We start from the raw sequence: 69565 nt of genomic DNA, 5'->3' as shown, positions 1-69565 counted from the left end.
CCATAGCTAGCGGGATATTAAAATAATCAGCAATACCGATGAACTTGTGAAGGAGATTCATACATTCTGGAGTATCCCTACGACCTATAAATAAAAAGTCATAAGGTAATGTAGGATAAATCCAGAATCTGAATGAACTTCTGCTATCCAATGCAAAAATGTGGAAAAGGCTTCGAAATAGAAGCAAGATAAAGTAAAACCCATGGGGAGGGCCATATCATAAAAGAACTTATCAAGGAATTTAAAACCAAGAGAACTATAACCATTCGGATTAATTGGTAATAATCTGAAAGCAGACTTAATGTCTGCTTTAGCTAGAAGAGCATGACGACCAGCTTTTTGAAGAAGAATCAAAGCTTGATCAAACGAAGAATATTTCACACTAGCTTTATTCTTGTCGATTTCATCATTAAGAGAAAATTGTTTTGGAAAAGATAGATTGTGTATAAGGCGGTAAGAATTAGGCTCTTTTTTGGGAACAATAGCTAATGGGGAAACACGGAAATTAAGAAAGGGAAGAGAATCAAATGGACCCGCTATTCTGCCTGCAGAAATTTCAGACAGTATCTTATCTTTGACAATATCTAAATTTTTCTTAAAGAGGACCTTTCACCTATTATGACACTGTGAACTAACTATACAGACATGGAGAGCGGCGCCCGGGGATCTCACTGCACTTACTATTATCCCTGTGCGCCGCTCCGTTCTCCCGCTATGCCCTCCAGTATCTCCGGTCACAAAGTTATGGTAGGCGGAGTCTGCCCTTGTTCTTCTGTAGCGCTGGCCAATCGCATTGCAGAGCTCACAGCCTGGGAGAAAATAACCTCCCAGGCTGTGAGCTCTGCGCTGCGATTGGCCAGCGCTAGAGCAGAACAAGGGCAGACTCCGCCTACCATAACTTAGTGAGCGGAGATACCGGAGGGCATAGCGGGAGAACGGAGCGGCGCCCGGGGATAATAGTAAGTGCAGGGAGATCCCCGGGCGCCGCTCTCCATGTCTGTATAGTTAGTTCACAGTGTCATAATAGGTGAAAGGTGACAGAAGCTGCATTTTTAACAGTAACGCAACCTGGACGAACCAATTGAGGTACGTAAAAACCCCTGGAAAAACTATTATATAGAAATTTAGCCATCTGAATGTTTGGATAAAACTTTAACCACTGGAGTAATCTTTGTAAATTTAGTGGCGTCACCTGACTTATTTGAATAAATGTCTCTGCTGGAATTTGGAAAATGAATTCCCTGTTTTTTGAAGCATTTGTAAGCTGGGTGAGGACCGGCACAGTAGGAACATTCGTGGCGGTATCTGCAATTGGAGTGCCATCTACAGTAAGCCTCGTTGAAGGCAAAACAGATACCTTTTCTGAGATTATTGGGATTAGATTGTTGGCGAAAAAGATAGTTTTTATTGGGAAGCATAAGGCTCAACCACAGGCCTACGTCTTTGCTACCCCAGCTTAAATTAGGATAAACCGCAATCTTTTGGCGAAAGGATTCGTCATAAGAACACCATCCCATGCCTCCAAAGTTTCTGTAAGCTTCTAGTATAGAGTCAATGTGATAAAAGAGACCGGTACACAAAGATTGGTGTTTTTCCCCTAATACAGCAGCGTAGATGCAAAATGCCTGAATCCAATTGAGAAATGTTTTCTGTAGCGGTTTCTTCTTATCATCAGATAATTTTTTATCTTTAGAGGAATCATTTTTAACGATTTCATTAGAGGAAGGTAATAAGGAAAAAATTTTGATATAATCTTTCCTCCAAATTTTTTCCTTAATAGTTTGAGAGAGGTGAAAACCTAAAGGGGAAACTTGACAAGCCATAACTTCTTTTACTACCGTCTCTCTGATCCCGGAACTGTTTTCAAGCTCCGAGACAAAGAGCTCTGATGTATTAACGGCAGGAGAAATAGGTAAAACTGGAGTGGCATCTGTCACATTAATGTCAATGTTGGACTGGCTACAAATAGCAGGTTCAGACCAAACATTGGCAGGTATAACAGATTGCTTGTGTAAGAATTGAATAAATTCATTAAATAATTGAATCTTTAGAGAAGAGTCCAAAACCGGAGTAGAATTGTCCAGAGAAGAAGTTCCCTGCAAGGCGCAGTCACTTATAAAAAGATCAACAGGTATCTCACCACTCAGCTGTTGATCAGGCAGGCGGTTGGTAGTTGCTGCACGGGTGGACTGCAGAGTGGCAGTTGGAGAGTTGATCCGTCTACGATGAGAATTACTGGCCCCTCTGTTAGCCGAAGTAGGCTGCAAGCTGGTTTTCTTGTTGGAAGGAGGAGGCACATATTGGGATGGAGAGTATGCCCTCTTTACCTTTCTATTGCGCTTCCTGGCTGGAGACGTAACCTCCGATTCACTGCGCATGCGCGCGCCAGTGACGGAGATTACATCGATTGGATGAGGGCTCGCACTGCGTCCTGGGCAGACTGGATCAGGGGAAAAAGTGGGTTGAATGAGTTCTTCTTGTCCGGATGGAAGCAGAAGACAGCGACGTAGCCAGGCTTCACCTCCTTCGTATTCAGCCTTCAAAATTAACTGTTTAAGAAGATCCTCCATGGTGAATTGCAGAGCAGGTCCTTAGGAGAATGCGCCAGTGACGATATTTTCTGTTTATATAGGTTCTGGATGTCCGTTGAAGAATCTCCAATCAGCAGTCAAGAAGACCCCGAGATCAAGCAGGTGCCTGGGATCAATCCAAAAGCTTATTATCAGGTAAGTAGAGTTATAGTGAATACCATAACTTGAAGGTTGCCATGACATCATGGCTCCCCTCAAGTTATGCACATGTGGTTCGCTCCATTCTCTGGTGCTTGGCAAGGCAAGGTTTTTATCTGCCAAAGCGTCAGCCTCCCGCAGATTCTTTGGCTTGTGCTCACAGACATATACCTTTTCACTTTTATCAGACAGTTGCAAATAAACTGCTCTCTCTGGATCAAGTCGGCTAAAGACTGACGTGTATTTTCAGTTAGAGGGGTGTACCACTGTTCATGGCAAAATCCATAAAGGTCTCCTCAAGGCCTCGCTGAAGCGAGCGGAACTTCTGCCTGTATGACTCTGGTGTCAACATGTATTTTGTGAGCACAGCAGTCCTGATTTCCAAGAATGTACCGCGTTGCTCCAGCGGCAGCTCTAGCAGTGCGTCTCTGGCTCGGCCTTTCAGGGCGGACATAAGGTGACCACTATACTTCTGGGATTGCATAATTTTGACACGCCGATTGAAAAGCTTTCAGAAATAGTTCAATATCCTCATCATCCTTGTCCATTTCTGGTAACCTTGGCTTAATAATCGGCTGGACAGCTGCCGGAACAGCCGTCTGGTTCAAGAGTTGCAATCTGATTTGCTCCATGTTAAGCTCATGTTGGCGAGCCACAGCTCGTTCTGCACGTTCCTCAGCAGCAATACATTCAGCGCGCTCAGCAGCGTGTTCAGGAGCGCGCTCCTCCCTCAGCCAATCACTATATTCCTTAGGCCTCATGCACACGACAGTATTTTTTCACGGTCCGCAAAACGGGGTTCCGTTGTTCCGTGATCCGTTTCCGTGTGTCTTCCTTGATTTTTGGAGGATCAACAGATATGAAGGAAAGTGAAAAAAAATCGAAGTCAAGTTTGCCTTGCAAATGATAGGAAAAAAACGGACGCGGACGACAATCTTGTGTGCCTCTCTGTGTTTTTTCACGGACCCATTGACTTGAATGGGTCCGCGAACTGTTGTCCGTGAAAAAAATAGGACATGTCCTATTTTTTTGACGGACTGGAAACACGGATCACGGACGACAAACGGTGCATTATCCGTGTTTTCAACGGACCCATTGAAAGTCAATGGGTCCGCAGAAAATCACGGAAAACGGAACAACGGACACGGAACACAACAACGGTCGTGTGCATGAGGCCTTAGGGTCGTTCAGCTCCCACTGCTGCATAGCTTCCTGGTGTAACAAAGGGCCAGGATTGTGGAGAGTCAGTGGACTACTATACCCAGCAATGCGAGCACCATCTCCCTGGTCTCCAGCTGCGATATCAGCATCCATCATCTATACAGTGTGCTTTCACCAAGTGCCAAATTAAAGATATACAGAATAACAGAGAAAAGGAAGGGAACACTTCAGCCGCTATGTATTATTAAAATAAACGCATGGGTCTGTTCCTTTAAGAGAAAAAAAAATACAATTCTCGTTTTTTCAGTTGTATGGTGTTAAACACATACGACTGAGACTCTGAAACAATTAAACAGCAATCCCACCGCTGCCACCAAAATATGTCACGAACCGCGCCCACAGCCAAGCTAAGCCCGGCGCAACCACCTCCAGTTGCTACTGGTAACACAGGCGCCTGCCGGAAAGAGCCTGTCCGCGTAACACGGCTGTGACAATATATGGGTGCCGAGAATCAATCAAGCATTACCTCCCCACACCCTATATTTGCTGCCACCAGGTTTGTAAAGAGAACCGCACTAAACCTGAGGATCAGGGATTATGATACTGTAATTGCCAATCTACCGTCAATTAAGCATCAACTTGCTCCCTGCCGATCGATATCTTATCGATGACCTATTGCCCTGTAACACGTGGGTGCTACACCAATAGACCTGTGTGTCACTTTCCTGGACACAATCATCTTCTCTCAGATGACCCACATCTGATTGGACAGTCCCCATACATATACAACCGTCATACAATTAAATCTTAACCATAAGACTGATATATACTAATTCTCTCCTGAAGGAAGTTGGATTCTCGAGCTGTTAATATTTCAGAGCAAAAGGAAAGAAATGGTTCTTTTTAATGGAGCAAAGTCAGTCACAACAAGATGCGTTTTCAAAGATTTACAGATAATACGGTAGACAAGACATAGGGCAGGAAATGTAACCAAAAGGGGTTTAACATTGAAAAAATACCTTTCATAAATGAGTATAATCTTCTCTGCCCTCAGGTTGTGTCTAGAGTCCTGCACACATTTGGTTTCCTGTCAGAGCGGTTACCACACAGCTCTCTCCTCTGCTGCTCTCTCTACTGAACTCCAAAATGGCTGCCTCCAGCTCACACAGACTCTGACAGGTCGCCTAGGTAACCAAAGTCTTACTAAAATGGCTGCCAGTCTGGTGCCATTTCAGTTATTTATAACAGAAAATTAGCAGATTAGAAACAGATTAAAACTGCCAAGGGGCAAGTGGACGTCCCTGTCCCTGAAATGTAGCTGAATTTAGATGGCTGTGTGTGTGCGAAACATCATGGCGCTGTGCTATTGTTTACTATATTAATACAACACCATCATCACAGTAGTGAAATCCGGGTGAAGGCGCGCGATGACATCATCGCGCGCCCCTGTGTCGGGGCTCTGCGAGCAAGCGCAGGTGAGTATTTAGCTTTTAGGGTCCATTCACACGTCCGTTGTTTCTTTCCTGATCTGTTTCGTTTTTTGCGGAACAGATCTGGACCCATTCATTTTCAATGGGTCCTGAAAAAAAATCAGACATTGAGCTGTCCAATTTTTTTCAGGACCCATTGAAAATGAATGGGTCCAGATCTGGTCCAGATCTGTTCCGTAAAAAACGGAACAGATCAGGAAAGAAACAACGGACGTGTGAATGGACCCTTAGGGTTTTTATTTTATGTGCCAACTTTGGGGGACTAAAGGGGGGTGCACACAAGAGGACGTGGGGGGGAAATGTGGTGGGATACTGTGTGGGGGCAAATTATTATGGGAAGGATTACTATGTGGGGGGCAAATTAATATATGGGCAATGTGGGGGAAACTACTGTGTGGGGGGAAATGCTGTATGGGGCAGTGTGGGGGAAACTACTGTGTGGGGAAAACTACAGTGTGGGGGACACTACTGTGTGGGGGACATTACTGTGTGGGGGACACTACTGTGTGGGGGACACTACTGTGTGGGGAAGTGTGGGGGGAACTACTGTGTGGGGGAAACTACAGTATGGGGGCTGTGTGGGGGACACTACTGTGTGGGGCAGTGTGGGGAAAATTCCTGTGGGGGACACTACTGTGTGGGGGACACTACTGTGTGGGGAAGTGTGGGGGGAACTACTGTGTGGGGGAAACTACAGTATGGGGGCTCTGTGGGGGACACTACTGTGTGGGGCAGTGTGGGGAAAATTCCTGTGGGGGACACTACTGTGTGGGGAAGTGTGGGGGGAACTACTGTGTGGGGGAAACTACAGTATGGGGGCTGTGTGGGGGACACTACTGTGTGGGGCAGTGTGGGGAAAATTCCTGTGGGGGACACTACTGTGTGGGGGAAACTACTGTGTGGGGAAAACTACAGTGTGGGGGACACTACTGTGTGGGGAAGTGTGGGGGGAACTACTGTGTGGAGTAAATTACTGTGGGGGCAGTGTGGGGGAAATTACTGTGGGAGCAGTGTGGGGGAAATTACTGTGTGGGGTAAATTACTGTGGGGGCAGTGTGGGGGAAATTACTGTGGGAGCAGTGTGGGGGAAATTACTGTGTGGGGGAAATTACTGTATGCGGGACGTGTAGGGGAAATTACTGTGTGGAGGCAGTGTGGGACAAATTACTGTATGGGGCAAATTACTGTGTGGGGCAGTGTGGGGGAAATTACTGTGTGGGGGCAGTGTGGGGGAAATTACTGTGTGGGGGCACTGTGGGGCAGGGGTGTAGCGTGGGGGGGGGGGTGTTGCCCCATGCGCAAAATTGCAGGGGGCGCCAGGCAGCAAACACTTCAATTCTACAGAGCAGCATGTTGGAGAAAGGAACAGAGTCTGCAGCAGGTCAGTATGTGGAGGAGAATAGTGACTGTATGTTAGAGGGGTCTGAAGAGAGGGTAGTGGGGGTGATATTATTTACATAGGACTGTATGCTGGAGAGGCTGAAGGCAGGGGGGTGATATTATTTTACATGGGACTGTATGCTGGAGGAGCTGAAGGCAGGAAGAGTGCTGAATTTTACATGGGACTGTTTGCAAGAAGGGCTGGAAGGCAGAGGGAGTGATGTATCTTATGGGGCTGTATGCTGGAGGGGCTGAAGGGGGGGCATAATTATTACTATAATACTACAGAGGGGGCCATTCTAATATTAATAATAATAATAATAATAATAATAATAATACAGAGGAGGAAATAATAATACAGAGGGGCCAGTATATATTATAATTATACAGAGGGCATTATAGTTATGGGCACTACGGGGGAGGGGAGGTCTGTTATCTGAGGATGATAGTAAAGTGAGAAATCCCCCCAAAAATCTGTGAAACTCTACAGAGACGAGACGCGGCTGAAAGAAGTTATCATGACGGTCCTATCTCCGAATGAAGATGCTGAGGAAAGTCTACATCACAGGAGATGTCACTGGATGTAACAGGTGTGGGGCGGTATTGTCCTGTATATTTCATAGCAATGTATGTTATGTCCATACAAATATCTGTTTGGGGGAGGGGGGGGGGGTGGATATAGAATTTGGGCCACAATGCCGAAGCCTGGCCCCAGACTTCAGGTCACACTGTGTGTGTTCTGAATTCTGGGGCCTCACACCCATCTACTACATTAGCCCCCCCCCCCCCCCAAAAAAAAATTTTTGAACAAAACATATGCAGTTGGTTAGATCTTTGTTAGATCAGGTTAGATCAATTGTTGTTTGCGTTAGATCTCACACAGAAGTAGAGATATTAACAGTTATTTGCAGGGGGGGCTAACCCGTCATCAGACCCCTTATCAAAAAATTGGCCAAACAATTAGCTATTTTGGAAGATATTTGTTAGATCCGGTATGATCAACTAGTTGTTGTTGTTTTGTTAGATCTCACATAATTACAGACTTAGGCCTCATGCACACGACCGTTGTTTTATTCCGTGTCCGTTGTTCAGTTTTTCGGGATTTTCTGCGGACCCATTGACTTTCAATGGGTCCGTTGAGAACTCGGCTAATGCACCGTTTGTCATCTACGTCCGTGATCCGTGGTTCCAGTCTGTCAAAAAAATATAACCTGTCCTATTTTTTTCACGGAAAACGGTTCGCGGACCCATTCAAGTCAATGGGACCGTGAAAAAACGCGGAGGCACACAGGATTGTCATCCGCGTCCTATGTAACACTACAGATAACACAGGGATAACTCTCTGAGTACAGATAATGACCTCAGCCGTGTTAGCCCCCCCATATCAAAATTTAGGTGACATCTACTGCATTATTTGTAAAAAAAAGGGGCGTGGTCACAGGTTGGGGGGGGGGGCGCAATACTTGGCTTGCCCCGGGTGCTGGCAACCCACGCTACGCCACTGGTGTGGGGCAAATTACTGTACACCGCTCAACTACACAGACATACAGCTCTGCTGCATTCACTGCTCATCTACACAGACATATAGCTCTACTCCATACACTGCTCAACTACACAGACATACAGCTCTACTCCATACACTGCTCAACTACACAGACATACAGCTCTGCTCCATACACTGCTCAACTACACAGACATACAGCTCTGCTCCATACACTGCTCATCTACACAGACATACAGCTCTGCTCCATACACTGCTCAACTACACAGACATACAGCTCTGCTGCATACACTGCTCAACTACACAGACATACAGCACTGCTACATACAGTAAGTAACGGCAGGTATAGCGTATTCCTAACACTTTTCCGCAGGACGACAAACAGAGAATGATGAAATGAGAAGCACAAAATAAAACCCTCCAGAGAAGAAAAGCGTCAGTTACACTGAGAGGCGCCAGGAACCTCGTGCCTCCAGGACGTGAGGCGGTCGCTGCGCGGCTGCTCTACAATAGTTCAGCGACACAGAGAGTGAAGTATTAGAAAGCTGCACCCCGAGCCACATACACCGCCATATAATGCTGCTAACAACAGAACAGAATGTGCATTAAAACCGTACAGTATTGATCACTGAGGCCGACAGTAACGTAGCGCGGGCGCCGTCCGACATGCTGCGCCGCAGGGAAGGCGACCATTACAAGGGATAGTTAGAAAAGTGCTGAGTCCAGGCGACGAGCACAACAATGGGAGCTCTATAGGCGGCACAATACGGAGCGCGCGGTATGTTCTCACACTAACACAATGTATAGAGTTGGGACCAAGACACCTCGTCGTGTAGACGTCGCCTTAAACTGAGCGCGTGCGACCAGCTCAGCACGACCGGCCAAAAATAAGGAAAGGAACAGCAGGTGGCGCTGTACAGATCCAGTGTATTGCAGAACTCATTACCTGCGGTTGTAACAGACATGATGGCGGAGGAGACCACAAACACCCAGATGATAGGACCGACAACTCTGATGGGACAGAAGTAGTCAGACATTTATTCCATAAAAAGGGAAAAAACACAACAAATGCCGCGTATAGTGCGGAAAGAAGCGTCACATTGTCACATCTCTACAGAAATAGGAAAAGCTGGTTAATAATTATATGTTCCCCAAATGTGTCCCAGAAACATAAAGAAGCCCCTACAGCGACCTCAGTGGAGGACGGGTTAATGATGACCCCTATGAGGTACGTGCACTCGGCGGTGTATCTCCGCTCCAGGATCCACACCTGTTACCTGCAGATCCTGACACGGATTTCCCCAGATCTCCCCCTCTGCATTGTAAAGGGAGAAATCCGCACGGACAATCCACCGGCCGCAGATCTCCGGATCCGCTCCGCAGGTCACTCCTGACGCAGGAAACTTCCGCTCCGTGTAGATGAGATACTGAGAATCCCATCTGCTTAGGCGGTATTATTTCACTCTGGAAAACCAGCAGGTAATACGCAGCGTGCGCTTGTACCCGAAGGCCATCTGCGCACGCTGCGGAATACGCTCAGTCTTTCCACGCGAATTCCCATGTGGAAAAAACGTAACGAATTACAGCACCAGCAAAGTGTATGAGATTACCCCGATCATGTACACTTCGCCGATTATTTCCGTGCGGATTCCAAGATCTGCGGCCTGTCAGTTATGTTTGTGGTTTTAGCTGTGGATTTCACCCTTTTCAGTGGAAAACCGCATCTTATCCGCACCAAAAACCGTAATCACTCATTGCAGGTATTGGTGCGGATACGCTGCGGATCTGATGTGCGTTCACCAGAACTCGTGTGCAGACGACGTAACTTTTCATTTGTCTCAAGCATCGATTCTGGATCTGATCTCCAAGGAATATAAAATAATCGTACAGTAACCCCCCCCATAGAGCCGCCATATACATTGTGTGATCGGAGGCTCCGCCCATACAGCGCCATATAGTGACTTATAGGCGGAGATTATAACGGGACGTGGACGAGTCGGCCTCAGCTTATTATTCTAACAGAGGCTCCAGGCCACACACAGAAGACAACATGTAGGGGTTGAGAGAAGGAGGCGGTGAAGGTGTGTAAGTGTCTGATGGGGTCACACAGCTGATAGAAGGACAGACGCCCGGCCTCATAGTCTAAGAAGACCCCAAGTCTAGGACATGTTCTATCTACACTGAGGGGAAATCCGACTGAGCGGTGATACGCTTCACATCCTGCATCAGACATAACCAGACACCAAGATTTATCATTACATCTAATACTAGACTGCTGTCCTTTTCTTTCTATACTGGGATAGGACAGTCCGATATTACATCCTCCTTTCTGGTCCCACTCTACCTCCCAGTAATGTCTTCCTGAGGAGAGGCCACATCTGCTTAACACCTGGGACCGATCCAGGAACCTTCCCGGTGATTCTGGTCTGTTCTGTTTTTCTTCTGCACTTGCTGCTGTTTTCCGATCTTCTGATATCTTCACATGTCTATGAGCAGTGTCCTCATCCAGCAATATGTCTGGAACATGGAGCCCGAACTCTGATGTGACATTGGTGACAATATCCCTCATAGATCGGTGTAAGGTCAGAGAGATCAGAACCTCATCCAGATCATCCTCAGACCTGGTATTTCCACCATCTCCCCCTGTGTCTTCATCATCTCCACGACCACATACTGTAATGTCACTTTCTTGTAGGAGTCTTATTGGGTTGGTGACATGACACATCTCCTCCACGTGACGCATCTTCCTGGACAGCTCTTCCTCCTCTATTTCCAGCTTCTTGATCAGATCAGATATCTGGGACACAATCTTCTCCTCCTGCCTGGAGATCTCGCTCAGCGCTTTCTTTTCTGCCATTTCCAGTTGCTCCTTAATGTCCATAAATAACTTCCTGACCTTCTTCCTCTTATCAGAGGCCTTCTCCTGGATATTCCTCTGACGATCCTGCAGATTCTGAAGTCTTGTCTGAATTTTTGCTTTTTGTGGGTTTAGTTCCTCCAGATATTTCCTCAGTTTCTTCTTCTTCTTCTCAGACGCCTCATCTAGAAGTTCCACCTGGTGTCCCCTGTGCTCGCCGACCAGACAGCAAAACACACACACAAAAGCTGCGTCCTGCGGGCAGTATAACTCCAGAACCTTCTTGTGGAGGGAACATTTTTTGATGCCCAAGGATCTGGTGGGTTCTGTTAATATATGATCCACTGACTTGTTATGGGCTCCGAGATGTTTATGGCACATGGAGATCTCACACTGCAGACATGTCCTCACAGCCGGTACAGGAGACTTAGTACAGTAAGTACAGAAGATCCTGGTCTCCTCCATATCAGGCTGAGCAGATAAGAAACGCTCCACTATGTTCCCCAGCTTCCTGTTCTTCTCCAGGGCCGGACGCTCCGGATATTCTTCTCTGCAGTCAGGACAGGAATACACTCCAGCTGCCTCCTGCGCATCCAGCGCACTCACAATACACGAGCTGCAGAAGTAGTGTCCACATGTCAGGGATACAGGATCTGTATAGAGGCTCAGGCAGATGGAGCAGTCCAGCTCGGCCCTCAGGTCAGCAGACGCCATTGTGGTACGGAGGAGCAGGAACCGAAAGTGGAAAAGTCTCTTCCCCTAAGAGGGCGGAGAGCTCCTGTAGAAGAATTAACCCCTGCAGCTCAGAGATTGTGTTTACTGCTGATTCATACTGAGGAAGACAATGATGAGTGATCACTGACGGGATCTGGTGCAGATCCTGGTGGAGTAGTTGTAGTAACTCCTCCTGTCCATAGAGAGAATCCTGCTCCAGAACCAGTGAGGAGAAGAGGAGAAATCACATACAAAACTGCAGTACAATAAAGTTCTGTCCGTACAAAGATTGGGGGATGAAATGTCACCTATTTCCTTGCAGGTTACTAGACGATCCCTGAGTACAGGGGGGCAGCACATGGATGAGGAGCGTTTTACTTTATAATATCATCTAGCGCTGCCCAAAAACATTTTTTTTCACTTTTTATATAGTTTATAGATCGGCATAAGATCCAAACCCAGATCATCAACTTTACATAGACACAGGTCCATCAAGTCCTAGCCGAGGTAACTTGTGATATTAGATTTTTCAGGAAAGACATTGAGGTCCCTCTAGAACAGGGATGGCCAACCTGAGGCTCTCCAGCTGTTGCAAAACTTCAACTCCCATCATGCCCAGACTGCCAACAGCTATCAGCTTACAGCAGGGCATTGTGGGAGTTGTAGTTTTACAACAGCTGGAGAGCCGCAGGTTGGCCATGCCTGCTCTAGAAACTGTAGAATGAATGGACCATCACCACCTCCTCTGGTGGAGAGCTCCATAGTCTCACTGCTCTTACAGTAAGGATAGCAGACTTGCGGTACGCCAGACCTGCAGGGTAGTGCGATTGTGAGGTCACGGTCAATGGCAAGCGAGGGTCACTCATAGTTATATAAGGAAACCCTGGGCAGGCATACAGCAGTGAAGGAGAGGCTGGCACAAGAGTCCTCTGGGGCACACTCTATATTCAGGGACCAGGCCGGGTGTTGGATGAGGTGCCCTGGATGTTGCTTGTGTTTTATGTGCCTGGGGCAAGGTCCCTTTTCTGTACGTGACGCCAGTGCCTGTAACGGTGGCACACCGTGTAGTGACAGGTGGAATAATTGAGGAATCAGTGGATCAACCAAACGTTTCTTTACTCAATGAACACAGTCCCGCTTACTACATACGTTGACAATAGATGATGAAGGTCATGCAGTCCCTTAGACAATACTTCACAAGTAGGTAGACTTTAGATGACGACAGATAATAAACAGGCAAGATACTTGGAGGACACAATGGTTAATGCTTTGCAGTACTATGCTGCTCCATCCTCTTTCAGCTATGCTAGCTGGATGGTTCCCAAGGCCCGGATGCCTAACTGTTGGCTTTTATCCTTGGTATCGCAATTCTCTCCAATATCGGCACTTGCTGTACTTTATGGAATCTCTGTCCATCAGGGTACTTATCTGACCTGGTATTGTCCTTACTCAGCTGGAGGGTAGCTGCAGATTTCTCCCAGGAGGTGCTATCCTGCAACTGGGGCGCCTTCAGAGCTAACTAAGGCTCTCTTGATCCACAGGTAGGCTAGGATCCCTCTACTAGCCCCCTGGTAACAACTAGCAACCTGGGCTGTCTAGCTGCATGTCAGGAGGAGGCCCTCAGCTTGTCACTGGCTGGTGCCTTCTAACTTGTCTCTGCAGACTCCTGACCTTGAACTCCTTCCCCCTGTCTGGGCCTGAATATTTATACTAGGGGGCTCCCTATCTCCCTCTAGTGTATGGGATGTCTAACTACAGAGACTAGGCCTGATAATGAAATATTGCATACAAACAATACTTTATAAATTACATAAAATGCACAATTAGAGATAACATCCCTGTTCCTAGTGAGGAGAAGTAACGCACACACCAATTGACCCTCGTGTAGTGCCCACGCTTAGCTAGTGGGGACACTACATACCCCCACGCTTTAACGTTGCCCGACCTCGGCGCAACATGGAGGGGCCCTGCCCAGCTGGATACTGCACCTGAAAAAGAGACCAAAAAGCAAAGCAGGAAAAACACATCTACATTTGCAGAAGCACATTACATGCACAAATCAGGCAGTCCACTGGCTTAGGAACAAGTAACGGTGAAAAGGGGCGTCGTTCTCTTCTCTCAGGATCATATGAGGGAACAGGGGCGCTGACCTGGTACAGCGTAGCATTATTACCAGGATAGTCCATATGTGCAATTTGTCCTTAATAGAACAGCAAAACAATGTAAACAATTTAAAAGTTCTTGGAGGCTCAAAGAACAAATATGAGTCCGTACCCAGGTTCCTTTCTTATTTAAAGTGAGTGTCTTTCACCAGCAAGTCAAGGTAGTAAATCACAGAGGCTCAGGTACTTTTGAGTCTATCACTGGGCACGTATCCTTAGAATTCCGTTGCACAATAAAATGACAGCACATGGAAGATAGCCCACACTTTTCAAATGGTATAAAAATGAATGCTGTAATACCCCTGATCAACCTGAAAAGGGGGTTAAGGGTAAAAGGTGCAACAAAGGAACAGGCACAACTTGGTGTGGGATAGTAGAAGCAGGCAGGAGGTCCTGGAAAAAACATGGCTTTGCTGACATTTTTATTTCAGTGGGTGACCACTACCACTGAGCCGTGGGTAAACTGGCAGCAGCAACAAAGGACCAAAACAAAGGACTCCTGTCCTGGAAGGGACAAATTTCCAGAAATAATCCCTTGACAAAGCAAATCAAAGGCCTAGCAGGCTAATTCACAGGGGCTTATCATAATCACCCGGCTCTGCTGGCAAATAAGGCCTGTAGTAATCCTCCACAGGCGGATGTGCCCACATTACAGTATTAGGGGGCAGCTGCAGCATGAAGGGACCCCTAATAGGTATTGGCCCCATAGGCCTAGGGGTAAGGACAGTTGTGGACCGCACCGGTCCAGGCATAATTATGGTAGGCTGTGCTGGATTAGATACCGCCGCCGCAAGCGGTCCGGTGGGCTTTGGAATAACTGACTCTGCGCAGCAAGTCACAGGGTTAGAGGGCCTTCTTGGGAGCCCCGACGGAGCGGTGGTAGCAGAAGGTGGCCTACGGGTGGAGACAGGCACCCTTACCTCTTCCTTCATAGGCGGCGTCTGGATCCTGGCGGTGGCAATCTTGCGTAGCTCCCGCAACTTCTCTTCCAGACGGACGATCTGGTCACCCAGGCTCTCGGTCTCAGAATCGCTGTCTTCTGCTGTCGCCGCCGGCGCAGGTACAGTGTAGGATGCATGGGACGCGGCCGCTGCAGGTTCCGGTGGCGCATCAGGTCTCCTACCCTTCCGGATATTCTCCAGGGTAACGCGGAGTCCTTTCAGATTCTCCATGTCTTGGATTGTTTTCTCCCGGCGAGGCAGCTCGGGGGACGGATAGGGGCTCACCCATTTCTCTAACACAGTTGGCTGCCAAAATACGTTAGGGCCAATGAAAGATCCCCGCTCTTGGAATGCGTGATGGGCCGGTTCTGGAGAGCGCACAGGTTTGCACTTGCAGCCAGAGTAGTCCTCATCTGCCTCCCAGTCCTCCGGTTCTTTCTTAGGACGGGTCACGGCAGTAGCATATGGGCCTCGCAGACTCTCGGCAGGGGTGAATTCCACTTCCTCTCCCTCGCGGAGGTTATGCAGACGCTCGGGGAGGTAACCCCGCTTGACGGACCTCCGGTTGACATATAAGTCTCTGCCAGTAATATAATCTTGTATGAACCCGTAGCCACGGTTCTTATCAAAAGACACAACCAACCCCTTTCTCCTTTCCAGGCGGGGTTGGGTATTAGGGTGACATTTGTGAACGGTCTTTGCCAGTTCTTCGTAGTATATCTTAGTCTTGGTATTTTTCTTTATGGCGGCCTCCCGGATCTCTGCCATTAGTGCTGACCACTTGAATGAGGGCTGAAAGAAGTCTCTCCAGGAGCCATAGTAGTTCTCCGGTTCTTTCCCCAGTGGCGGGCAGGCGGGTCTCTCCGGTCCCGGAGAGTAGGCCGGTGGAGCGTCCTCTGGCTCTACACCAACATTCTCCATTTTTACTAAATCAGGCGCGGACATCCCAACAGAGCAGTCTTCACTCTCCAACATGCTCGATCCTTCTCTGGAGAGCGACAGGGTGGCGCCAATAAGTTCAGACAGATCCTCCCATTGCACTGGGAGGCCGCCCCCCAGGTACTCCAGTATGGGGGAGGCGGAGTCCATATCCGCAGACATGCAAATGTCCAGACAGGCGGTGGTGCTGACCTTGAGCTTTTTCCCGCTCACTTCAGCAAGAAGGCGCCAACTTTTACCGCCAATTCAGGATGAAGATGACGCAGCAGTAAACTCAAACAAGCTCAGCGGCCATCTTTAGCAAAACGCTGTCTATTCACTGACAGCAAGCGGTGGCTTAAACAAGCAGCAAACAGTCCAGAAAACACTATTTTCACACCGCTACTTAGGACAGTCCTTTGGGCCCAGCAATTTTCAATAAAAACAATTAGGGCTTGTCACTTTAAGGTAGTCTTCAGCACACAGTTTGAAATCCGCAATGGCGCAGGAATGTTCCGTATCCTGTTCGTGACGCCAATTTATGCGGTACGCCAGACCTGCAGGGTAGTGCGATTGTGAGGTCACGGTCAATGGCAAGCGAGGGTCACTCACAGTTATATAAGGAAACCCTGGGCAGGCATACAGCAGTGAAGGAGAGGCTGGCACAATAGTCCTCTGGGGCACACTCTATATTCAGGGACCAGGCCGGGTGTTGGATGAGGTGCCCTGGATGTTGCTTGTGTTTTATGTGCTTGGGGCAAGGTCCCTTTTCTGTACGTGACGCCAGTGCCTGTAACGGTGGCACACCGTGTAGTGACAGGTGGAATAATTGAGGAATCAGTGGATCAACCAAACGTTTCTTTACTCAATGAACACAGTCCAGCTTACTACATACGCTGACAATAGATGATGAAGGTCATGCAGTCCCTTAGACAATACTTCACAAGTAGGTAGACTTTAGATGACGACAGATAATAAACAGGCAAGATACTTGGAGGACACAATGGTTAATGCTTTGCAGTACTATGCTGCTCCATCCTTTTTCAGCTATGCTAGCTGGATGGTTCCCAAGGCCCGGATGCCTAACTGTTGGCTTTTATCCTTGGTATCGCAATTCTCTCCAATATCGGCACTTGCTGTACTTTATGGAATCTCTGTCCATCAGGGTACTTATCTGACCTGGTATTGTCCTTACTCAGCTGGAGGGTAGCTGCAGATTTCTCCCAGGAGGTGCTATCCTGCAACTGGGGCGCCTTCAGAGCTAACTAAGGCTCTCTTGATCCACAGGTAGGCTAGGATCCCTCTACTAGCCCCCTGGTAACAACTAGCAACCTGGGCTGTCTAGCTGCATGTCAGGAGGAGGCCCTCAGCTTGTCACTGGCTGGTGCCTTCTAACTTGTCTCTGCAGACTCCTGACCTTGAACTCCTTCCCCCTGTCTGGGCCTGAATATTTATACTAGGGGGCTCCCTATCTCCCTCTAGTGTATGGGATGTCTAACTACAGAGACTAGGCCTGATAATGAAATATTGCATACAAACAATACTTTATAAATTACATAAAACGCACACACCAATTGACCCTCGTGTAGTGCCCACGCTTAGCTAGTGGGGACACTACAGACTAGTAGAATAAAACCAGGCTGATCGCAACACTGCTGAGGTCACAGCTCCAGGAGCGGTACAGGAAAGCTTTATTGGTGTGACAAACTGCGTTTCAGGACCGTACCGATCCCTTCGTCAGGTACAATACACTATAAACACAGAGAGCTTCAGTTTAAAAAGACAATTTGGCGGGAAAAGACAGAGCGGGAAGCAGGAGGAGACTAGGGACGCCCCTCCGAACTGATAGACAAGGAGACAATTATAATGTCCTTGGAGGTGCAGAGAACTGTCACATAAATTACAATAGGGCCGTCAGTAAGATAAATTGGGTCGAGGTGAAGCAAACATTAATTGATGAAGCTGACATTAACCCCTTAAGGACTCGGCCCTATTTCACCTTAAGGACTTGGCCATTTTTTGCAAATCTGACCAGTGTCACTTTAAGTGGTGATAACTTTAAAACGCTTTGACTTATCCAGGCCATTCTGGCATAAAAAAATACCTAATTTACCAATTTTTTAAAAAAATTTGCAAATTTCAAAGTTTCAGTTTCTCTACTTCTGTAATACATAGTAATACCCCCAAAAATTGTGATGACTTTACATTCCCCATATGTCTACTTCATGTTTGAATTATTTTGGGAATGATATTTTATTTTTTGGGGATGTTACAAGGCTTAGAAGTTTAGAAGCAAATCTTGAAATTTTTCAGAAATTTACAAAAACCCAATTTTTAGGGACCACTATAGCTCTGAAGTCACTTTGCGAGGCTTACATAATAGAAACCACCCAAAAATGACCCCATTCTATAAACTACACCCCTCAAGGTATTCAAAACTGATTTTACAAACTTCGTTAACCCTTTAGGTGTTGCACAAGAGTTATTGGCAAATGGGGATGAAATTTGAGAATTTCATTTCTTTGCCTATTTTTCCATTTTAACCCATTTTTTCCACTAACAAAGCAAGGGTTAACAGCCAAACAAGACTGTATCTTTATTGCCCTGACTCTGCCGTTTACAGAAACACCCCATATGTGGCCGTAAACTACTGTACGGGCACACAGTAGGGCGCAGAGTGAAAGGTGCGCCGTTTGGTTTTTGGAAGGCAGATTTTTCTGGACTGGTTTTTTTGACACCATGTCCCATTTGAAGCCCCCCTGATGCACCCCTAGAGTAGAAACTCCATAAAAATGACCCCATTCTAAGAAACTACACCCCTCAAGGTATTCAAAACTGATTTTACAAACTATGTTAACCATTTAGGTGTTGCACAAGATTTAATGGAAAATAGAGATACAATTTCAAAATTTCACTTTTTTGGCAGATTTTCCATTTTAATATTTTTTTTCAAGTAGCAAAGCAAGGGTTAACAGCCAAACAAAACTCAATATTTATTGCCCGGATTCTGTAGTTTACAGAAACACCCCATATGTGGTTGTAAACTGCTGTACGGGCACACGGCAGGGCGCAGAAGGAAAGGAATGCCATACGGTTTTTGGAAGGCAGATTTTGCTGGACTGTTTTTTTTTACACCATGTCCCATTTGAAGCCCCCCCTGATGCACCCCTAGAGTAGAAACAGATATTTTGGCACCATTTTTTTTTTGTTATTTACAACATTCATCTGACAGGTTAGATCATGTGGTAATTTTATAGAGCAGGTTGTCACGGACGCGGCGATACCTAATATGTACACAATTTTTTTTATTTATGTAAGTTTTACACAATGATTTCATTTTTAAAACAAAAAAAGTTTTAATGTCTCCATAGCCTAAGAGCCATAGTTTTTTCAGTTGTTGGGCGATTATCTTAAGTAGGGTCTCATTTTTTGCGGGATGAGATGGCTGTTTTATTGGCACTATTTTGGGGTGCATATGACTTTTTGATCGCTTGCTATTACACTTTTTGTGACGTAAGATGACAAAAAATGGCTTTTTTTACACCGTTTTTATTTTTATTTTTTTTACGGTGGTCACCTGAGGGGTTAACTCATGTGATATTTTTATAGAGCCGGTCGATACGGATGCGGCGATACCTAATATGTATACTTTTTTTTGGTTTATGTAAGTTTTACACAATGATTTCATTTTTGAAACAAAAAAAATCATGTTTTAGTGTCTCCATAGTCTGAGAGCCATAGTTTTTTCTGTTTTTTGGCGATTATCTTGGGTAGGGTATGATTTTTGCGGGATGAGATGACGGTTTGATTGTTACAATTTTGGCGTACATGCGACTTTTTTGATCACTTTTATTACCTTTTTTGGGAAGTAAGGTGGGCAAAATTTAAATTTCATCATAGTTTTTTATTTTTATGGCGTTCACCATTCGGGTAAAGTAACATGACCGTTTTATAGATCAGGTCGTTATGGACGAGGCGATACCAAACATGTGTAGGGAATTTTCTTTTTTTCATTTTTAATCAGTGATAAATGTGTTTTTTGGTTTTTACTTTTTTTCACTTTTTTTTTGACCCAGACCCACTTGGTTCTTGAAGATCCAGTGGGTCTGATGTCTGTATAATACAGTACAGTACACCATATAGTGTTTTGTAGTGTATTTTACTTACACTTTGTCTGAACAGATCTCTGCCTTTAGCACAGATCTGTTCAGCACCATGGACAGCAGGATGCCTGAGACGGCGTCCTGTTGCCATGGGAACCTTCCCCGTCTGCCCAGTAGTGGCCAGAACTGCGCAGACGGGGAAGGGTAAGGACGGGGCTGTTGGGGGGCTGTCTGGGGGCTCTCTCCCTCTCCATCGGGGGGCTGCAAAGGCACAGCAGCGCCCCGATGGGAGAGGGAGGGAGCTCCCTCTTACTGTTAACTTTTTCCATACAGCGGACAAGTCTCTCTGTTTTCCTCTATGTATGTTGTTTTTTGGCAGGATCTCACCTCTCCTCAGGTGCCGCTCGTTATCAGTGATGAGGCTCTATTTAGATCCGCCTCACACTGCTGACCATGTTGATAATTTCTGCTTGGAGTTGCTAGTGCTGGTTTGTCTTGGATCTCCTGCTTCTCCATACATCTCTAAGCTAAGTACTTGTTGCCTTCTTATCTGGTGTGTGTTGTTTCTAGGCCTTTAGGGAGATGCAGGTTCCATCATTCTGGAAGGAACCAGCTGTCTCATCCCCTGCTACCTATCCTAGGGCTCGTCAGTTTTAGCAGGGCTTTAGGTAGCCGGCGTATGATTATTTCCACCATCAGGATCTGCTCATACTGGCAGGAGTTAGGGAAAGGCCTAGGGAGGTCACCATCCCTCTTCCTTAGCTTCTGAGGCCTAGATTGTTGTCTATTCGTTGTGGTGTGTATTTGGTGTTGTCCCTTCCCTTTTACCTGTGACAATACATTACTTATCCTGTACTGATCCTGAGTTACATCCTGTATTATACTCCAGAGCTGCACTCACTATTCTGCTGGGGCAGTCACTGTGTACATACATTACTTATCCTGTACTGATCCTGAGTTACATCCTGTATTATACTCCAGAGCTGCACTCACTATTCTGCTGGTGCAGTCACTGTGTACATACATTACTTATCCTGTACTGATCCTGAGTTACATCCTGTATTATACTCCAGAGCTGCACTCACTATTCTGCTGGTGCAGTCACTGTGTACATACATTACTTATCCTGTACTGATCCCGAGTTACATCCTGTATTATACTCCAGAGCTGAACTCACTATTCTGCTGGTGCAGTCACTGTGTACATACATTACTTATCCTGTACTGATCCTGAGTTACATCCTGTATTATACTCCAGAGCTGCACTCACTATTCTGCTGGTGGAGTCACTGTGTACATACATTACTTATCCTGTACTGATCCTGAGTTACATCCTGTATTATACTCCAGAGCTGCACTCACTATTCTGCTAGAACAACGAACAGAACCGTGAATGCAGCTCTGCACTAATACACTGTTCAAATTAATTAACAATTGTGACTCTATTTCAGCTGCTTTGGTGGCGCAGACAATTGCATGATTTTCCTAGTTTATGACGTAAAGTCATGATTTTATTAAGGACACGGAGGCGAGTATTGCATTCTCTTTCTTTACTGAAAATTCAATAGCAGCATAGAAAAAAGAGAAAACCTTTACCACACAGGGTAACCATGGCAACAAGCCCACCCCTAACCCAGTATAAGAGTCCTGGCATCAAACCGCTCCTCCTCTTTCTTTGATGACGCCACATCCTGAGAAACCCGTGATGACCACAAGACCGAATCCAAACACGAAGAACCTCAACCGAAAGCATCCAACCGGGATGATTGTAGAAACAAGGCAACAGAGCCAAACTTGACTTCAGGGACCAAGAACGCCAGTGTTGTTATCAGGCACCAAGAACGCCCGTGTTGTTATCCTAAGGAAAAACAGACAAAAAGAAACATAGATAATGTAAGATCAATGCAAGTCTAATGTACTGCATAACAAGAAGAAACAGATCAGTACTGCATAAAAGCAGAATAAAATATATATATATATATCAATAAATATTAAGAACATGAAACATGGTAGCATAATAGTAATAATAATAATAACAATAAAATATCATAAAATAGACAAAAAAGGGTGGGAGAATATCAATATGGGCGGGGCAATACTCGCCTCCGTGTCCTTAATAAAATCATGACTTTACGTCATAAACTAGGAAAATCATGCAATTTTATTACATGACACGGAGGCTCCTATTGCAAGTTTAAAGTTGTTGAATAACTGAAGAAAATGCATGAGTAGATGGACGGAAATAAAACTCCCGAAACGTGGAAACTCGAGACCAGTTAGCCAAGCGAAGAACATCCTCTAAGCGAGCACCAGCCACCGCCATAGAAGTAGAAGCGGCGCCTCTCGTGGAGTGAGCCGGGAAAATAGATGTATCCACTCCAGCCAAGGACATAATCCATTTGACCCATCTGGCCAAAGTGACACAAGTAACTGGAGCAAAGGGACGACGATAGGAAAGAAATAATTCCGGAGATGATGATAAACGATGAGAAGATGTACGAGCTTCATACACCTGAAGACATGCGACCGGGCAAAGGGCAGGAACATCTGGGAAACAAGGGTAAGAAACCGACCTAATGTTGGTCTTGGTACGTCGAGAGATGTTAAAAACGACACCCTCGGGAGTAAAGGACCGAGCATCATGATCCAAGGCCCTAACGTCAGAAACCCGTTTGCATGAAATCAAACAAAACAAAGTAACCAACTTGGCAGACAGTTGCCGCAAGGACAGTTGGTCATTGGAGGGCCAGGAGGAAAAAAGGGAGAGAACCAAAGAGACATCCCAAGTACCCGAAAAACGTGGACGAGGGGGACGAGAAAGGCGAGAACCCTTGAGAAGGCGACAAACTAACGGGTGTTGACCAGCAGGACGGCCGTCAAACCCCGAATGAAAAGCAGATATGGAAGAACGGAACAAGTTGATTGTACGGTAAGCTTTACCGGATTCAAAAAGGGATGTGAGAAACTGCAAGATCTCCATCACAGGGGCTGAAAAGGGATCCAAGTCCCTTGCCAGGCACCAGTCAGCCCAAGATCGCCAGGCAGCACGGTAAGATCTTCTGGTCCCAGGGGCCCAAGCGTTCTCCAGAAGGCGTCTAGTTGCTTCCGGAACATCCGAGACTTCCCAGGGACTCCTGAAACTCTGCAGGCGAGTAGGCGTAGAGAACCGTCCAGGACGAGCGGATGTTGTTGACCTGACGGGTCGAGAAGAAGATCCGGGAACGATGGCAGCAGCAATGGAGGAAGGATCAGACTCTCCAGCAGTTGCGGGAACCATGATTGGGCCGTCCAGAACGGAACCAGTAGGACCATCTCGGCTGTCTGAAGACGAAGTTGAGCCAGGACCCTTGGGATCATCATGAACGGAGGAAACGCATACAACAGAAGATTGGACCAATCCTGGAGGAACGCATCCACCGCCTCCGCGTCCGGATCCGGTCTCCAGCTGTAGAATCTCGGGAGCTGCGCGTTCAGGCGGGAAGCGAAAAGGTCTATACACATATGACCTAAACGGGAAGAAATGGAGGAAAATATCATCCCGTCTAACTTCCAATCGCTGGCATCCATCAGAAAACGAGAGGACCAATCCGCCTGAGTATTGTGTAAGCCCGGAAGATATTCCGCCACAACAGTGATGTCTTTCTGTAGGCAGAACTCCCAGAAGTCCCTCGCTAGGTGAGAGAGGACTGAAGAGCGTGTTCCTCCCATGGCGTTGACATAACGTACAGCCGAAATGTTGTCCATCCGCAGTCTGACGCATGCGTTGGCCATACCGTTCGTAAAGCTGCGAATGGCAAAGGAGCCGGCCAGCAACTCCAGGGAGTTGATGTGTAGATTCGCTTCCGTAGGAGACCAACGGCCGCCGGTAGAGACATCGTTGCAGTAGGCTCCCCATCCCGAAAGGCTGGCGTCCGACTCTATGGTGAAGTCGGGTAGAGGGCCGAAAATCGCCTTGCCGTTCCAGGCATCCAGATTCTGGATCCACCACTGTAGCTCGTCCCTGGTATCTCTGTCCAGACAAATCAGGTCCTCGTACGTAGCACCAGTGCGCAGGTGAGCCAGCTTGAGGTGTTGAAGAGCCCGATAGTGCAACGGGGCCGGGAAAACTGCCTGGATGGAGGAGGAAAGTAGGCCTATGACGCGGGCAAGCTGACGAAGAGAGATCTGTGGAAGAGACAAAGTCCGACGAAGTTCCCTGCGAATGGAGCGAACCTTGGAAGAAGGTAGACTGAGAGACTCTGAGGAGGAGTCGATCCGAAAACCAAGGAACTCCATGGAGTGAGATGGGACTAAGCAAGATTTCTCCAAATTGATGAGAAATCCCAACCGGGAGAGAAGATCTATTGTAGACGATAGATGCTCTAGGAGAAGACTGCGATCCTGGGCCATGAGCAGGATGTCGTCTAGATAAATAATAAGACGAATCCCGCGACTGCGGAGGAAGGCCATGACCGGCCGCAATAGCTTGGTGAAGCACCAAGGGGCCGATGACAGGCCGAATGGGAGGCAGGTAAACCTCCAAGTCTCTCCGCCCAAATAGAATTGAAGGAGGTCCCTGGAGGACTCTGCAACTGGGACCGTCAGATAAGCATCCTTCAAATCCAGTTTGGCCATCCAGTCGTTTAGGAGGAGCATGTCCCGGAGAAGGTGAATGCCCTCCATTTTGAAATGGCGATAACGGACATAATAATTCAGAGGACGGAGATTTATCACCGGGCGCATCTGACCGTCCTTTTTTGCCACCAGAAAGATGCTGCTGATTATCCCAGTGGAATGAGGCAAAGCTCGCTCTATCGCACCCTTCCGGAGAAGGGAGAGCAGTTCTAAGTGCAGAAGACGTTGCTTCGCTCTTGGCAGGCAAACCGGGTGGGGGGGGGGGAATCTGAATAGATGGAACAGTCAATTCTATCTGGAAGCCTTGAACTGTGGCCAAGACCCAAGGGTCTGTGGTAATACTTGACCAAATATGGGAAAAATGATGGAGTCTGCCTCCTATCCAAATTGCCGAAGAATACAGGGGTTGACTTACCGAGGGGTCGGCGGTAGGAGGAACCTCTGGGGCCTCTGGATCTCCATGAAGGACCGCGGGACGGGAAGAACGCTGGAGGTTGCCTGGCGTCCTGGGAGGGACGGTAGGAGAAGGAGCCTCGACCCGCAGAGCCTCGGGTCTGAAATGATGCACGGCCGGACAGGCGGCCCCTGGAGCTGCCGGCCCTAGAAGAGACTCGCCCCTGGAAGACACGTCTCATGGATGACTGGGCCTTGTCAAGTGCCGTGAAGGCCCCTACAAAGCGGCCAAGGTCTTTAATAAATGAGTCTCCAAAAAGGAGACCTTGGGCGTCCTTGCCAGCCTCAGTGAGGGCCAAATTAGAGAGCTTCGGCTCAATTTTAAACAGTATGGCCTTTCGCCTCTCGATGGATAGAGAGGAATTTACATTACCGGTGATGCACACCGCTCTCTGGACCCATCCAGTAAGCTCGTCGGGGTCAACGAGTGTATTTTGGGCTCTGGCAGATTCTGCCAACTCAAATATTTTGGTCAAAGGACCTAAAATGTCAAGCAACTTATCTTGACAGGCTCTCAAGGCCGATTCCAAACCCCTACGCGGATTCCATCCGGACTTTGCCAGGAATTGCGTCATCTTCGGGTCGACCGAAGGGGTTTCGCCCACTTTGCTGGGAATTATGGGCCTAGGGCATTCTGCTCTCAGTTTGTTCCTAGCCTCCATGGATAGAGGCTGGCGAACCCTAGATTCTAAATATCTCGCCACATGGTTAGATGGCAACCATTCGGCGGAGCGAGGATGGTGCAAAACGTCAGGGTCAAAAAGGGCTTCTCCAGCCGGGTCTAGGACTGCAGAATTAAGGGCCGGAGGGGGCTCAGCAGGAGTACCCACAGATTCCGCTAAAGAGACGGAAGGGCCAGGGAGGGTTTCCTCCATATAATCAAGTTCCGCTTCCCCATCAGATATCTCCAGTAAATTAACCTCCTCATCTGTGACAACCTCCGATTCAGAATCGGGTTCAGGCTGCGCTCTTGCGCACTTCCAAGGCCTCGCCTTTTCTGCCCGGCGGGCATGGGCTCTTTTGCGAGACTTATGCACGCTTTCAGTGGTGGAACAAAGCACACCTGTCATGGGGTTTCTGGAGGTACTGGGAACAGGAGCAGAGTGACTGACTTGATGTGAGGGGCGGTGATGACGTCTGGTGGAAGCATGGCTCTTAAGAGCTTCAGAAATGGAGCTGGTAATGGCACTGGACACAGAGCCCATGGCAGCTTGAATTGCAGCAGCTACAGAACGCTGCAGATCTGAAGCCTGTACAGATTCAGGACTAGAGGGCGATATGTGAGCCAGGGGAGGACACTCAACCTCCTCAGGCAGCCCAGGTAATGCAGGGACAATGGATACATTTTTCTCAGCCATAATGAGAAGTAATATGAAAATATTAATCCTATAGCAAGGTGCTAAGGGGGGGAGCAAGGCAAATAGCGTTTATAAGAAAAATACAACCGCGAGGTACAACTGCAGGCTCCGGTGCTGCAGATGCGGCAGAACAGCAAGCAGCAGAGAGATTGAGTCCGAAGTCTCGCGATATCCTGCGAGACTTCCGGACAGCCGCCGGAAGAAGACTTCAGCCGCGGCAAACAGAAGCGGGAAGGAGCAGGGAGAAGGACGAAGGGCGGTACAAGATGGCGAGGGGGAGTGGCCAAGCGGACGAGCGCACACACCGAATGAGAGCCGGCAAGATAGAACCGGCAAGTAAAACCTTGGGTTAAAGAGCGGGAAATCACAAAACGAGGGGGAGAAAAACCTCCCCCCTGAGAAAACAGGGGGGGGGGGGGGGGGGGGGGGGGAAGAGGGCTGGTAAAAGACCGGGGCAAAGGAAAATAAGTAATATAAAATAAGGACAACGATAATAAACTACAAAAAAGAGGTCAAAGACCGATGGGAATAGGCTAAAATCCGAGAAAATCTATATAAGACAACTATCAAATTCACACAGTCAATAGCTGCACAACATATAGAGTACTTATCTTGATGTGAAGCAGCAAAGAAAGAGGAGGAGCGGTTTGATGCCAGGACTCTTATACTGGGTTAGGGGTGGGCTTGTTGCCATGGTTACCCTGTGTGGTAAAGGTTTTCTCTTTTTTCTATGCTGCTATTGAATTTTCAGTAAAGAAAGAGAATGCAATACTCGCCTCCGTGTCATGTAATAAAATTCCTCTCTCCTCATCCTTCCTGATTATTCTCTAGTTTTGGGTTTTCCTGGTGTCCTTATCTCTTCTGGTTGCAGGAGCCGATATCTGCTGCCCAATCAGGTTGGATTACTCCTGCTCCTCCAGGATGGAACATCCATACATGTCATCCCATGAAGGTTTTCTATGTCTTTAAGTAATTTCTAAGTATGGAGATAATTCCAGGACATGAGGGAATCTGGACAGGGTCATAGAAGGGCATCAACCCAGTGTCAAGACTTATATCAGCTTTGTGTAAGTAGAAACAGGTAGACCACCAGTCTGCATGTCTGTTACCAAACTACCAGATACAGACCTCGTGAGGGTGACATGAGGGTCGAGCCTCCTGTAGTGTGGAGACGTCGTGGTTAACGTTATGGTACCTGCAGCCTCATCCAGCATGATTGATTTGCAGAGATGGTCTGGGGAGAGATATTTTTGGAGGTTCGCACAGACCACCACATGGCTGTCTTCAGGTACCAGGTTTAAATCCTCACTCAGAGCTGTTCATCTTCAGCGTGCTGAGGTTGTACCATATCTAAACTGTCTTGATTGTCCTATCATCAGAACTTCCACCATCTGCACACTACTCTGCTTCTCCAAGACCTGGGATTTTTCTTAAATTGGAAGAAATCTAATATTTCTCTATCCATACGTTTCTCATCCTCTCATTGACAGTTCCTCTGCCTTCAGAGAAAATCTCTGGTATTCATCGTCTAGATTGTCACCTCAGATCGATTTATCTCCAGGCTGTGGGTGCAGAACGCTCCCTACACTCTGGGCTGTAATGCACGTTACCCAAATTGGTGGATAAAGTCCTGTATCCTCAATCCAAAAAGTGGGAAAGAAGGCAACAAGAAAAAAGGGGCCCTCAACCCTAAATCGATCCCTTAGCAGGATCACCCTTCAAATGTCTATAACTCAACTTTTAATGTTTATACTAATAAAAGGGTACGACAAGTGTAGTCCATCAAAGCTGTCGGGAGGGCCGCTGCCACCCTGTGTTTTTGTGGCCTAATATAAATCAATGTAATAATGGAGTGTGTTGAGGCTCTCTCATGTTGGTCTCTTCTTTCACCCCTAAGTGGAGGAAGGATTGGGGGGAGAAAGACTACACTCAGTCCCAGCTCTGGTGAACTAGATGTAGTGTAGATTGAAGCTGCTTGCTGGATCCACGCCGAGTCCAGAGGCTGAATGTTATACTCTGTGTGGAGAGAAACCTCTGAAGATCTTGGTCCATCTCCCCTCACTTGCAGATGCAGTCCCCTAAGCCATGATCTACTTCAGGGACCTTCATGAGCATCGCCCCCGGGCCTGGGATTGGAACTGCTGCAAGCTACAGGATCCAGGGATTTTGAGCAAGGAACAGGCCTGGGGTTAGTGGTTGAAGAAAGAGAACTTACCGAAGAGCGAGAAGTTTTCATATCACAGGATCTCTGCTTTCAGGGATTGAGACGTGGCAGACCTCTCAGTCTTCCAGTGTCAAGGTCTGACTGGAGAACGGCAAATGGATCAGTGCTCGCTTCTAAGTTACCGAAACCGATGAAAGTGATATTCCAGTCTCTTCCCTGACTACGACTCTTCTGTACATGGCCACTGATGGAGGAAGACAGGTCCAGGCCCGTCCATGCACTCTGCATATGCTAGCTGCTATAGCTGTTCTTCCATGGTGGCTGGTGGTGGACAGGTCTGGTCACATTTGGGTGGGGAAGTGTCACAGATTCTGACATTAAGGGGTCTTTATTTTTTATTGGGGGGGGTGTTCATTGTAACCTGGACCACACTGTTATTGGGAGGTGCCACACAACCACCTGTATGAAGAACCTGCTTCTGCCGACATCACGTCCTTCACCTGGTTTCCGGCCTAGACAGGACACCGCTTCTGCTGTGGATGGGCCTGCATCTATTGGTCTCCCTAACTCTTCAGTGCTATTAGGGCAGGCTTTGTGGGACTCGTGGCTCCTGACACCTTTTAACTTGGGCAAGAAATTGGATTTTGTGAAAGGAACCGAACAATGGAGAGGGTGTAATCTGCGGCAGACTTGTACCCTAAAAGGGTGTTTCAGGTCGTGACCGATCCGGGGGTTGACCAGCTGTTTTTACTAGTTGCAGCGCTGGCACTAGACCACTCTCTACATTGTAGCGGGCGTGCTCCGTTACTGCAGAGATGCCACTAAAGTGAATGGTAAGGAGCACGCCCCCTACAGTCTACAGCGCTGCAGCTAGATAAAACGGGCGGGAGTCGGACCTCCGCTGTTGTCCTAAGAATAGGTCACCACCAAATTACTGCTGGAAAACCCCCTTTAAATCCGGCATTCAGTAATCAGACGTTGATCAGGCCCCGTGCAGAGGGATGACAGTGGAACACGAGACGGTTAAATGATTCACGGTCACACGTCGTCTACATCAAACATCTTTATTTCTGCTCCATGCAGCCGTGAAATGGTTAATGGAGCCGTGACTCCGCCCACTGATTGAGGGGTCACTGTAAAACACTACATCACAGAAAGGTGGACAGAGCGCGATGCTCTGCGTCCTCTCTACAGTGCTACTAACAGATGTGATGTGCTGCAGATCTCTGCTGCCGCCGCGTTCTCTGCTGGTTGAGACAGTGCGCTGGAGCAATACTCTGCAGCCGCTCAGGCGTCTCCAGCATCTGCTCAGTGTCGTCCTGGTGAATGGCAGAGACTTCTGTCCACCGTCCCAGACTCTGCAAGTTCTCTGTGTCTGTCACATGCCATCGGTTCCTGCGCCCTGGTGCCGTCCGGAGTAAAAATCTGGGGGGAGGGGAGGAAAGAGCTGAAAGCACAGAACTAGGGGACGGTATTATACCAGTTATATTCCTGTACATAGAAGACAGTATTATAGTTATATTCTTGCACATAGGAGGCAGTATTATAGTAGTTATAATCTTGTACATAGGAGGCAGTATTATAGTAGTTATATTCTTGTACATAGGAGGCAGTATTATAGTAGTTATATTCTTGTACATAGGAGCAGTATTATAGTAGTTATATTCTTGTACATAGGAGCAGTATTATAGTAGTTATATTCTTGTACATAGGAGCAGTATTATAGTAGTTATATTCCTGTACATAGGAGCAGTATTATAGTAGTTATATTCTTGTACATAGGAGCAGTATTATAGTAGTTATATTCTTGTACATAGGAGCAGTATTATAGTAGTTATATTCTTGTACATAGGAGCAGTATTATAGTAGTTATATTCTTGTACATAGGAGCAGTATTATAGTAGTTATATTCTTGTACATAGGAGCAGTATTATAGTAGTTATATTCCTGTACATAGGAGCAGTATTATAGTAGTTATATTCTTGTACATAGGAGCAGTATTATAGTAGTTATATTCTTGTACATAGGAGCAGTATTATAGTAGTTATATTCCTGTACATAGGAGCAGTATTATAGTAGTTATATTCTTGTACATAGGAGCAGTATTATAGTAGTTATATTCTTGTACACAGGGGCAGTATTATAGCAGTTATATTCTTGTACACAGGGGCAGTATTATAGCAGTTATATTCTTGTACATAGGAGGCAGTATTATAGTAGTTATATTCTTGTACATAGGAGCAGTATTATAGTAGTTATATTCTTGTACATAGGAGCAGTATTATAGTAGTTATATTCTTGTACACAGGAGGCAGTATTATAGTAGTTATATTCTTGTACATAGGAGCAGTATTATAGTAGTTATATCCTTGTACATAGGGAGCAGTATTATAGTAGTTATATTCTTGTACATAGGAGGCAGTATTATAGTAGTTATATTCTTGTACATAGGAGACAGTATTATAGCAGTTATATTCTTGTACATAGGGGCAGTATTATAGCAGTTATATTCTTGTACATAGGAGGCAGTATTATAGTAGTTATATTCTTGTACATAGGAGCAGTATTATAGTAGTTATATTCTTGTACATAGGAGGCAGTATTATAGTAGTTATATTCTTGTACATAGGAGACAGTATTATAGCAGTTATATTCTTGTACATAGGGGCAGTATTATAGTAGTTATATTCTTGTACACAGGGGCCAGTATTACAGCATATCCAGCTGCACTTTCTACCTTTCTTCCATCCTACTCACCTCAGTGTCACTCTTTGCCAGACTTAGACTTCTTCTTGCCTTCTGTCCTCTGTAGTTTGTCTACAATCTTCCTCTCGTGTCCAGAAGGACTGTCTTTATTGGTGTTCTCTCGAGCCTCTTTCTTTGTCCGTCCCTTCCTGGCTGCTCCAGGCACTGGGGAGATGAAGAAATGAGATGATTATCGGCAGTACGCAGTGTCGGCACTCAGGCAGTGACAGGGTTAATGAGGCTGCTACCTCGGCAATAATCACATGATGATAATTCAGTTCCTAAGGACCAGGCGAGCAGTAATCACACATTTCCACTTACATTCCATCCCTTTATTATGGGCGCACTGGCCCTTTAAGCTCCTGAGATTTCAGGATGGGTACAGTAGTGCTGACCTCACAAGGCGCTGACTATACCGTATTATGTGCTGGAGTTTATACACATGAACTATTAATGATAGGAGTTGTAGTACTCGGCGTCTGACGGGTCGGGTTACTTACAGGCGTATCGGTCAGTGAGGTTGTAGTACTCGTAGTCGTCGAAGTACTTTTCTTCGAATTCGGTGGGCTTCAGCTTCTCGGCTTCCACGTAGGAGATGGCCATGATGGGGGTCACAGCGGACGGTCTCTGGGGTGCGGTCTCGGTGCGGTTTTTCGACGTGCGTCTGTCGCTCTCGACGGTTCTGGTTGTTTTTGTATCAGGTCTTTGTCTGCTGTTTATATTAGGGAGGCTCCGCCCAGTCTCCGCCTTCTCCGCCCTGTCCCCGCCTCCTAGAATTGCATCAGACCTTGGTGTCCTCCGTTTACATCAGATTACACCATTGCCCTGCAGAGCGTCACTGCTGGAGATGCAGAACATCACACCCTAAACTGCTCTGCAGAGCATTACACACATCTGCAGAGTACTACAAGTGAAGTGTTCGTGTTTTATGGCAACCTGCAGCACATTGCACACCATCTCACTTTATAATGCTCTGCAGAGCTTGCAGCCTTATTTTATGGCATGACACCATTCCGCAGAACATTGCGCCACATGGTGCTCTGCAGAGTTCCTAAACTTTCTAAATGCCAGGGTTCTGCAGAATATCTCACCATACGTTGCTCGGGCAGCTGCTTACTCAGAGCGTGAGTCACATGATACAGTCTTCTGCAGAGCATTGCAATCTGATCTATACCGCTCCAGTGTCCTGCAGAGCATCTCAAGTCTCTTTCACACATCTACCGCGTGCTGCAGGATATTGCGGCTTTATCAGAATCGCAATCTCCTGATAATAGATGCGTTTGATCACGGAGCCTGCAGAACGTTCCACCCATGGCGGCCATGTCTGCCTTCAGCATTAACCCCTCCAGTGCCAGGGGGATGTAAACACGCGCCGGCGGAGTCATCGGAGGAGACACATCCTGCTCTGGGTTATCATTTCCACTCATGGGATCCAATGACACTTCCTCCGTGTGTCCCCCGGGGGCCCCAGCACCTGCATTAACCCTTCCTTCACCACCACGAAAGATTAACCCCTTGGAACAATATTCCATATGTCACAGACTCAGATTTACAGGAAAAGTTCTTGTATTTTTCCAGACTGGCTGCCGTCCATAGCAAATAAACAGGGTCTGGGACAGAGGCGGAGTCAGGGTGAGGGGGCGGAGACAAGGTGTCACCCAGACAGTCCCGTCCGATGTGTAATGTTTGTTGTCACGGTAATGAGTAACCGTCACCTGAGCGTGTGTCATACAGGGACACTACACCCTGCAACGTGTACATCTGTGCCCGGGAAAGCTGGGTGACCATCGTTATGTCCTGAATGGTAAATCTACCTTATTACGTGGTAACCCCTCCCCCGCTCCTGTCCTGCCGCAAGACGAAGCAGATTCGCCATTCAGTAGACTGGAAAAGCTGGCCGGAGAACGACCGACGAGGACTCCAGTACCTGGTGGTCACCCAGCTTTCCGAGACGCCTGCACAGAAAATCTGTCTGGGAAGAAAGCGGCATTCCATGCGGGCAGACATACTGGCTGTCACCCAGCTTTCCCAGATGCAGATATAAGTAATTACAGGACTACAGTCACAGGGATGTTTAGATTGCTAGCTCTGCAGACGGTTCACTTTGTCCTTGTCATTAGTACACGGCCGATATCGGGGGTGAGAGCCGCCCGAGGGCGGACATAATCGCAGCGTTATCTGCTCCGCGGGGAATGCTGGGAACACGAGACTGACTGTAAACAAGCGTACGTGACTCACACTGCTCCTCCTGTCACCTGCTTCAGGACTGCACCTCTCTCCACTGTCAGTATCTCTGCTTGCAGTCAGGCGGACCAGCTATCTGGGATTGGCTCAGTCTTCAGGCGTAAACCAGAATGTTCCCATTTACAGCAAGCAGAGATCTAGAAAAGACAAGAGGAACCGAAAAACTAAGCGGGAGATGTATTAAAAATGGCGTCTCGCACATTAAAAGGCGCCCGCCGCAATAAATTTCAGGCATGTTGGTTTGTCTGAAAGTCCTGTGTCGCCATTTTCTGTCAGATGGAGACCCCGCCCACTGTTCAGATGGCGGGTTTTTACGTCAGACCCGTGAAATTCTGCTGTTGATTGTTGACGCTGCGAATCTGAACACGGATTATCCCCCTCCACGCGCGGCTTCTCTCAGACAGGCCGCGTTTCCTGCAGTACGGGTTTCAGATGGAGCGGATTCCCACTGAAAACTATGGGAATAGTAGTAAGAACAGATTTCACACGGATTTCGGTGGCGAATATGGTTTTCATGCTGACCCGCTCTAGGTTTACTCCCATTGAATGACGTTTACACCATGAGAAGCCCCCGCTGCGGGTTGTGAGGGGTCCCCCCCATGAATTGTGGCGCAACCATGGGGGGGGGGATTCAGCGCAGGCTCGGCCCGGTTCTCTGCAGCAAATCTGCGTTGAAACCTGCGGCCAAAATCCTCCGTCTGAACCTACCCTAATAAGGGTCCATTCACACGTCCGTAATTTGGGTCCGCATTCGTTCCGCAATTTGCGGACCCATTCACTTTCAATGGGGCTGGAACGGATGCAAATCCACATTTCCTGGATCTGCATCCGCATTTTGGTTATCCGCATCCATTTTTTCGGGATCTGTTTTTTCAGGATCCGCAATTTTGTTCCTGAAAAAAATAGAACATGTCCTATTCTTGTCCGCAATTGCAATTGCATTTTCTATTTTATAGTGTCTGTGATGTGCGGAATCGCACATTGCAGGTGTCCGCACATTGCAGATGTCCGTGATGTGCGGATCCGCAATTTGCGGATCCGCAAAACACTTACGGACGTGTGAATGGACCCTAATACTGGTTCCGGTCACTTATAATTGGCTCCGTGGTTTCGATGCGCAGAAAGCCTCTCCGCGCAACTCTTCCCGTCAAATCTGGTGCGACGCAAATGTGAACATAACCTTAGACCTCTGCTTGTCTACAGCCGCCTGCGCCCTAGGATGTCGCCACAGACTGGTCCTTGGACGCGGTCGGCGCAAACGTTCAGAGATTACAACCCCAATTAACACAGCATCATGCATGCTGGGGGTTGTGGTTCCACAAGGTCATATGTGGACTGATGGGCTGCTGGGTGTAGTAGTCACAGCTCTGATGTCATCATTGTGAAATGTAAGAAAATTCAAGAATAAAAAAAAAAAGATTACAAAAACAAACAAAAACATACCACTCACGCATGCGCAGTAAGCTGCCGCCCAGAACTACACTCCCGGCATGCCCCGCGATCTCTCCACCGCTGTCTCCTTGGCGACGGTGACGTCATCAGCCCGCGACCACTATCCCCGGTTGGCGGTGGTTCTCGGTGAGAGAGGCCTCGTCTCCTGCCCGGTGAGTCCGGGGCCTCAGTGTCGCGATATTATTGCCTCTTGCGCAGGCGTCTGTTGTGATATATCGGCTCCACCTCCCGGGGTTTATAAAGGGGCCGTGTTTATGTCGCGCTATGAGTGTGGAGAGGGTGCGCCTCATCCTCTACTAGTATGCTGTATGTGTCGCGATATATCGTGATTAGGGGGGGCTGTAAGGCTCAGCATGCCCTGGCTGTTCTTTGTGAGGCAATTTATGTATCAGTGGCCTCTAACGGCTGCAAAACTACAACTCCCAGCATGCTCTGACAAACAGCAGCTGCCGTAGCCTGCTGGGAGTTGTAGTCGTTCAGCAGTCTGGTATCTGCACCTCACCGTCGTTTCCACCTTTCTGCCCTCAGGACGATACAGGAAGCGAAGATGGCGCTGGTGTCCGCGGACACGAGGATCTCGGAGCTGCTGAACGAGCTGCACCAACTGATCAAGCAGACGCAGGTGAGGACTCGGGCCTGGTTCACACCGCGCAGTTTTCTGCCGAACAGCCGCGCCCATTCACTTTTCACCTTTCAGGAGGAGCGGTCGCGGAGCGAACACAACCTGGTGAATATCCAGAAGACGCACGAGCGGATGCAGACGGAGAACAAGAGTGAGTGCCAGCCCGGCGCCTGGACATGCTGGGAGTTATAGTTTCTCAACGGCTAGAGAGCGGCAGAGTGCAGATCCGTGGATTATAGGGGTTGTACTTCTTCCCAGGATAGTGGATAAGTGACCAAACGGCGGGGGTCCGACCATGAGAGCCGGTCCTGTGTAGTGTTGAGCGAACTTGTGTGTTAAGTTCGGCGTCTAAAGTTCGGGTTATCGAAGTATCCCGTTATGGATTCCGCTACCACGGACCAGAACGGAATTTAGAATCCATAACGGGATACTTCGATAACCTGAACTTTAGACGCCGAACTTAACACACAAGTTCGCTCAACACTAGTCTGTGTCCTCCGCTCCACTGCTCTGCGGGGGTCCGACCATGAGAACGGGTCCTGTGTCCTCCAGTATGGACGGAGCTGCTCCATTCATCTGTGTGTACTCCTCTCCACTGCTCTGCGGGGGTCCGACCATGAGAATCGGGTCCTGTGTCCTCAGTGTGGACGGAGCTGCTCCAATCATCTGTGTGTACTCCGCTCCACTGCTCTGCGGGGGTCCGACCATGAGAACGGGTCCTGTGTCCTCCAGTATGGACGGAGCTGCTCCATTCATCTGTGTGTACTCCACTGCTCTGCGGGGGTCCGACCATGAGAACGGGTCCTGTGTCCTCCAGTATGGACGGAGCTGCTCCATTCATCTGTGTGTACTCCACTGCTCTGCGGGGGTCCGACCATGAGAACGGGTCCTGTGTCCTCCAGTGTGGACGGAGCTTTTCCATTCATCTGTGTGTACTCCTCTCCACTGCTCTGCGGGGGTCCGACCATGAGAATCGGGTCCTGTGTCCTCCAGTGTGGACGGAGCTGCTCCATTCATCTGTGTGTACTCCGCTCCACTGCTCTGCGGGGGTCTGACCATGAGAATCGGGTCGTGTGGCCACTGCTCTGCTCACACTCAGCACTCCTGTTCTCGTGATCTGTGGGGGTCCTGGGGTTGAGTAAGGCTCAGTTCACATTTCAGTTATTGTGAGCTAAAACCAGGAGTGAAACCTCCACAGAGATGTGATGGAAAGATCTGCACCTGTTCTGTGTTTCTGACCCGCCCCTGGTTTTGGCTCCCAATAACTGAAGTGTGAACTCAGCCTTACTTGTCCTCCATCCTGTGGATATGGGGATCATTTTAAATCTTGGCACAGCTCCTTTAAAGAGATTCTGTGGTTACAGGAAGAAACCGAACAACACACGGGCTCCTTCTGAAAAACTGAGGTTACTGAGATCCGTCATAGGGCCTCAATACCGGAAAAACGCTTCCGTTTTGTCCCCATTCATTGCTAATGGGGACAAGACAACGGAACAGAACGGAGAGCTCCAAAATGCGTTTCGTTCCCATACCGGAGAGCAGCGTGCTGCGGTTTGCTTTCCGTCCTGGGATGTGGAGCAGAACTGATCCGTCATGACCCCCCCAATGCACGTCAATGGGGATAGATCCGTTTTCTCTGACACAATAGTAAACGGATTCGTCTTCCATTGACTTTCAATGGTGTTCATGATGGACCCTTCATGGCAATGTTCCCAATACAACCAGATCCGTTCATATTATCAGTAATGGAAGCTTTTTTGCTGAGCCCTGTCGGATCCAGCAAAAACGCTAGCGTGAAAATAGTCTGACCTGAGCGGTACCTGATCCTGCGCAGCCGCTCCAGTTCTTCCAGCCGGGCTCAGCTGTGGCCAATCACTGCCGCTGCAGCTAAGAGCCCAGCTGGGAGAACCGGAGCGGCTGCGCAGGATCAGGTACTGCCCATGTGTTGTGTACTTCCTGACGCCTGACAACCCCTTTAAGGTGTCTGTACCATAGTCTTGTCAAAACTAGAGGGTGCAGCTGTGTAGATCAGATATCCCTTTAAATGGCATCTGTTCCTAAGAACATGTCACAGCTGTCTGATCGCCACATGTTTGACTTGCAGGGTAGAAGTTATTATTGGCTTCAGTTCTGAATATTGTAACCTGGTTCCGATGTTCTGTCTCCTCAGTCTCCCCGTATTACCGCACAAAACTGCGCGGCCTCTACACAACGGCCAAGGCTGATGCGGAGGCAGAATGCAAGTAAGTAACGGGGCAGGAACTGGCCTCTGTAGAGACCGCGCTTTAAAGCGGAACCCTGATCTCTAAACTGCCGGTGCCTCTTAAAGGGGTTGTCCGGGTTCAGAGCTGAACCCAGACATCCCTCCATTTTCACCCCCCAGACATGAGCATCGGAGCAGTTCATGCTCCGATGCTCTCCTTTGCCCTGCGCTAAATTGCACAGGGCAAAGGCATTTTTAGTTCCGGTGACATACTGGGGCTCTCCATGGGGCTGACAGGATCCCCGGTGACGGCACTGATGGGCGGGATTTAGCTCTGCCCTAGCCAGTAAAACGGCTAGGGCAGAGATAAAGCCCGTCCCTCAGAGCCGGTGACGTCACGGAATACACTGCCCGGCGGAAGTTACGCCCGGCAGTGTGTTATTGAAAACAAAAAAGCCCATGCCCTGCGCGATTTAGCGCAGGGCACGGGAGCGCATCGGAGCATGAGATGCTCCGATGCTAGCCTCAGGGGGGGCTGTCTGGGTGAAAAAAAGGGTATGTCCGGGTTCAGCTCTGAACCCGGACAACCCCTTTAAGACCTCACTGACACGTCTGTGATGACATCAGTGACAAGTTGGTCAGTGGATCATCCGGTCAATTTTTTTTGCCACCATTCACCCCCCCCCCCCCCCCCCCAATGTGAAAGATAGGGCATGCTTCTGCAACCACTGCCCCACCGGCTGGGGAAACCCACCAACGTGTGAATGTAAAATCGGGGGACGTGTGCTGTGCATGATTCAATGATGTGTGAATAGGGCCTTAAAGGGGTTCTCCGAGATATTTATACTGATGACCTATCCTCAGGATATGTCACTGGTATCTGATCGGTGGGGATCCGGACCCCCTGATGATCAGCTGTTTGAGAAGGCGGCAGCTCCTGTGAGCGCCATGGCCTTCTTACAGCTTTTCCTAGGCCAAGTGACATCATGTTCATCGGTCACATGACCTAGGAGCAACTCAGCCCCCATTCAAGTGAGTGGGGCTGAGCGTAATACCAAGCACAGCCACTATACAATGTACGGCGCTGTGCTTGATAACCTGATCAGCAGGCGTCCAGGCCGTCAGACCCCCACCGATCAGATACTAATGACCTGTCCAGAAGATAGGTCATCAGTATGAAAACCCTTTTAATACGGCTTATGGCCGTTTGTCCCTGTGACCGCGGCGCTGACTCGCTGCTTTCTCCTCCTCCCAGCATTCTGCGCAGATCACTAGATAAAATCGCTGAGATCAAGTCCTTGTTAGAGGAGAGACGGATTGGTGAGTATATTGAACGGGCTCTACCTCTACTCCAGTCAGTGCTGAAGCTGCAGCACAGTAGTAACCTGCGGAGCGCTGTGAGGTTGCCACATGTTTGGTTTACATGTCTTCTCTCTCTCTGTGCAGCTGCCAAGATCGCCGGCTTGTATCATGACTCCGAGCCGCCCAGGAAGACCATGAGGCGCGGGGTGCTGATGACCCTCCTCCAGCAGTCTGCCATGACCCTGCCACTGTGGATCGGGAAGCCCGGAGAAAAGTGAGTGTCAGCTCCGTGGTCTCTGGGAGAATGAGCCTCAGACTATGGTTGATGGGTTATGTTTGTCGTCTCCCTGCCCAGACCTCCTCCTCTGTGCGGAGCGATCCCAGCATCCAGCGATTACGTGGCCAAACCTGGAGACAAGGTGGCGGCTCGCGTGAAGGCTGTGGATGGTGACGAGCAGTGGATCCTGGCCGAGGTGGTCAGCTACAGCCACGCTGCCAACAAGTGGGTTCCTGCTTCAGACGCTCTACTTGTGAGAGGACTTCAGTGTCTATGGGCGTTCCTCACCCCTCTGCTCTCTCTTCTAGGTATGAGGTGGATGACATTGACGAGGAGGGAAAGGAGTAAGTATCACATGACCCCGTACTCCATTCACATCCAGTGCTGCAATCACAATCCTACCTCTAATCATTTAGTTCAGGCATGCTCAACCTGCGACCCTCCAGATGTTGCAAAACTACAACTCCCATCCTCCCTGGACAGCCTACAGCTATCAACCTACAGAAGGGCATGGTGGGAGTTGTAGTTTTACAACTGCTGGAGGGCCGCAGGTTGAGCATCCCCGATTTAGTTAATATCTCAGTTAAGACTCCAAGATGCAACTGCCCTGTTATAGATTCATTATACACGGTGATCTCTCATATATTCTATAGATCCTTTATACACGGTGATCTCTCAGATATTCTATAGATCCATTATACAGTGATCTCATACACTGCTCAAAAAAATAAAGGGAACACAAAAATAACACATCCTAGATCTGAATTAATTAAATATTCTTCTGAAATACTTTGTTCTTTACATAGTTGAATGTGCTGACAACAAAATCACACAAAAATTAAAAAATGGAAATTAAATTTTTTAACCCATGGAGGTCTGGATTTGGAGTCGCACTCAAAATTAAAGTGGAAAAACACACTACAGGCTGATCCAACTTTGATGTAATGTCCTTAAAACAAGTCAGAATGAGGCTCAGTAGTGTGTGTGGCCTCCACGTGCCTGTATGACCTCCCTACAACGCCTGTGCATGCTCCTGATGAGGTGGCGGACGGTCTCCTGAGGGATCTCCTCCCAGACCTGGACTAAAGCATCTGACAACTCCTGGACAGTCTGTGGTGCAACGTGACGTTGGTGGATAGAGCGAGACGTGATGTCCCAGATGTGCTCAATTGGATTCAGGTCTGGGGAACGGGCGGGCCAGTCCATAGCATCAATGCCTTCGTCTTGCAGGAACTGCTGACACACTCCAGCCACATGAGGTCTAGCATTGTCTTGCATTAGGAGGAACCCAGGGCCAACCGCACCAGCATATGGTCTCACAAGGGGTCTGAGGATCTCATCTCCGTACCTAATGGCAGTCAGGCTACCTCTGGCGAGCACATGGAGGGCTGTGCGGCCCTCCAAAGAAATGCCACCCCACACCATTACTGACCCAATGCCAAACCGGTCATGCTGGAGGATGTTGCAGGCAGCAGAACGTTCTCCACGGCGTCTCCAGACTCTGTCACGTCTGTCACATGTGCTCAGTGTGAACCTGCTTTCATCTGTGAAGAGCACAGGGCGCCAGTGGCGAATTTGCCAATCTTGGTGTTCTCTGGCAAATGCCAAACGTCCTGCACGGTGTTGGGCTGTAAGCACAACCCCCACCTGTGGACGTCGGGCCCTCATATCACCCTCATGGAGTCTGTTTCTGACCGTTTGAGCAGACACATGCACATTTGTGGTCTGCTGGAGGTCATTTTGCAGGCTCTGGCAGTGCTCCTCCTGTTCCTCCTTGCACAAAGACGGAGGTAGCGGTCCTGCTGCTGGGTTGTTGCCCTCCTACGGCCTCCTTCACGTCTCCTGATGTACTGGCCTGTCTCCTGGTAGCGCCTCCATGCTCTGGACACTACGCTGACAGACACAGCAAACCTTCTTGCCACAGCTTGCATTGATGTGCCATCTTGGATAAGCTGCACTACCTGAGCCACTTGTGTGGGTTGTAGACTCCGTCTCATGCTACCACTAGAGTGAAAGCACCGCCAGCATTCAAAAGTGACCAAAACATCAGCCAGGAAGCATAGGAACTGAGAAGTGGTCTGTGGTCACCACCTGCAGAACCACTCCTTTATTGGGGGTGTCTTGCTAATTGCCTATAATTTCCACCTGTTGTCTATCCCATTTGCACAACAGCATGTGAAATTGATTGTCACTCAGTGTTGCTTCCTAAGTGGACAGTTTGATTTCACAGAAGTGTGATTGACTTGGAGTTACATTGTGTTGTTTAAGTCTTCCCTTTATTTTTTTGAGCAGTGTATATACATATAGTTACATTATACACGGTGATCTCTCATATATTCTATAGATCCTTTATACACGGGGCGTCCGTCTCAGTTACCATTTTCTATACCTGGTTTATGCAGGAAGCCTTCTTACATTTAGAAGTGGCAGAGGATCCGCAGAAGTAGCAGTCGTCAACTCTACTGAACTGCGGCGGATCCACCTCCAGCGCAGGGCCTTATTAAGATTGGCGTTTAAAACGCCGGCCTTAATAAATGTGCCCCTACATCTCATGCAAAGCCGCACAACATCATTGGTGCAAACACTGAAGCATGAGGTCATGTTGTGAGAGTTAACAGGAACTAGAATTGTGAATGCAGCTCTGGATGTGACTGGAGTATGACATGATGTAGCGCCTGGCCTCTGGTGCTGACTGAGTACAGGGCGTTATCACCTCACACGATTGTTCTTGTGCCTTTGTCAGACGTCACACGCTCAGTCGCAGGAGGATCATCCCGCTGCCCCAGTGGAAAGCCAACCCTGAAACCGACCCGGAGGCGCTGTTCCAAAAAGATCAGCTAGTGCTGGCGCTGTACCCCCAGACCACCTGCTTTTACCGAGCTCTGATCCACACCCCCCCACAGCGGGTGAGTACATGCCACATCAGAACAAAAAGGGGGGGCTGCCGGGGAGGGCTCTGCTATAAATACGGGTGGCGCACACGTAAATGGGGGGTCCGCTCACTCTGACACGTTCCTTGCTGTATCGCAGCCCCAGGACGATTACTCTGTGCTGTTTGAGGACACTTCCTATGCTGATGGATACTCTCCTCCCCTCAACGTCGCCCAAAGATATGTGGTGGCCTGCAAGGAGCCAAAGAAAAAGTGAAGACGGCGAAGAAAGGCAAGATCTGGAGAGAATGGGACTCCGTGCAGTCTTCATTGCCCGCTGGGTCGGATGGCGGCCTCTGCAGGGAGCTTTTTTTTTATTTTATTTTTTGCCATTAAAGGGGTTGTGCAAGGGTTTCGTATTGATGGCAGTGATCCGGCACCTCCACCGATCAGCTGCCTCACGCGAGCGCTGTCCCCCGTTCAGAGACTACGTGCAGAGTAACGACGAGTCCCTTTCTCTGGAATGAAACGAATACGTGTAATTACACTACGCCACCGCTACAGGGGAGCCGACACGTCGTGTAACGAAGAGGAAGCAGCGCTCCCTGCATCCATATAAAACCCCTTTAAATCCTTATTCTAGTGATTTGTTTCTTGTAAGAACAGTTGCTGTCGTTTCCTCTTCCATAGGGGGCGCTTTTCCTGAAGTTCACACATGACTTTTTCCTTACTGAAGTAAATAATAAAAAAAAATCACAAGATGACAGCACGGTGGTCCGCTGCATTGTGTGAATGGGTTAATATGTCAGGGACTCTGAGACGTGTACCTTCAGGGCTGTCTGATCCCCTGCTCCCATGATAAAATCCTGAGCACCTGCAGCCACCACTAATGAACTTCAGCAAGTCAATATTGAGCTCCCCCTAGTGGTGGCTGCAGGCAGCGCAGTGTTCTGAGAACTGCGTGATGTCAGCAGGAGACATGCGGACAGCGTGCTAACCCACGCTCTGTGTTTCAGAAGTTTCCATACTTTTATTTTATCCACAGATCAATGTCATAAATATCAGAATAAATAAATAAACCCCTTCCAAATCAATCACTGGTCTCCAGCTGCTATGAGACTACAACTCCCAGCATGCCCGGACAGTAGTAAAGCTGCAGGTTGGAGTCCGCTGTTCTCGCTCCTCACATACAGGGCTATTAGACACTCGCTGCATGTCCTCTGATGGGTGTAATAGTGTTCCACGATCCTCTGTGCCTGGCGGGGGTCAGCTGTGCAGCTCGTCCACCCAGTGTCCCTGCAGAAAACGAGAAGGGTTAATATCGAGCCTGTGGTGATGGCTGGATGTTAACAGGTCTACTCCACCTGCGTCTGCGAGATCTCCTCCAGGTCCCCGTAGCAGCCCTTCTTATAGCGGATCAGGTCTCCCCAAAGCACTGAATTCCCACAGCTACAAGACAGGAGGGGGCAGAGGTCAGACCCAGCTTGGATACCCCGGGGGTCCGGGTCATACAGCCATCTGACTCTGTTAAGAGTTCTGCAAATGTATTAAAGACTTTTGGGGAGATTTTTAAAACTGGTGGAAAGTAGAACTGTCTTAGTCGCCCACAGCAACCAATCAGATTCCACCTTTCACAGCTCCTTTGGAATCTCATTGGTTGCTATGGGTGACTAAGACAGTTCTACCTTACACCCCTCAGTGGTGGCATCACGGCTGACCTGGGGCACAGACCCTCCACTGGAATCAGGTGGTCCGGCTCATTTCGGAGGAAGAGTTTGGCCAGACATAAGATATGCGCGGTCAGGGAGCAGCCGGGGTGGAAGCAGTGGAGAGCGTCCTCCTTACTCTGTGCGGGAAGAAGAAGAGATGCCGGTTATTACCTGCCCCACCCTGGGAAAACTACAACTCCCATCATGCCCTGACAGCTGCTGGGGAGCACTGGCATCAGTCTGCATTTGTGACGCCTGGACACCCACCTGCAGCTTGTCATAGCACACCCTGCACCGCTGGGAGGCGCTCTGGAGCTGGATGCCTCCCTCTCCTTGGCCTTTCTCCCCTTGTGTCTTGGCGATCGGCTTGGCACGCACTTGTCCGTATGCCAGGGGCATGTGCAGCGGAGGCTGGAGGAGGGGCGGCAGCTCTCTGTGGTATTCCTGTCTGAGCCAGCGCAGGGTGAGGGGCAAGCGATTCCAGGGGGCCACCCTCAGCATGTGGTAGAGGACCATGAGGTGGAAGTCGAAGCTGGATTGTTTCTTTGTCTTCCGTGGCACGTGGGTGAGCCGGCGGGAGACATGTGGGTGCTGCCAGGCCCACTCAAACTGAGGAGAGAGGTCAAGTCACATCCAGAGCTGAACTCATAATTCTTATCCTCCAGTCACATTCAGAGCTGAACTCATAATTAGCCTCCAGTCACAGCCAGAGCTGCACTCATAATTAGCCTCCAGTCACAGCCAGAGCTGCACTCACTTCTTGGCTACACAGTGACTGTATGAATTCTACCATAAACACAGGTTAGTAACTCTGCTTTCTTACCCGTAAGGCTGCGATATCACTGGGAAATCCGTGGACGATCAGCACCATGTCCCTGCACGAGGGAAAGGACAAAAAAACAAAGTCACGCGGATCTCTTATTGTATCTGCACCATCAGGGGCCCCAACCAATCAGAGGAAGGGGCCCGCCCGGTGTTTATTAGAGTAGGCACAGACTGTGTTACATTTGCTCCCTAAGTGTAAGATCTCTGCTTGCTGCCAGCAAATGGAAACATTCTTGTATCCGTCTACACCCCAGACTTCAGGGGACGTTGTTACTATTGTACCCAGTGTAGACAAACCTCTGGACCCCAGACTGACACACTGTAACAAACCATCAGGACAGGAGAGGCTTGTGCTGCTGATGGATTTACCTCACAGAGGTTTCTCTAGAATGGGTGACATTTTAAGGTAGGGACTTGTTTTCAGGCTCTGGATGTAAAAACTAGTTTTCTAGATGTTAGAAATGAGACACAAAGTATATAAGAAAGTAGAGTAGGTTCAGCTCTTAAAAACCCTGGACACATCAGGTTAAAATCAATTCAGCTGACGCGTTTCGAGTGTACAGTCAGCGGCTACAATATGGCGGATGGTTACCAGGGGCCCCTCCCACTCGTCTTCCAGGCTCCGCCCTTCTGTTTGCCTCCATTGTGCTGCAGGATCCGTCTCTCTGGGTTCACGGTGAAGCCGATGTAGATCCGACCTTTATACTTCGGGTTGGTGCAAAAGAGAAGATACACCCCGAAAAATCCTTCCACCTCCACAACCATCCTGCCGAGAGATGACACCCCGGGGCGAGAGTCAGAGTGCCGCACAGTACCACTTCTCTCCTGTGTATACACACCGCACAGTACCACTTCTCTCCTGTGTATACACACCGCACAGTACCACTTCTCTCCTGTGTATACACACCGCACAGTACCACTTCTCTCCTGTGTATACACACACCGCACAGTACCACTTCTCTCCTGTGTATACACAGTACCGCTTCTCTCCTGTGTATACACCGCACAGTACCACTTCTCTCCTGTGTATACACCGCACAGTACCACTTCTCTCCTGTGTATACACCGCACAGTACCACTTCTCTCCTGTGTATACACACACCGCACAGTACCGCTTCTCTCCTGTGTATACACCGCACAGTACCACTTCTCTCCTGTGTATACACACACCGCACAGTACCGCTTCTCTCCTGTGTATACACCACACAGTACCACTTCTCTCATGTATGTACACCGCACAGTACCACTTCTCTCCTGTGTATATACACCGCACAGTACCACTTCTCTCCTGTGTATATACACCGCACAGTACCACTTCTCTCCTGTGTATATACACCGCACAGTACCGCTTCTCTCCTGTGTATACACACACAGCACAGTACCGCTTCTCTCCTGTGTATACACACCGCACAGTACCGCTTCTCTCCTGTGTATACACACCGCACAGTACCGCTTCTCTCCTGTGTACATACACCGCACAGTACCGCTTCTCTCCTGTGTATACACACCGCACAGTACCACTTCTCTCCTGTGTATACACACCGCACAGTACCACTTCTCTCCTGTGTATACACACCGCACAGTACCACTTCTCTCCTGTGTATATACACCGCACAGTACCGCTTCTCTCCTGTGTATGTACACCGCACAGTACCGCTTCTCTCCTGTGTATACACCGCACAGTACCACTTCTATCCTGTGTATACACATTGCACAGTACCGCTTCTCTCCTGTGTATATACACCGCACAGTACCGCTTCTCTCCTGTGTATGTACACCGCACAGTACCGCTTCTCTCCTGTGTATGTACACCGCGCAGTACCGCTTCTCTCCTGTGTATGTACACCGCGCAGTACCGCTTCTCTCCTGTGTATGTACACCGCGCAGTACCGCTTCTCTCCTGTGTATGTACACCGCACAGTACCACTTCTCTCCTGTATATACACACCGCACAGTACCACTTCTCTCCTGTGTATGTACACCGCACAGTACCGCTTCTCTCCTGTGTATGTACACCGCACAGTACCACTTCTCTCCTGTGTATACACACCGCACAGTACCACTTCTCTCCTGTGTATACACCGCACAGTACCACTTCTCTCCTGTGTATACACCGCACAGTACCACTTCTCTCCTGTGTATACACACCGCACAGTACCACTTCTCTCCTGTGTATATACACCGCACAGTACCACTTCTCTCCTGTGTATACACACCGCACAGTACCACTTCTCTCCTGTGTATATACACCGCACAGTACCACTTCTCTCCTGTGTATACACTGCCCACATAATAACCGGACTCACCTGCACACAAGCCTCCGCTCTCCTGCGCCCTACGTCACTTCCTGGTTACGGCTCTCGGGATACGCGGCTTACATAGCGACAGACCGTCCTAAATCGCGCCTAGAACTATTTTTTTTTTATATATATCAATAAAACCTACAAGACGAAGGCTTAGACCGCATAAGGTAATATTTTATCCGCTGATATCTATATCTCCTCATGAAAATTGCATTAAATCCTGATGAAAATATAGAACTATCAAGTTCACATTTTCAGGCAATATCTTAGCCAGCCCGGATCACTGATGAGGGGTTTACACAGCAGGAGCTTTTGATTGGCTGATTTTGTATTTTTCTCCGCCTCCTTCTTCACTTTGCGGACGTCTTATTGGATAAGATTCCTGCCTGTCACTCCTGTAGGAGTCTTGTTTGGAGACTCTGGGACCAATGAGAGGCGGAGGAGCTGCGTTCTATGCGGTAGTATGTGCGCAGGTGCAGTGCTGCCGGTTGTGGTATCATGGCTGGAGACGGAACGATCAGTGCGGAGATCCTGAAGGAGAAGCTGAGGCGGGAGCTGCAGGCGGAGCATGTGGTGAGGAGCGAGACCAAGTGTGCCTCTGTGGGGGACTACAAGTCTGTCACGTGACATGCCTTCTACCCCATAGAATTCAGTGGCCTGGTGACATTTTCTATTCATATATTAGTGCAGTGGGAGGAGCCAAGTGTGAACTGTGAATCTGATTGGTCGGCTAATCCCCTTCCTCAGGGGCGGGGAGGAAGAGCTCCATCTGCCGCCTCTGTGGCTCTGACTATGAGCCGGTAATGAGGCTGCGATCACTCCCATCATCTCTCGGGAAGCAAGTGGAAATCCAGGCTCTAGAATGGTCCAGCATCGATTGTGATTTCTGGGCTTTGTAGTGCACCAGGAGAGTATTACTGTCCTCTAATAACCATCACTGACCTCCCACCTCTTGTGTCCTCCAGGAAGTAGAAGACACGTCACCCAATCACTGCTCCACCAGCTTCAGGGTGCTAGTTGTGTCTCCTCAGTTTGAAGGAAAAGCACTGCTCCAGAGACACAGGTGAGAGCTACATACATGACCGTATCGCCTCCTAATTACATCCTGTACTATGCCCCAGAGCTGCACTCACTATTCTGCTGGTGCAGTCACTGTGTACTAGGGCTGCACGATATGGGAATTTTGTGCGATTGCGATTAGGGCCCTAAAAATTGCGATAACGATGTGCGATGCGATATTTTAAGGGAATTGTGCTAGAGGTCTATTTGCTTGGATTTTCCCATATGAGCCGCTGACGCGGCTGGGTATGACATAGTTATGGGGGATCTGTGGGTGACGCTGTTATGCGGGAGATCTGTGGATGGCGCTGTTATGTGGGGGATCTGTGGATGGCACTGTTATGTGGGGGATCTGTGGATGGCACTGTTATGTGGGGGATCTGTGGATGACGCTGTTATGTGGGGGATCTGTGGAGGACGCTGTTATGTGGGGGATCTGTGGATGGCGCTGTTATGTGGGGGATCTGTGGATGGCACTGTTATGTGGGGGATCTGTGGATGACGCTGTTATGTGGGGGATCTGTGGAGGACGCTGTTATGTGGGGGATCTGTGGATGGCGCTGTTATGTGGGGGATCTGTGGATGGCGCTGTTATGTGGGGGATCTGTGGATGGCGCTGTTATGTGGGGGATCTGTGGAGGACGCTGTTATGTGGGGGATCTGTGGATGACGCTGTTATGTGGGGGATCTGTGGAGGGCGCTGTTATGTGGGGGATCTGTGGATGACGCTGTTATATGGGGGATCTGTGGATGACGCTGTTATGTGGGGGATCTGTGGAGGACGCTGTTATGTGGGGGATCTGTGGAGGACGCTGTTATGTGGGGGATCTGTGGATGACACTGTTATGTGGGGGATCTGTGGATGGAGCTGTTATGTGGGGGATCTGTGGAGGACGCTGTTATGTGGGGGATCTGTGGAGGACGCTGTTATGTGGGGGATCTGTGGAGGACGCTGTTATGTGGGGGATCTGTGGATGACGCTGTTATGTGGGGGATCTGTGGAGGACGCTGTTATGTGGGGGATCTGTGGAGGACGCTGTTATGTGGGGGATCTGTGGATGGCACTGTTATGTGGGGGATCTGTGGATGACGCTGTTATGTGGGGGATCTGTGGATGGCGCTGTTATGTGGGGGATCTGTGGATGACGCTGTTATGTGGGGGATCTGTGGATGGCGCTGTTATGTGGGGGATCTGCGGAGGACGCTGTTATGTGGGGGATCTGCGGAGGACGCTGTTATGTGGGGGATCTGTGGAGGACGCTGTTATGTGGGGGATCTGTGGATGGCACTGTTATGTGGGGGATCTGTGGAGGACGCTGTTATGTGGGGGATCTGTGGATGACGCTGTTATGTGGGGGATCTGTGGATGACGCTGTTATGTGGGGGATCTGTGGATGACGCTGTTATGTGGGGGATCTGTGGAGGACGCTGTTATAGGGGATGTGTGCTATAACACATGGGGCCACGATGGGGGCCAGCATAAGACACACATATAGCATCTTATGCTGGTCCCCCTTATGGCCCTATGTGTCCCTTCATGTGTCCTAAACTGCGCACACTGCGCCACCAATGAATGTAATTAAAGAGGACCTTTCATAGGTCCAAAGAATATGAACTTGGTAGCAGGCTGCATAGAGCGGCGCCCAGGGATCTAAGTGCACTTACTATTATTCCTGGGCGCCGCTCCGTTCGTCCGCTGTGGCCCCCGGTATTTTCAACATTCAAAGCAAGGCGGAGGAGACGCCAGTGAGTCTCCGTCTCCATGACAGCAGCGCTGTCCAATCACAGCTCAGAGCTCAGAGCCAGGGAGTTTTTTTTCTCCCTGGCTCTGAGCTCTGCGCTCTGATTGGACAGCGCTGCTGTTATGGAGAAGGACAGACACTGGCGTCTCCTCCTCCTTCCTCTGAATGCTGAAAATACCGGGGGCCACAGCGGACGAACGGAGCGGCGCCCAGGAATAATAGTAAGTGCACTTAGATCCCTGGGCGCCGCTCTATCATAAAATGGCCAGCCTCTGTACTTTCACTATGAATGCACTGCAGTGCAGAGAGCGGCAGCGAGCAAGCCGGCCGGCGCGTGACTGACGTCACTGTCACGCTCCTCCCACTTAATTCAGGAAGCAGGAGCGTGACTAAGTGACGTCAGTCCCGCGCCGGCCGGCTGCCTCGCTCGCTCCCGCTCGTCGCTGCAGTGCATTCATTGTGAAAGTAAGTACAGAGGCTGGACCTGTTATCAATAGGACAGAGGACTTTTTTTTATCAATAGGGGCCCCTTCATATATAATAATCGCGGCATTTTCGGCTCGGCCGAATCGCCAAACCGCATTTTCCGTTTATCGCGATTCGATTACTTTTGCGATATATCGTGCAGCCCTACTGTGTACATACATTACTTCTCCTGTACTGATCCTGAGTTACATCCTGTATTATACTCCAGAGCTGCACTCACTATTCTGCTGGTGCAGTCACTGTGTACATACATTACTTATCCTGTACTGATCCTAAATTACATCCTGTATTATACTCCAGAGCTGCACTCACTATTCTGCTGGTGCAGTCACTGTGTACATACATTACTTATCCTGTACTGATCCTGAGTTACATCCTGTATTATACTCCAGAGCTGCACTCACTATTCTGCTGGTGCAGTCACTGTGTACATACATTATTTATCCTGTACTGATCCTGAGTTACATCCTGTATTATACTCCAGAGCTGCACTCACTATTCTGCTGGTGCAGTCACTGTGTACATACATTACTTATCCTGTACTGATCCTGAGTTACAGCCTGTATTATACTCCAGAGCTGCACTCACTATTCTGCTGGTGGAGTCACTGTGTACATACATTACTTATCCTGTACTGATCCTGAGTTACATCCTGTATTATACTCCAGAGCTGCACTCACTATTCTGCTGGTGCAGTCACTGTGTACATACATTACTTATCCTGTACTGATCTTGAACTACAACTCCCAGCATGCATTTCTTTTTACGATATCTATCATGTACATCTACCTGCAGGGGCCCCTTGCCCCCCCCTCCCCCCAGTGTACGGTATGTGACTCTGTGCTGCCCCCTGCAGGCTCGTGAACGGCTGCCTGGCAGAAGAACTGAAGACCATTCACGCCTTTGAGCAGAAGACGCTGACTCCGGCACAGTGGGAACAGGAGAAGCAGAAGTGATCGGCCGTTGTTGTGTGGTCTGGAGACAGTCTGCAGCCTGGGATGAGTGAGCGGCACTTAGTGGGTTAATAATGATGTAAGACTAGTATGTTCCGGGGACCCCGATGTCTCCTGGTCCTGAAGGCGTTCCACATGCTGCAGAGGGGCGATTTTTAAACGGGACTTGATGCAGACGGGTTTTCTTCCTGGAGCCACCACCAGGGGGAGCTCGCGGTGACGCTTCAGTGGGAGCCATGTGCAGTGAGCTCCCTCTAGTGGTGGCTCGCTCCCAGTTCTTAAAGGGGCCCCCTAGACTTTACCAATAAATGTTATGAACACAAGCCAGCGACCGATTCACTGTTTATTCTCAGATATTAATGAACATTAACTATTAAAATAAAATTAAAAAAAATCCAGCAATGAAAGAGTCAACTTCTGATGGGTTCTGGGAAAGCTGAGTGACTGCCAATATGGAGTCCTTACAGCTTTCCCTCCCCCCCCCCCCCTGACAGATGCGCCTTGCAGGGCCCTGGGAAAGCTGGGTGCCGGTCTGCGTGGGGCCCCTGTGTGCTTCACCCAGCTTTCCCAGGATCAAGAAACTGCTGAATAAAGCCCTCCATTTCTATTTCCTGGAGGATTCTGATTTTGGGGGACTCTCGTACCTCTAAGAATTATTTACACCCAGAGGGGGCACAGAGATGGGCAGGCGGTTGGGGGAGGGGTTGTGGTTTTATTAGACCCGCCCCCTGTCCGCTATTCCGTTCAGTAAGAGGTTAAAGGGGACTCCGATGATGGACTCCTCTGATGTCATGGGGGGCGCCCATGAGAGTCGTCAGAAAAGTCAATGACTGGAGTGCTCCTTTAACAAGGGACTCTTGACAGCGCTGGGGGAGGGCCCGGGGCCCCTGCTAATCGGACGCCTTCTCCTCCAGCTGGGCGATGCGCTTCTCCTGCTCGGCCACGGTCGCCTTCAGCTTCTCCACCTCCTCCATCAGCTGCTCCAGGCTGGAGTCCTCCTGTGGGAAGGATGCAGGACCAGGTCAAGGTGTGAACTGTTCCCATTCACTGACAGCAAGCAACCATTGAGCGCTATTTCCTGCTCTTACCGCACACGGCTTGCTCCCGCCGGACGACTGGCTGCGCTTGGGCAGCCGCGCGCTCAGGACGTTCTTGGTGACTTTCAGTTCTCGGTTCTTGCTCAGGACGTATCCGTCCTTCAGGGAGACGAGCAGCGGCTCCGCGTCCTTACCGGACAGCCACTCCTCCGCGCTGAGCGCCGGGTCCGGGCCCACGGTGTCCGGGTAGAGGTCCTCCTGGAACAGGTCGGACTGCGGAGTAGAGGAGTGGTGGTCACAGCGCCCACTGTGCCCGTCTCATACCTGGGTAATGCCGCCATCTTACCTTCCTGGGCACCGTCATGGCGATTGGTTCACATTTCCTCTCGTGCAGCTTGTAGAATCTAGAACAGAGCAGTCGACATGGTCCAGGTGAACTTACAGGGGTCTCCAGGAGGGGGCACCCCTCCTCCGGGACACTCACCTGGCGATCTCGCACTTGTTGACCTCCAGGCCGCGCTTTGGCATGTAGCCCATCCCCCGCTGGGAATCTTTGCTGCTGTACATCGACAGGTAATGGACATATGGGGACTCGTCCGTCACCTCAAAGTAGCGGATGCTGCTGTCCCCCTGGGATGAGACACAAAGACGGGACCCCCTAAGACCCCCATTACTGACTGTACCCCAGAAAATGTGGAGAAAATGTCATCGCTCACCTTCCCGCCGAGGTAGACGATGCCTGTATCGGGGTCGTAGAAGGGGATGAGAACCCCGCTGCTCGTGTCCAGCTCCTGCAGGGTGAGCGGAGAGTCCCAGGCCTTCTGTAGAGGGGAAGAAAACGGGGACGCGAGTGAGGGGTCCGAGAGGCCTGGGTGGGGGGCGCTGCCTCTGCCATCTCTGCAGATCATCGCAGCAAAGTGTGATTAGTCATGGAGAAAACGGCCTCACAGTAAAGGGGAACTCAACCCCCGGGTGTTAGATCTGACCCCTGTGGAAGCCATGACGGACTCACCGTATCCCATAAGGCCACTTGTCGCTCGCTCATCCGGCTGAACCCTGTGGTCAGGATCTGATCGTCGGACACAAAGATGGCGCGGACCGGCCGGCTGCCCTCGTGGGGCTTCTCCTTCTCCTGGAGGAAGAGAACAGAGAACTTGCTGTAATCATGGGGCAGTGCACAGAGGGGAGTGCTTCTGCTGCCCCCTGCTGGTCTATACTGGTTTGTGCTCTCCTATCCCCTGCTGGTCTATACTGGTTTGTGCTCTCCTGCCCCCTGCTGGTCTATACTGGTTTGTGCTCTCCTGCCCCCCTGCTGGTGTATACTGGTAGTGCTTTCCTGCCCCCTGCTGGTCTATACTGGTTTGTGCTCTCCCGCCCCCTGCTGGTCTATACTGGTTTGTGCTCTCCCGCCCCCTGCTGGTCTATACTGGTTTGTGCTCTCCTGCCCCCTGCTGGTCTATACTGGTTTGTGCTCTCCTGCCCCCTGCTGGTCTATACTGGTTTGTGCTCTCCCGCCCCCTGCTGGTCTATACTGGTTTGTGCTCTCCCGCCCCCTGCTGGTCTATACTGGTTTGTGCTCTCCCGCCCCCTGCTGGTCTATACTGGTTTGTGCTCTCCCGCCCCCTGCTGGTCTATACTGGTTTGTGCTCTCCCGCCCCCTGCTGGTCTATACTGGTTTGTGCTCTCCCGCCCCCTGCTGGTCTATACTGGTTTGTGCTCTCCCGCCCCCTGCTGGTCTATACTGGTTTGTGCTCTCCCGCCCCCTGCTGGTTTGTGCTCTCCCGCCCCCTGCTGGTTTGTGCTCTCCCGCCCCCTGCTGGTTTGTGCTCTCCCGCCCCCTGCTGGTTTGTGCTCTCCTGCCCCCTGCTGGTTTGTGCTCTCCTGCCCCCTGCTGGTTTGTGCTCTCCTGCCCCCTGCTGGTTTGTGCTCTCCTGCCCCCTGCTGGTTTGTGCTCTCCTGCCCCCTGCTGGTTTGTGCTCTCCTGCCCCCTGCTGGTTTGTGCTCTCCTGCCCCCTGCTGGTTTGTGCTCTCCTGCCCCCTGCTGGTCTATACTGGTTTGTGCTCTCCTGCCCCCTGCTGGTCTATACTGGTTTGTGCTCTCCTGCCCCCTGCTGGTCTATACTGGTTTGTGCTCTCCCGCCCCCTGCTGGTCTATACTGGTTTGTGCTCTCCCGCCCCCTGCTGGTCTATACTGGTTTGTGCTCTCCCGCCCCCTGCTGGTCTATACTGGTTTGTGCTCTCCCGCCCCCTGCTGGTCTATACTGGTTTGTGCTCTCCCGCCCCCTGCTGGTCTATACTGGTTTGTGCTCTCCCGCCCCCTGCTGGTCTATACTGGTTTGTGCTCTCCCGCCCCCTGCTGGTCTATACTGGTTTGTGCTCTCCCGCCCCCTGCTGGTCTATACTGGTTTGTGCTCTCCCGCCCCCTGCTGGTCTATACTGGTTTGTGCTCTCCCGCCCCCTGCTGGTCTATACTTGTTTGTGCTCTCCCGCCCCCTGCTGGTCTATACTGGTTTGTGCTCTCCCGCCCCCTGCTGGTCTATACTGGTTTGTGCTCTCCCGCCCCCTGCTGGTCTATACTGGTTTGTGCTCTCTTGTCCTCTGCTGGTCTATACTGGTTTGTGCTCTCCTGCCCCCTGCTGGTGTATATAGGTATCTTCTTTACATTCAGACTTTACAGAGCTGTTGTAGATTTCTGCAGGTGGTGGGCGCGATGCTCTGCACACTCACCGTTATAATGTTCCCACTCCTGGGCTCTATGATCCGGATCTTCTTGTCCTTGCAGGAGGTGCAGATGAGAGACCCGTTGCGGTTCCAGGCCACGCTGTAGATAATGTCGGTGTGAGTCTCGTCTATGGAGATGATGGACTGTCCGCAGCCCACGTCCCAGATCAGGACCACGTTATCGCAGCCTGAGGGCGAGAGGCAGAGTCATACAGGACGCTGCTCCCTCCACCACATGGCCATGTTCACACTGCGCCCGCTTCTTACCTGCGCTCAGCAGCACGTTCTGAGCAGTCGGGTGCCACAGCACGATCCCCACCCTCTTAGTGTGCCCTTCCAAGGTGACGATGGGCTCTGTGAGGGAGCGGGTCAGACCGCCATCCGGAATCTCCCAGACCTGGCGGACAACGAGTGGAGTCGTGAGGAGCGGGCGCTACGACACATTGGTGTATGGCTGCATTACCTGCCCCCGCCAGTCTTACCATGACAGTGCAGTCCTCGGAGCCGCTGGCAATGACATTGTCGTTGTGTGGGCACCAGTCGATGTCCAGCACTGGAGCCGTGTGTCCGCAAATCACGGGCTGCGACTTATCCATCCGCCCCGTCTGTGAAGAGATGACACGTGAGGAGCGCACATCAATCCTCTGCAGAGCATCGCTCCGAGCTTACAGGAAGTATGGACTTCAAAACTGACAACCATTCTAGAGAGTTAGAAATGTGCACAGGGGGGTTGCCACTTCCCTTCCCCCTCTCCATACTGTACATGGCTCAGCAGGGGGCGACACTGAGCACAAGACAAATCTCCTCCCAGGGTAAAGCCAATCAGTGTGCAGAGGCCGAGACTGCGCGCTGACACCTATCGGATGCTGCGGTCCGACGCTCTGCGGCGCTGCTGGTTCACACTCGTCCCTCCCATCTCTGTGGTTTGTACAAGGACGGTGTCACAGTGATCGACCTTCAGGACCAAATAAGGTCACATCTGAGCGGCGGTGTCACCAGCACTTCCCCTGTTACTGCAGACAGCGCTCCGGGGGGTGAACGCGCTCACCCTGTGATTTTCTTGCCATGGACGACCTATAGCCACATTATGTGCCTGACAACCTTATACTTGCAAGAAGGAGGGAAGAGATCAATAGAAATGATACTGCCATGTATCATACACCGCTATATATCCTACACCTAATAGTGGTATAGATCAGGGATGCCCAACCTGCGGCCCTCCAGCTGTTGCAAAACTACAACTCCCAGAATGCCTGGACAGCCTACAGCTATTACAGAATGCTGGGAATTGTAGTTTTGAAACAGCTGGAGGGCCACAGGGTGACCCTGCTATAGATCATACACCTAATACCGCCATACAGGGCTATAGATCATACACCTAATACCGCCATACAGGGCTATATATTATACACCTAATACCGCCATACAGGGCTATATATTGTACGCCTAATACTGAAATACAGTGCTATAGATCATACACCTAATACCGCCATACAGTGCTATAGATCATACACGTAATACTGTCATACAGTGCTATAGATCATACACCTAATACCGCCATACAGGGCTATATATTATACACCTAATACCGCCATACAGGACTATATATTATACACCTAATACCGCCATACAGGACTATAGATCATACACTTAATACTGCCATACAGGACTGTAGATCATACACCTAATACCGCCATACAGGGCTATATATTATACACCTAATACCGCCATACAGGACTATAGATCATACACCTAATACCGCCATACAGGGCTATATATCATAAACGTAATATTGTCATACAGTGCTATAGATCGTACACCTAATACCGCCATACAGGGCTATAGGTCATAAACGTAATACCGCCATACAGCATCTCCGCCATCATTCACTCTTGGCTCTCCCTATAGGAGCCTCCTGCACCTGTGGATGGTATATCCTTGGGGTCAGGGCCCCCTGGAGCCCTTCCTCTTATGGCCGGCGTGCGCCGTTCAGTCTGTGACGTATGGACAGGCAGGTACAGTATATAAATATATACCGCTCTAGTGGGTGCCCGGGACTGTTTCAAGCCTATGTTGGCAGAAGGGGTTAATTCGTCATCCTCCGCTCCTCAGCCTTCATGCTGGTCATAAGACGCTCACATCCCCCCACAGACAGCGGGCATGTCACGGGGACACACAGGGGCCATTGTGTGCCGCCATCTCTGTGATCCGCCTGTATCTGCCCTGTCGGTGCCCTCCACACCATGAAGCTCAGGTATCCGTCCACGGCATGACGCGCACTGTGATTATTAATCCGCACCGTGCCGCCATTTCTCCCCATCTGAAGCATCCCTCGTTGTACCAGCTACTGCCGCAAACCGCGGTGTCACCGTACCTGCCAGTGAAGCAGAACGCTGATGTCACCTGTGGGGCCAAACAGATGTGACACCGCAGTAATGACATCACTGCATGAACTGTGATAAGGAGGTGTCATAGTGCAGCCGCCTGGCGGTGCCCCTTTTTCCACCCCAATTTGGTGCCACATGTGGCGGCCTCGTCATGTGAAGTGGGCGGCGCCGCGGCCGAGATCTATATGTACATATATGTCTACAGCGCCGTCCGCAGCCTTTTCACCTGCATCAGCTCTCTCCACTTCCTATGACAAAACCACAACATCCGGAGCACAGCGAATGATTACAGCTCTGCAGGCACTTCTGTAAAATGAATGCGCCCTGTGCACATCCGTTCACCACCCACCTTGGAGAGGGGCAAGACCAAGAAGGCGCCTCCGCCGCTGGCCTCCACCACGATGGCCAAGAACTTGGGGTTGACGGCGCAGAAGTTGCTGTCCCATGTGTTCTGAGACACCCGGATGTCGTCGTAGCACTGGTCGGTCTTCACCGGCTGCCCAAAGACGTGGCGGAATTTACTGCTGCGGACGACCTTTCTGCTCATGATGAGGCCTGGGAAATGGGGGGAATAATGGTGAAGGTGGGGGCACACTGGCACAGTAATACGCAGGGTAATGGTTGAATCCTGGTGCCAGGAGGAGGCCGTGTAAAGGACGTAGTGGTCCCATCATCCTCCCATTATACTGATCTACTGGTGATCTGAGGCTACTGCAGCCTGGCGGGGTCGGCAGATAGAAGACACAGCCCCAAAATGATGGGTCTTACCTGAGGGTGCAGTGCGGGGTGCTGTGGAGTTCAGGGGTCTCACCTGAGGAAGTGGTGGGTGGTGATGCTCGCTGTCAACTATGTCTGGGGTCTTATCTGAGGGAGCGGTGCGGGGTGCTATGGAGGGTGATGCTATGTCTCGGGTCTCATCTGAGGGAGCGGTGCGGGGTGCTGTGGAGTTCCGGGGTCTCACCTGAGGGAGCGGTGCGGGGTGCTGTGGAGTTCTGGGGTCTCATCTGAGGGAGTGGTGCGGGGTGCTGTGGAGTTCTGGGGTCTCATCTGAGGGAGTGGTGCAGGGTTCTGGGGTCTAGCCAGAGGGAGCGGTGGAGGGTGCTGTGGAGTTCTGGGGTCTCACCTGACGGAGCGGTGCGGGGTGCTGTGGAGTTCTGGGGTCTCACCTGACGGAGCGGTGCGGGGTGCTGTGGAGTTCTGGGGTCTCACCTGAGGGAGCGGTGCGGGGTGCTGTGGAGTTCTGGGGTCTAGCCTGAGGGAGCGGTGCGGGGTGCTGTGGAGTTCTGGGGTCTCACCTGAGGGAGCGGTGCGGGGTGCTGTGGAGGGTGATGCTATGTCTGGGGTCTCACCTGAGGGAGCGGTGCAGGGTGCTGTGGAGTTCTGGGGTCTCACCTGAGGGAGCGGTGCGGGGTGCTGTGGAGTTCTGGGGTCTCACCTGAGGGAGCGGTGCGGGGTGCTGCGGAGTTCTGGGGTCTCACCTGAGGGAGTGGTGCAGGGTGCTGTGGAGTTCTGGGGTCTCACCTGAGGGAGCGGTGCGGGGTGCTGTGGAGTTCTGGGGTCTCACCTGAGGGAGCAGTGCGGGGTGCTGCGGAGTTCTGGGGTCTCACCTGAGGGAGCGGTGCGGGGTGCTGTGGAGGGTGATGCTATGTCTGGGGTCTCACCTGAGGGAGCGGTGCAGGGTGCTGTGGAGTTCTGGGGTCTCACCTGAGGGAGCGGTGCGGGGTGCTGTGGAGTTCTGGGGTCTCACCTGAGGGAGCGGTGCGGGGTGCTGCGGAGTTCTGGGGTCTCACCTGAGGGAGTGGTGCGGGGTGCTGTGGAGTTCTGGGGTCTCACCTGAGGGAGTGGTGCAGGGTGCTGTGGAGTTCTGGGGTCTCATCTGAGGGAGCGGTGCGGGGTGCTGTGGAGTTCTGGGGTCTCACCTGAGGGAGCGGTGCGGGGTGCTGTGGAGTTCTGGGGTCTCACCTGAGGGAGTGGTGCAGGGTTCTGGGGTCTAGCCAGAGGGAGCGGTGGAGGGTGCTGTGGAGTTCTGGGGTCTCACCTGACGGAGCGGTGCGGGGTGCTGTGGAGTTCTGGGGTCTCACCTGACGGAGCGGTGCGGGGTGCTGTGGAGTTCTGGGGTCTCACCTGAGGGAGCGGTGCGGGGTGCTGTGGAGTTCTGGGGTCTAGCCTGAGGGAGCGGTGCGGGGTGCTGTGGAGTTCTGGGGTCTCACCTGAGGGAGCGGTGCGGGGTGCTGTGGAGGGTGATGCTATGTCTGGGGTCTCACCTGAGGGAGCGGTGCAGGGTGCTGTGGAGTTCTGGGGTCTCACCTGAGGGAGCGGTGCGGGGTGCTGTGGAGTTCTGGGGTCTCACCTGAGGGAGCGGTGCGGGGTGCTGCGGAGTTCTGGGGTCTCACCTGAGGGAGTGGTGCAGGGTGCTGTGGAGTTCTGGGGTCTCACCTGAGGGAGCGGTGCGGGGTGCTGTGGAGTTCTGGGGTCTCACCTGAGGGAGCAGTGCGGGGTGCTGCGGAGTTCTGGGGTCTCACCTGAGGGAGCGGTGCGGGGTGCTGTGGAGGGTGATGCTATGTCTGGGGTCTCACCTGAGGGAGCGGTGCAGGGTGCTGTGGAGTTCTGGGGTCTCACCTGAGGGAGCGGTGCGGGGTGCTGTGGAGTTCTGGGGTCTCACCTGAGGGAGCGGTGCGGGGTGCTGCGGAGTTCTGGGGTCTCACCTGAGGGAGTGGTGCGGGGTGCTGTGGAGTTCTGGGGTCTCACCTGAGGGAGTGGTGCAGGGTGCTGTGGAGTTCTGGGGTCTCATCTGAGGGAGCGGTGCGGGGTGCTGTGGAGTTCTGGGGTCTCACCTGAGGGAGCGGTGCGGGGTGCTGTGGAGTTCTGGGGTCTCACCTGAGGGAGTGGTGCAGGGTTCTGGGGTCTAGCCAGAGGGAGCGGTGGAGGGTGCTGTGGAGTTCTGGGGTCTCACCTGACGGAGTGGTGCGGGGTGCTGTGGAGTTCTGGGGTCTCACCTGAGGGAGCGGTGCGGGGTGCTGTGGAGTTCTGGGGTCTCACCTGAGGGAGCGGTGCGGGGTGCTGCGGAGTTCTGGGGTCTCACCTGAGGGAGCGGTGCGGGGTGCTGCGGAGTTCTGGGGTCTCACCTGAGGGAGTGGTGCAGGGTGCTGTGGAGTTCTGGGGTCTCACCTGAGGGAGCGGTGCGGGGTGCTGTGGAGTTCTGGGGTCTCATCTGAGGGAGTGGTGCAGGGTTCTGGGGTCTAGCCAGAGGGAGCGGTGGAGGGTGCTGTGGAGTTCTGGGGTCTCACCTGACGGAGTGGTGCGGGGTGCTGTGGAGTTCTGGGGTCTCACCTGACGGAGCGGTGCGGGGTGCTGTGGAGTTCTGGGGTCTCACCTGAGGGAGCGGTGCGGGGTGCTGTGGAGTTCTGGGGTCTCACCTGAGGGAGCGGTGCGGGGTGCTGTGGAGTTCTGGGGTCTCACCTGAGGGAGCGGTGCGGGGTGCTGTGGAGTTCTGGGGTCTCACCTGAGGGAGCGGTGCGGGGTGCTGTGGAGTTCTGGGGTCTCACCTGAGGGAGCGGTGCGGGGTGCTGTGGAGTTCTGGGGTCTCACCTGAGGGAGCGGTGCGGGGTGCTGCGGAGTTCTGAGGTCTCACCTGAGGGAGCGGTGCGGGGTGCTGTGGAGGGTGATGCTCGCTGTCAGCTGCTTGCAGTCTGCATCAAACTTCTGCTTTTTACAAGAATATTCTGCAAGACAGGAGGAGGAGTAGGAGGGCAGGAAGCGGAGGGGGGGTCTTGTCTTCCTCCTCTGCAGAGGGCAGGACATGGTTAATGAAGAGTCCCAGGCCTGCAGCAAATTGAGGGTTAACACGTGTCCCTATCATAAAATTTGACTGACATCACAGGGTTAATGAGGTCCCCACATTACTATCGGGAGATGCTGAATGGATGATGGCGCCATACAGCATGTGCCCACACACATGGCAAAGGTTGTGCCAGGGCTTGTACCCATCATGACACCGGGCTGTAGATGGTCAGGTCTGTGGTCAGGCAAATTAATCTAAATTTGAAAGGCACACCGTCAAGAAGGGGATTTACAAATCCCAAGAGGAGGTGCTCAGTGAAGGGGCTATACAAAATTATATATATATATCCACGGCCTCCATGATATGAAATATAAAGTTGGTGCAAAATATACGAGTGTGCCGTGGATATATATATATCATTTTGTGGTCAGTCAAAGCCCTGGGTGTGACACTGGCAGCTGACTCTGGACATGGCACCCTGCAGAGCGTCTAATGCCCCTTCTGCGGGGCCTGAGGAGTCCAGCGTGTGATGACCCCGCTCCCTTCCTCTGATGTAACGGCCTCATTGCTTCACCCGCATTGTGCCATCCAGATACCACTTCCTGCAGTGTGCACTGTATTCCCCAACTGATTGCCCCAGGCTGTCAGGGCATGCTGGGAGTTGTAGTTTCACAAAAACAAGACAGCCTTAGATTACATAACACAGTCTACTGCTTCCTGATATCGGCCGCTCCTCTGATAACGGTCCTGCACTATTATAATACGCTATGTGTTGCTGATATCGGCCGCTCCTCTGATAACGGTCCTGCACTATTATAATACACTATGTGTCGCTGATATCGGCGGCTCCTCTGATAACGGTCCTGCACTATTATAATACGCTATGTGTCGCTGATATCGGCCGCTCCTCTGATAACGGTCCTGCACTATTATAATACACTATGTGTCGCTGATATCGGCGGCTCCTCTGATAACGGTCCTGCACTATTATAATACGCTATGTGTCGCTGATGTCAGCCGCTCCTCTGATAACGGTCCTGCACTATTATAATACACTGTGTCGCTGATGTCAGCCGCTCCTCTGATAACGGTCCTGCACTATTATAATACACTATGTGTCGCTGATATCGGCCGCTCCTCTGATAACGGTCCTGCACTATTATAATACACTATGTGTCGCTGATATCGGCCGCTCCTCTGATAACGGTCCTGCACTATTATAATACACTATGTGTCGCTGATATCGGCGGCTCCTCTGATAACGGTCCTGCACTATTATAATACACTATGTGTCACTGATATCGGCCGCTCCTCTGATAACGGTCCTGCACTATTATAATACACTATGTGTCGCTGATATCGGCCGCTCCTCTGATAACGGTCCTGCACTATTATAATACACTATGTGTCGCTGATATCGGCCGCTCCTCTGATAACGGTCCTGCACTATTATAATACACTATGTGTCGCTGATATCGGCCGCTCCTCTGATAACGGTCCTGCACTATTATAATACACTATGTGTCGCTGATATCGGCGGCTCCTCTGATAACGGTCCTGCACTATTATAATACACTATGTGTCGCTGATGTCAGCCGCTCCTCTGATAACGGTCCTGCACTATTATAATACACTGTGTCGCTGATGTCAGCCGCTCCTCTGATAACGGTCCTGCACTATTATAATACACTATGTGTCGCTGATATCGGCCGCTCCTCTGATAACGGTCCTGCACTATTATAATACACTATGTGTCGCTGATATCGGCGGCTCCTCTGATAACGGTCCTGCACTATTATAATACACTATGTGTCACTGATATCGGCCGCTCCTCTGATAACGGTCCTGCACTATTATAATACACTATGTGTCGCTGATATCGGCCTCTCCTCTGATAACGGTCCTGCACTATTATAATACACTATGTGTCACTGATATCGGCCGCTCCTCTGATAACGGTCCTGCACTATTATAATACATTATGTGTCGCTGATATCGGCCGCTCCTCTGATAACGGTCCTGCACTATTATAATACACTATGTGTCGCTGATATCGGCCGCTCCTCTGATAACGGTCCTGCACTATTATAATACACTATGTGTCGCTGATATCGTCCGCTCCTCTGATAACGGTCCTGCACTATTATAATATACTATGTGTCACTGACATCGGCCGCTCCTCTGATAACGGCCCTGCACTATTATAATACACTATGTGTCGCTGATATCGGCCGCTCCTCTGATAACGGTCCTGCACTATTATAATACACTATGTGTCGCTGATATCGGCCGCTCCTCTGATAACGGTCCTGCACTATTATAATACACTATGTGTCACTGACATCGGCTGCTCCTCTGATAACGGTCCTGCACTATTATAATACGCTATGTGTCGCTGATATCGGCGGCTCCTCTGATAACGGTCCTGCACTATTATAATACGCTATGTGTCGCTGATATCGGCCGCTCCTCTGATAACGGTCCTGCACTATTATAATACACTATGTGTCGCTGATATCGGCCGCTCCTCTGATAACGGTCCTGCACTATTATAATACACTATGTGTCACTGATATCGGCCGCTCCTCTGATAACGGTCCTGCACTATTATAATACACTATGTGTCGCTGATATCGGCCGCTCCTCTGATAACGGTCCTGCACTATTATAATACACTATGTGTCGCTGATATCGGCCGCTCCTCTGATAACGGTCCTGCACTATTATAATACACTATGTGTCGCTGATATCGGCCGCTCCTCTGATAACGGTCCTGCACTATTATAATACACTATGTGTCGCTGATATCGGCCGCTCCTCTGATAACGGTCCTGCACTATTATAATACACTATGTGTCGCTGATATCGGCCGCTCCTCTGATAACGGTCCTGCACTATTATAATACACTATGTGTCGCTGATATCGGCCGCTCCTCTGATAACGGTCCTGCACTATTATAATACACTATGTGTCGCTGATATCGGCCGCTCCTCTGATAACGGTCCTGCACTATTATAATACACTATGTGTCGCTGATATCGGCCGCTCCTCTGATAACGGTCCTGCACTATTATAATACACTATGTGTCGCTGATATCGGCCGCTCCTCTGATAACGGTCCTGCACTATTATAATACACTATGTGTCGCTGATATCGGCCGCTCCTCTGATAACAGTCCTGCACTATTATAATACACTATGTGTCGCTGATATCGGCCGCTCCTCTGATAACGGTCCTGCACTATTATAATACACTATGTGTCACTGATATCGGCCGCTCCTCTGATAACGGTCCTGCACTATTATAATACACTATGTGTCGCTGATATCGGCCGCTCCTCTGATAACGGTCCTGCACTATTATAATACACTATGTGTCGCTGATATCGGCCGCTCCTCTGATAACGGTCCTGCACTATTATAATACACTATGTGTCGCTGATATCGGCCGCTCCTCTGATAACGGTCCTGCACTATTATAATACACTATGTGTCACTGATATCGGCCGCTCCTCTGATAACGGTCCTGCACTATTATAATACACTATGTGTCGCTGATATCGGCCTCTCCTCTGATAACGGTCCTGCACTATTATAATACACTGTCGCTGATATCGGCCGCTCCTCTGATAACGGTCCTGCACTATTATAATACACTATGTGTCGCTGATATCGGCCGCTCCTCTGATAACGGTCCTGCACTATTATAAAACACTATGTGTCGCTGATATCGGCCGCTCCTCTGATAATGGTCCTGCACTATTATAATACACTATGTGTCACTGATATCGGCCGCTCCTCTGATAATGGTCCTGCACTATTATAATACACTATGTGTCACTGATATCGGCCGCTCCTCTGATAACGGTCCTGCACTATTATAATACACTGTGTCGCTGATATCGGCCGCTCCTCTGATAACGGTCCTGCACTATTATAATACACTATGTGTCGCTGATATCGGCCGCTCCTCTGATAACAGTCCTGCACTATTATAATACACTATGTGTCGCTGATATCGGCCGCTCCTCTGATAACGGTCCTGCACTATTATAATACACTATGTGTCGCTGATATCGGCCGCTCCTCTGATAACGGTCCTGCCTTATTATAATACACTATGTGTCACTGATATCGGCCGCTCCTCTGATAACGGTCCTGCACTATTATAATACACTATGTGTCGCTGATATCGGCCGCTCCTCTGATAACGGTCCTGCACTATTATAATACACTATGTGTCGCTGATATCGGCCGCTCCTCTGATAACGGTCCTGCACTATTATAATACACTATGTGTCACTGATATCGGCCGCTCCTCTGATAACGGTCCTGCACTATTATAATACACTATGTGTCACTGATATCGGCCGCTCCTCTGATAACGGTCCTGCACTATTATAATACACTATATGTCTCTGATATCGGCCTCTCCTCTGATAACGGTCCTGCACTATTATAATACACTATGTGTCGCTGATATCGGCCGCTCCTCTGATAACGGTCCTGCACTATTATAATACACTATGTGTCGCTGATATCGGCCGCTCCTCTGATAACGGTCCTGCACTATTATAATACACTATGTGTCACTGATATCGGCCGCTCCTCTGATAACGGTCCTGCACTATTATAATACACTATATGTCTCTGATATCGGCCTCTCCTCTGATAACGGTCCTGCACTATTATAATACACTATGTGTCGCTGATATCGGCCCTGCACTATTATAATACACTATGTGTCGCTGATATCGGCCGCTCCTCTGATAACGGTCCTGCACTATTATAATACACTATGTGTCACTGATATCGGCCGCTCCTCTGATAACGGTCCTGCACTATTATAATACACTATGTGTCGCTGATATCGGCCGCTCCTCTGATAACGGTCCTGCACTATTATAATACACTATGTGTCGCTGATATCGGCCGCTCCTCTGATAACGGTCCTGCACTATTATAATACACTATGTGTCACTGATATCGGCCGCTCCTCTGATAACGGTCCTGCACTATTATAATACACTATGTGTCACTGATATCGGCCGCTCCTCTGATAACGGTCCTGCACTATTATAATACACTATATGTCTCTGATATCGGCCTCTCCTCTGATAACGGTCCTGCACTATTATAATACACTATGTGTCGCTGATATCGGCCGCTCCTCTGATAACGGTCCTGCACTATTATAATACACTATGTGTCGCTGATATCGGCCGCTCCTCTGATAACGGTCCTGCACTATTATAATACACTATGTGTCACTGATATCGGCCGCTCCTCTGATAACGGTCCTGCACTATTATAATACACTATATGTCTCTGATATCGGCCTCTCCTCTGATAACGGTCCTGCACTATTATAATACACTATGTGTCGCTGATATCGGCCCTGCACTATTATAATACACTATGTGTCGCTGATATCGGCCGCTCCTCTGATAACGGTCCTGCACTATTATAATACACTATGTGTCACTGATATCGGCCGCTCCTCTGATAACGGTCCTGCACTATTATAATACACTATGTGTCGCTGATATCGGCCGCTCCTCTGATAACGGTCCTGCACTATTATAATACACTATGTGTCGCTGATATCGGCCGCTCCTCTGATAACGGTCCTGCACTATTATAATACACTATGTGTCGCTGATATCGGCCGCTCCTCTGATAACGGTCCTGCACTATTATAATACACTATGTGTCGCTGATATCGGCGGCTCCTCTGATAACGGTCCTGCACTATTATAATACACTATGTGTCGCTGATATCGGCCGCTCCTCTGATAACGGTCCTGCACTATTATAATACACTATGTGTCGCTGATATCGGCCGCTCCTCTGATAACGGTCCTGCACTATTATAATACACTATGTGTCGCTGATATCGGCCGCTCCTCTGATAACGGTCCTGCACTATTATAATACACTATGTGTCGCTGATATCGGCCGCTCCTCTGATAACGGTCCTGCACTATTATAATACACTATGTGTCGCTGATATCGGCCGCTCCTCTGATAACGGTCCTGCACTATTATAATACACTATGTGTCGCTGATATCGGCCGCTCCTCTGATAACGGTCCTGCACTATTATAATACACTATGTGTCGCTGATATCGGCCGCTCCTCTGATAACGGTCCTGCACTATTATAATACACTATGTGTCGCTGATATCGGCCGCTCCTCTGATAACTGTCCTGCACTATTATAATACACTATGTGTCGCTGATATCGGCCGCTCGTCTGATAACGGTCCTGCACTATTATAATACACTATGTGTCGCTGATATCGGCCGCTCCTCTGATAACGGTCCTGCACTATTATAATACACTATGTGTCGCTGATATCGACGGCTCCTCTGATAACGGTCCTGCACTATTATAATACACTATGTGTCGCTGATATCGACGGCTCCTCTGATAACGGTCCTGCACTATTATAATACACTATGTGTCGCTGATATCGACGGCTCCTCTGATAACGGTCCTGCACTATTATAATACACTATGTGTCGCTGATATCGACGGCTCCTCTGATAACGGTCCTGCACTATTATAATACACTATGTGTTGCTGATATTGGCCGCTCCTCTGATAACGGTCCTGCACTATAATACACTGTCACGGCGGACAGGATCTCAGATACACAGATAAACCAACCAACAAGTTTCTAGGCGAGAAGCTGGGGAAAGGTCACCTCCTAGCAAATCCCTGACTTCTCTCCCTACACTGCTAAGCCCACATTCAGACCTTGAAGGTAGGAATAATGTGTCCTCGTGCCTGGGCTGAAAATGCCCTAGAATCCCTGAGATGGTGAAAGGGGAATAGTTGCAGCCTGCTCCCTCAGAACCTGGAGGGGACAGACGTCACACAAAGCCTAGACAGTAAACAACAAAAACAGAAACCAAACTTATCTGAGCTGGAACAGACAATCCTTCCTTCCTTGCTTCCAAGGCCAGACTGATTTCTATAACCCGCACAGAACACTGGGAATGAGTGAAATTTAAACCAATGACCCCACCTAGTGCACCTGAAGGGAGGCGGATCTAGCACGACTCCAAAACAAAAAACTAAACACGTGCTGCTATTCTGGCCGACCTCCGCACATAGAGCAGGGCATGACAGTACCCCCCCTTCTACGGGTGACCTCCGGACACCCCGGACCAACCTTATCCGGATGGGATCTGTGAAAAGCCCTCACCAGTCGGCTGGCACTGACATCCAGCGCCGGAACCCACATCCTCTCCTCAGGGCCGTATCCCCTCCAGTGTACCGGGTACTGAAGGGAAACCCGAAGAACTCTAGAGTCGAGAACCCTGGAGATCTCAAACTCCAAATTTCCATCGACCAGAACAGGAGCAGGGGGCAATGGCGATGGTTCCACCGGTTTCACGTATTTTTTCAGTAAAGACCTGTGGAACACATCATGGATCCTCCAAGTCTGCGGAAGATCCAGCCGAAACGCTACTGGATTGATCACCGCAGATATTTTGTACAGACCAATAAATCTTGGACCCAGTTACCAAGATGGCACTCTCAGTTTAATATTTTTAGTGGACAACCACACCAGATCACCCACACACAGGTCCGGACCAGTCACACGTCTCCTGTCAGCCATTTGCTTATACCTCTCACCCCATCTTCTCCAAATTCCCTTGAATCCTCCGCCAGATAGAAGAAAATCTCTCCTCCTCTGGCATCCCAGAGGAACCAGTCCCAGAAAAGGTACCAAACTGAGGATGGAAACCGTATGCGCCAAAAAATGGCGACTTACCCGTGGACTCCTGCCTACGGTTATTCAAAGCAAATTCTGCTAGGGACAAGAATGAGGACCAGTCCTCCTGATTCTCAGCCACAAAGCACCTCAAGTAGGTCTCCAGGTTTTGATTAGTACGCTCTGTCTGTCCATTCGACTGCGGATGAAAAGCCGAAGAGAACGAAAGTTGAATGCCAAGTCGAGAGCAGAACGCCCTTCAAAACCTGGAGACAAACTGCGTGCCCCCATCAAAGACCACATCCGAAGGAATACCGTGCAATTTCACAATATTATCAACAAAAATCTGCGCAAGAGTCTTGGCGTTAGGCAGACTAGTTAATGATATAAAGTCAGCCATTTTACTAAAACGGTCAACTACCACCAAAATCACTGTTCTCCCGGAGGAACTCGGCAGATCCGTAATAAAGTCCATAGACAAGTGCGTCCAAGGACGAGACGGAATAGACAATGGAAGAAGTGAACCAGCCGGTCGAGTATGAGCAACCTTTGACCGAGCACAGGTTTCACAAGCT

The 69565-nt window shown here is 49.9% G+C and overlaps 6 protein-coding genes across 19 annotated transcripts; 2 read left to right on the top strand and 4 right to left on the bottom strand.

The window, feature by feature from the left end:
- Window positions 1-9461: 9461 nt before the first annotated feature.
- LOC121007548 (E3 ubiquitin/ISG15 ligase TRIM25-like) lies at window positions 9462-12357 on the bottom strand. The gene has a single exon (XM_040439572.1). It carries the CDS (start codon window positions 11830-11832, stop codon window positions 10264-10266), a length of 1569 nt encoding a protein of 522 aa, XP_040295506.1. The 5' UTR covers window positions 11833-12357; the 3' UTR covers window positions 9462-10263.
- A 17224-nt stretch (window positions 12358-29581) lies between these two features.
- On the bottom strand, window positions 29582-31996 carry NUPR1 (nuclear protein 1, transcriptional regulator). 2 transcript variants are annotated; one of them, XM_040439571.1, is made up of 3 exons: window positions 31790-31996; window positions 31307-31454; window positions 29582-29972 (listed from the first exon to the last, which is right to left on the bottom strand). In XM_040439571.1, the coding sequence occupies exons 1-2, from the start codon at window positions 31890-31892 to the stop codon at window positions 31309-31311; spliced, it is 249 nt and encodes an 82-aa protein (XP_040295505.1). In that variant the 5' UTR covers window positions 31893-31996; the 3' UTR covers window positions 29582-29972; window positions 31307-31308. The 2 variants fall into 2 exon arrangements, with proteins under 2 accessions (XP_040295505.1, XP_040295504.1); XM_040439570.1 differs by having other exon boundaries at window positions 29584-29969; window positions 31302-31454; window positions 31790-31995.
- Window positions 31997-35008: 3012 nt separating this feature from the next.
- On the top strand, window positions 35009-43065 carry SGF29 (SAGA complex associated factor 29). 3 transcript variants are annotated; one of them, XM_040439565.1, is made up of 10 exons: window positions 35038-35137; window positions 35514-35607; window positions 35683-35758; window positions 37778-37850; window positions 39066-39130; window positions 39257-39386; window positions 39468-39614; window positions 39698-39733; window positions 42133-42295; window positions 42420-43065. In XM_040439565.1, the coding sequence occupies exons 2-10, from the start codon at window positions 35533-35535 to the stop codon at window positions 42534-42536; spliced, it is 882 nt and encodes a 293-aa protein (XP_040295499.1). In that variant the 5' UTR covers window positions 35038-35137; window positions 35514-35532; the 3' UTR covers window positions 42537-43065. The 3 variants fall into 3 exon arrangements, with proteins under 3 accessions (XP_040295498.1, XP_040295499.1, XP_040295500.1); XM_040439564.1 differs by lacking the exon at window positions 35683-35758 and having other exon boundaries at window positions 35009-35137; XM_040439566.1 differs by lacking the exons at window positions 37778-37850; window positions 39066-39130.
- An 88-nt stretch (window positions 43066-43153) lies between these two features.
- On the bottom strand, window positions 43154-47148 carry LOC121007546 (structure-specific endonuclease subunit slx1-like). Of its 2 annotated transcripts, none has more exons than XM_040439568.1 (7): window positions 47100-47148; window positions 45386-45559; window positions 44792-44843; window positions 44236-44577; window positions 43978-44105; window positions 43624-43708; window positions 43154-43555 (listed from the first exon to the last, which is right to left on the bottom strand). In XM_040439568.1, the coding sequence occupies exons 2-7, from the start codon at window positions 45556-45558 to the stop codon at window positions 43526-43528; spliced, it is 810 nt and encodes a 269-aa protein (XP_040295502.1). In that variant the 5' UTR covers window position 45559; window positions 47100-47148; the 3' UTR covers window positions 43154-43525. The 2 variants fall into 2 exon arrangements, with proteins under 2 accessions (XP_040295502.1, XP_040295501.1); XM_040439567.1 differs by having other exon boundaries at window positions 45386-45567; window positions 47101-47127.
- A 385-nt stretch (window positions 47149-47533) lies between these two features.
- BOLA2B (bolA family member 2B) lies at window positions 47534-51728 on the top strand. Its single transcript, XM_040439563.1, has 3 exons — window positions 47534-47669; window positions 48062-48159; window positions 51240-51728. The coding sequence occupies exons 1-3, from the start codon at window positions 47595-47597 to the stop codon at window positions 51337-51339; spliced, it is 273 nt and encodes a 90-aa protein (XP_040295497.1). The 5' UTR covers window positions 47534-47594; the 3' UTR covers window positions 51340-51728.
- CORO1A (coronin 1A) lies at window positions 51669-61251 on the bottom strand. 10 transcript variants are annotated; one of them, XM_040439525.1, is made up of 12 exons: window positions 61137-61172; window positions 58917-58940; window positions 57831-58036; window positions 55577-55699; window positions 55362-55491; window positions 55101-55282; window positions 53386-53505; window positions 53090-53194; window positions 52858-53003; window positions 52720-52777; window positions 52428-52646; window positions 51669-52334 (listed from the first exon to the last, which is right to left on the bottom strand). In XM_040439525.1, the coding sequence occupies exons 3-12, from the start codon at window positions 58026-58028 to the stop codon at window positions 52227-52229; spliced, it is 1389 nt and encodes a 462-aa protein (XP_040295459.1). In that variant the 5' UTR covers window positions 58029-58036; window positions 58917-58940; window positions 61137-61172; the 3' UTR covers window positions 51669-52226. The 10 variants fall into 10 exon arrangements, with proteins under 10 accessions (XP_040295459.1, XP_040295463.1, XP_040295461.1 ...); XM_040439529.1 differs by lacking the exon at window positions 58917-58940 and having other exon boundaries at window positions 61113-61251; XM_040439527.1 differs by lacking the exon at window positions 58917-58940 and having other exon boundaries at window positions 61070-61200.
- Between the last annotated feature and the right edge of the window lie 8314 nt (window positions 61252-69565).

Source organism: Bufo bufo, chromosome 7 (genome assembly GCF_905171765.1).
Source record: "Bufo bufo chromosome 7, aBufBuf1.1, whole genome shotgun sequence".
NCBI classification, from domain to species: Eukaryota; Metazoa; Chordata; class Amphibia; order Anura; family Bufonidae; genus Bufo; species Bufo bufo.
Note: the sequence above shows the minus strand (reverse complement) of the source record. Positions and strands in the feature narration are given on the sequence as shown.

Coding starts and splice junctions, on each gene's coding strand:
- LOC121007548 (XM_040439572.1), bottom strand. CDS start 11,832: ATGGCGTCTGCTGACCTGAGGGCCGAGCTGGACTGCTCCATCTGCCTG.
- NUPR1 (XM_040439571.1), bottom strand. CDS start 31,892: ATGGCCATCTCCTACGTGGAAGCCGAGAAGCTGAAGCCCACCGAATTC. Junction 31,455..31,789: donor CCTCACTGACCGATACGCCT/GTAAGTAACCCG, acceptor TCATCTCCCCAG/TGCCTGGAGCAGCCAGGAAG.
- SGF29 (XM_040439564.1), top strand. CDS start 35,024: ATGCCCCGCGATCTCTCCACCGCTGTCTCCTTGGCGACGGTGACGTCA. Junction 37,851..39,065: donor GATGCGGAGGCAGAATGCAA/GTAAGTAACGGG, acceptor TCCTCCTCCCAG/CATTCTGCGCAGATCACTAG. Junction 39,615..39,697: donor TACAGCCACGCTGCCAACAA/GTGGGTTCCTGC, acceptor TCTCTCTTCTAG/GTATGAGGTGGATGACATTG.
- LOC121007546 (XM_040439568.1), bottom strand. CDS start 45,558: ATGGTTGTGGAGGTGGAAGGATTTTTCGGGGTGTATCTTCTCTTTTGC. Junction 43,709..43,977: donor GTGGAGGGTCTGTGCCCCAG/GTCAGCCGTGAT, acceptor CCTGTCTTGTAG/CTGTGGGAATTCAGTGCTTT. Junction 43,556..43,623: donor AGGAGATCTCGCAGACGCAG/GTGGAGTAGACC, acceptor CGTTTTCTGCAG/GGACACTGGGTGGACGAGCT.
- BOLA2B (XM_040439563.1), top strand. CDS start 47,595: ATGGCTGGAGACGGAACGATCAGTGCGGAGATCCTGAAGGAGAAGCTG. Junction 47,670..48,061: donor AGCTGCAGGCGGAGCATGTG/GTGAGGAGCGAG, acceptor TGTGTCCTCCAG/GAAGTAGAAGACACGTCACC. Junction 48,160..51,239: donor GCACTGCTCCAGAGACACAG/GTGAGAGCTACA, acceptor TGCCCCCTGCAG/GCTCGTGAACGGCTGCCTGG.
- CORO1A (XM_040439529.1), bottom strand. CDS start 58,028: ATGAGCAGAAAGGTCGTCCGCAGCAGTAAATTCCGCCACGTCTTTGGG. Junction 53,195..53,385: donor AAGTGGCCTTATGGGATACG/GTGAGTCCGTCA, acceptor TCCCCTCTACAG/AAGGCCTGGGACTCTCCGCT. Junction 52,335..52,427: donor CCGGCGGGAGCAAGCCGTGT/GCGGTAAGAGCA, acceptor TCCTTCCCACAG/GAGGACTCCAGCCTGGAGCA.